The 60,948-nt window shown below is 44.0% G+C and overlaps 1 protein-coding gene across 1 annotated transcript; it reads left to right on the top strand.

Annotated features, from left to right (window-relative positions):
- The first annotated feature begins 208 nt into the window (after positions 1-208).
- Positions 209-46,359, top strand: mettl2a (methyltransferase 2A, methylcytidine). Its single transcript, XM_068013164.1, has 9 exons — positions 209-472; positions 1,165-1,256; positions 13,531-13,970; positions 18,940-18,989; positions 20,832-20,892; positions 28,894-29,033; positions 34,834-34,940; positions 42,623-42,688; positions 43,836-46,359. The coding sequence occupies exons 1-9, from the start codon at positions 375-377 to the stop codon at positions 43,985-43,987; spliced, it is 1,206 nt and encodes a 401-aa protein (XP_067869265.1). The 5' UTR covers positions 209-374; the 3' UTR covers positions 43,988-46,359.
- The last annotated feature ends 14,589 nt before the right edge of the window (positions 46,360-60,948 follow it).

The following is a 60,948-nucleotide window of genomic DNA, read 5'->3' as shown; positions in this document are numbered from 1 at the left end:
CCCGACATGCTTCTCCGCCTAACCCGGAGGACTTGCAGCTCCTCCACAATCCCGACATGCTTCTCCGCCTAACCCGGAGGACTTGCAGCTCCTCCACAATCCCGACATGCTTCTCCGCCTAACCCGGAGGACTTGCAGCTCCTCCACAATCCCGACATGCTTCTCCGCCTAACCCGGAGGACTTGCAGCTCCTCCACAATCCCGACATGCTTCTCCGCCTAACCCGGAGGACTTGCAGTTCCTCCACAATCCCGACATGCTTCTTCGTCTAACCCGGAGGACTTGCAGCTCCTCCACAATCCCGACATGCTTCTCCGTCTAACCCGGAGGACTTGCAGCTCCTCCACAGTCCCAATGTGCTTTACTGTTCCATCATGGCTGCGCTCATCGAGACAGATTCCACTTCACAGAGACCGCAGTTTGGGAGCCGGTACCTGACCGACTCGAGTCAGGTCTTTCAGCACAATGCCTGGTGAGAATATATGCGATATACGGGCAACTCCGAGACAGGGGGGATCTCAGATCCCCAGAGAAAGAGCACCCCCCTGACCACCACTACCCTCCCCTCCCAATCAGGCCTGACCACCACCCCCCCCCCCCCCAAACCAGGTCTGACCACTATCCCCCCCCAACCAGGTCTGACCACTATCTCCCCCCCCCCCAAACTAGGCATGACCACCCCCCTCCCTCAACCAGGCCTGACCACCAACCCCCTGCCCAAACCAGGCCTGACCAATCCCCCCCCCCCCCCCCCCAAAACCAGACTTGACCACCACCACCCACCCTCCCTAGCGCCCAACCAGGCCTGACCACCCCACTGCGTGATTAGGATTTGGAATGTTCTGCCTGAGAGTGTGGCGGAGGCAGATGTAATCATGGCCTTCAAATGAGAATTGGATAATTATCTGAAAAGAAAATATTTGCAGGGTTATGAAGAAAATGTGGGAGAGTGGGGCTTGGTGAGTTGCTCTTGCAGAGAGCTGGCCTCGGCATGACGGGCAGAATGGTGTCCTGTGCTGTAACCGTTCTATGAATACTGTACTGGACTTAGTTCACAATCCTGTAGGTTCCACTTATTAGCAATCAGGTACAGAAACTATGTCTAACTTCTCCATTAGACCGGAGTACTGAGGCCAATTGCTTTCCTTTCCCCCTGTCATACAGGGATAATGTGGAGTGGTCTGAAGAACAGGCGGCTGCAGCCAGGAAGAAAGTTGAGGAAAACTGTACCCAGCTTGTATCTTTAGAGAAACAAGGTGAGTGAATCACAGCATCTTTCCTTCCACAGGCTTGCACCAACTCGAAGGAAGACCTGTGTTACAATCCCGTAAGGGACTATTAGCTTTGAAAAAGAGAAAGTTGAATTCCCAGTTATTACTGAAAGAATTACGCCACAAAATTTCATGTAAACAAAAAACTTTACTGTACGAGAGTTACACAAAGCAAAACACTACTAACTTAATGTTGCAGTTTGAGATCACTTTAAACTTAAACTCTTAAAATATGAAGACGTATACTTTAAACTCTAAATTTCAACAGAACACCCCCATTTGACTTTTATATCATAAGGACATAGGAAATAGGAGCAGAAGTAGGCATTCGGCCCATCAAGCCTGCCCCGCCATTCAATAAGAATATGGCTGATCTGCCACAAACCTCAACTCCTCTTTTGTGCCAGCTCTCATAGCCCTCAACTCCCCAATATTTAAAAAATCTATCAGCCTCCTCTTTAAATACTTTCAGTGATCTAGCCTCCACAACTCCCTCGGGTAGACCCTCTGAGAGAAGAAATTTCTTTGCATCTCCGTTTTAAATGAGTGTCCCTTTATTCTGTAACTATGTCCCCTAGTTTGAGATTCCCCCATTAGTGGAAACATCTTCTCAACATGTACCCTGTCAGGCCCCCTCAGAATCTTGTACATTTCAATAAGATCACCCTTCATTCTTCTAAACTCGAATGAATAAAGGCCTAACCTATATAGCCGTTCTTGATAAGTCTATCATCAGTAAAGTGATGGAAGGTGTCATCAACAGTGCCATCAAGCGGCACTCGCTTAGCAATAATCTGCTCAATGATGCTCAGTTTGGGTTCCGCCAGGGCCACTCAACTCCTGACCTCATTACAGCCTTGGTTCAAACGTGGACAAGAGAGCTGAACTCAAGAGGTGAGAGTGACTGCCCTTGACATCAAGGCAGCAAGACTGAGCATGGCATCAAGGAGCCCTAGCAGAATTGAAGTCAATGGGAATCAGGGGGAGAACTCTTCACTGGTTGGAGTCATACCTAGTGCAAAGGAAGATGGTTGTGGTTGTTGGAGGTCAATCATCTGAGCTCCAGGACATCACTTTAGGAGTTCCTCAGTGTAGTGTCCTAGGCCCAACCATCTTCAGCTGCTTCATCAATGACCTTCCTTCAGTCATAAGATCAGAAGTGGGGATATTTGCCGATGATTGCACAATGTTCAGCACCATTCGCAACTCCTCAGAAAATAAAGCAGTCCGTGTAAAAGTGCAGCAAGACTTGGACAATATCCAGGCTTGGGCTGATAAGTGGCAAGTAACATTTGCGCCACACAAGTGCCAGGCAATGACCATCTCCAACAAGACAGAATCTAACCATCTCCCCTTGACATTCAATGGCATTACCATTGCTAAATCCCCACCATCAACATCCTAGGGGCTACTGTTGACCAGAAACTGAACTGGAGTAGCCATATAAATACCATGGCTACAAGAGCAGGTCAGAGGCTAGGAGTCCTGCAGTGAGTAACTCACCTCCTGACTCCCCAAAGCCTGTCCACCATCGACAAGGCACAAGTCAGGAGTGTGATGGAATACTCTCCACTTGCCTGGATGGGTGCAGCTCCAACAACACTCAAGAAGCTCGACACCATCCAGGACAAAGCAACCGGCTTGATTGGCACTCCATGAACAAACATTCGCTCCCTCCACCACCGACGCACAGTGGCAGCAGTGTGTACCATCTACAGCAGCAATGCACCAAGGCTCCTTAGCACCTTCCAAACCCGCGACCTCTGCCAACTAGAAGGACAAGGGCAGCAAATGCATGGGAACACCACCACCTGCAAGTTCCCCTCCAAGTCACACACCATCCTGATTTGGAACTATATTGCCGTTTCTTCACTGTCACTGGGTCAAAATCCTGGAACTCCCTTCCTAACAGCACTGTGGGTATACCTACCCCAAATGGACTGCAGCGGTTCAAGAAGGCAGCTCACCACCACCTTCTCAAGGGCAATTAGAGATGGACAATAAATGCTGGCCTGGCCAGCGATGCCCGCATCCCATGAATGAATAAAAAAAAACCTTTGTCCCAGGAATCAGCCTAGTGAATCTCTTGAACTGCCAGTATATCCTTTCTCATATACGGGGACCCAAACTCTATACAGTACTCCAGGTGTGGCCTCACCAGCACTCTGTACAGATATAACAAAACTTCCCTATTTTTAACCTCCAACCCCCTAGCAATAAAGGCCAAAATTCCATTTGCCTTCTTAATTACTTGCTGCATCTGCATGCTAACTTTTAGTGTTTCATGTACAAGAACACCCAGATCCCTCTGTGCTGCATTTTTTTGAAGTCTCTCTCCATTTAAATAATCTGCCTTTTGATTCTTCCTACCAAAGTGCATGACCTCTCACATTCCTACATTAAACTCCATCTGCCAAGTTTTTGCCCACTCACTCAACCGATCTATATCCCCTTGCAGATTCCTTATGTCCTCATCACAACATGCCCTCCCACCTATTTTTGTATCGTCAGCAAATTTGGATATATTACACTCTGCCCCTCCTCCAAGTCATTAATATAGATAGTAAATAATTGAGGCCCTTGGACTGATCCTTGTGGCACTCCACTAGTTACGTGTCTCCAACTTGATAAAGACCCATTAATTCTGACTCTTTGTCTTCTGTGAGTTAACCAATCCTCAATCCATGCTAATTCATTACCCCCAATACCTTGAGTTCCTGTCTTGTGCAATAATCTTTTATGTGGCACCTTATCGAATGCCTTCTGGAAATCCAAATACACTATATCTACCTGTTCCCCTTTATCAACTCTGCTTGTTATATCCTCAATGAACTCTAGCAAATCTGTCAAACATGAGTTCCCTTTCACAAAACGATCTGTTTGATTGTGTTAAGCTTTTCTAAATGTCCTATTTCTTCCTTAATAATGGACTCTAGCATTTTCCCAACAACCGATGTTAGGCTGACTGGCCTATAGTCTCCCTCCCTTCTTGAACAGGGGTGTCACGTTAGCGGTTTTCCAATCCGCTGGGACCCTCTCGGAATCCAGTGTATTCTGGAATATTTCGACCAATGCCTCCACTATCTCTCCAGCCACTTCCTTTAAAACCCTTGGATGTAGGCCATCAGGTCCTGGCAACTTGTCTGCCTTTAGTCCCATTAGTTTGTCAAGTACTTTGACCCTCAACAGTTTCCCTGTACTTCACAGGATCTTGGCTGTTTGTTCACTTCTCCTGAGACCAATCCAAAATGTACCACAGTTCTTAGGAATTCACTTCGTTTTTTCTTAACTTTTTAGCTGTCTTCCGCAGTATGAGATCTCATAGGGATTCCCCCACTTAGCATCTAGCTAGGCAATCCTCCAACTCTCTTTCAAAACCTCATGAATCTGGATTTCCAGCTTGAGCATGGATCTTACTCAAAACAGAAACACCCCTGGTTCCTGATGGCCACTTTGCACCTGAGCCCAGCAGCTTCCAAAGCCAACTGGAAAAGGAGAACCAGTGGATGTGGTGTATTTGGATTTTCAGAAGGCTTTTGTTAAGGTCCCACATAAGAGGTTAGTGTGCAAAATTAAAGCACATGGGATTGGGGGTAATATACTGGCATGGATTGAGAATTGGTTGACAGACAGGAAACAGAGAGTAGGAATAAACAGGTCTTTTTCCAGGTGGCAGGCAGTGACAATAGGGTACCGCAGGGATCAGTGCTTGAGCCCCAGCTATTCACAATATATATTAATGACTTGGGTAAGGGAACTAAATGTAACATTTCCAAGTTTGCAGATGACACAAAGCTGGGGGGAAAATGTGATCTGTGAGGAGGATGCAAAGAGGCTCCAGTGTGATTTCGACAAGTTGGGTGAGTGGGCAAATGCATGGCAGATGCAGAATAACATGGATAAATGTGAGGTTATCCACTTTGGTTGTAAAAACAGAAAGGCAGATTATTATCTGAATGGTGATTGGGAAAGAGGGAGGTGCAACAAGACCTGGGTGTCCTTGTATACCAGTCGCTGAAAGCAAGCATTCAGGTGCAGCAAGCAATTAGGAAGGCGAATGGTATGTTGGCCTTCATTGCAAGAGGATTTGAGTACAGGAGCAAGGATGTCTTACTGCAGTTATACAGGGCCTTGGTGAGACCACATCTGCAGTATTGTGTGCAGTTTTGGTCTCCTTATCTGAGGAAGGATGTTCTTGCCATAGAGAGAGTGCAAAGGAGATTTACTGGGATGGCAGGATTGACGTATGAGGAGGGATTGGGTCGACTAGGCCTATATTCACTAGAGTTTAGAAGAATGAGAGGGGATCTCATAGAAACCTATAAAATTCTAACAGGACTGGACAGACAAGATGCAAGGAGGATGTTCTGGATGGCTGGGGAGTCCAGAACCGGGGTCACAGTCTCAGGATACGGGGTATGCCATTTATAACCGAGATGAGAAATTTCTTCACTCAGCGGGTGGTGAACCTGTGGAATTCTCTACCTCAGAAGGCAGTGGAGGCCAAGTTATTAAATATATTCAAAAAGGGGATAGATATATTTGTTAATGCCAAAGGGATCAAGGGATATGGGAAGAAAGCGGGAACAGGGTATTGAATTAGACGATCAGCCATGATCTTTTTTGAATGACGGAGCAGGCCTGAAGGGCCGAATGGCCTAATCCTGCTCCTATTTTCTATGTTTCTAACTGCTTTCCAAAAGCCAACTGACTATGCTTACAGACACAGACAGATTTAAAAAAAAAACCTGACCAACAGGCACAGCTGCATCATCTATCTCCATAGCAGTGTGGTACATGTGGGACCCAGATAGCAATTTAAACTAATTACCTCCAACTCCAAAACCATCTGATTTTTGTTACCCACATGAATATTTGATATTACTAACAATGTCAGAGAAATCCCTTCCAGACTTTCCGACTTCATGATTTTTGGTTCTTAACTCTGTCTCTGTAAGCGATCATGGAGAGATCTTTGAACTTTAAATCTGGGGTCTGCAAACTTTTGAAATTAATACAGTTACACATTTAATTCCCCAAAACTAAAAGTGACCTTTAGATTATTAATACAATCCAAGAATTAGGTGATTGTGAAACCTGTCACAATTTTAATCATGCCATCTTTATTGAGAAACATTTTATTATCCCACTTATATTTTTTAACAGTCCATGTTTAACATTTGTGCTTACAAATGAGCACCACCTTCCAAAAAAGTGAGAGATTTCTTTGGATATTTGTACAAACTATTGGCATCTCATTGATTATGTCATAGTCCTCCAGTACAGTCATCCGGCAATGCATTATACAGGATGTCAAGATCCAAGAGGATATCTGGTGTAGACTGTTGGACTGATAATCACATAGTCCAAATTATCACTTGCTACTCAGCCTTGCCAATAAACCAAACTAATGACTTGATGGCTAGAATCAGATTTATACATTCAACTAGCCTGTGTCTAAGAGGAGATGGTGGCGCAGTGGTAATGTCACTAAGCCAGTAATCCAGAGGCCCAGATTAATGCCCTCGGGACATGGGTTCAAATCCCACCACAGTAGCTGGTGAAATTTAAATTCTGTTAATTAACAAGTTCAACTGAAAGCTAGTCTCAGCAATCATTGATTGTTTCAAAAACCCATCTGGTTCACTAATGTCATTTCAGGAAGGAAATCTGCCATCCTTACCTGACCTACATGTGAATCCAGACCCACAGCAATGTAGTTGACTCTTAACTGCTCTCTGAAATGGCCTAGCAAGCCACTCAGTTGTCTAAGGCAATTAGGGGTGGGAAACAAATGCTGGCATTGCCAGCGACACGCACATCCCATGAAAGAATAAAAAAAAAGAAGTTCCTGAAAAAAAACCTAACACTGTGACCATAATATGATAGAATTTTACATTATGTTTGAAAGTGAGGTAGTTCAATCTGAAACCAGGTTGTTAAATTTGAGCAAAGAAAATTATGAAGGTATGAGGGGCAAATTGGCTGAGGTGGTTTGGGAAAATTCATTAAAAAGTATGACAATGGATAGGCAATTGATAGTCTTTCAAGCAATATTACATAGTTTACAGCAACTATACATTCCTTCAAGGCACAAAAACCCCAAAAGTAAAGGCAGTCAACAGTGGATAACAAAGGAAGTTAAGGATTGTATAAGATTAAAAGAAAAGAGGGCGGTGCAGTGGTTAGCACCGCAGCCTCACAACTCCAGCGACCCAGGTTCCGTTCTGGGTACTGTCTGTGCGGAGTTTGCAAGTTCTCCCTGTGACCGCGTGGATTTCTGCCGGGTGCTCTGGTTTCCTCCCACAGCCAAAGACTTGCAGGTTGATAGGTAAATTGGCCATTGTAAATTGCCCCTAGTGTAGGTAGGTGGTAGGGGAATGGTGGGGATGCGGCACGGAATATTGGCTTAATGTAGGATTAGTATACATGGGTGGTTGTTGGTCGGCACAGACTCGGTGGGCCGAAGGGCCTGTTTCAGTGCTGTATATCTAAATAAAAAAAGTAATGTTGCCAGAAATAGTAGTAAACCTGTGGATTGGGAGGATTTTAGAATACAGCAAAGGAAGACCAAGAAACTGATAAAGGGAGAATAGAATATGAATGTAAACTAGCAAAAAACATAAAAGGAACCGTTTGGCTAAGGCAAATGTGGATCCATTAGAGGCAGAGTCACGAGAATTTATAATGAGGAATAGAGAAATAATGAGGCAGAGAAGCTAAATGATTACTTTGTTCCTGTCTTCACTGAACAAGATACAAGAAATCTCCCAGAATTAGAGATCCAAGGGACTTGGGAGAATGAGGAATAGAAGGAAATTAGTATTAGTAAAATGGTTGCATTGGAGAAATTAATGGGGCTAAAGGTTGATAAGTCCCCAAGACCTGATATTCTATATCCCAGAGTGCTGAAAGAAGTAGCTATGGAGATAGTGGATGCATTGGTGATGATCTTCCAAAATTCTATAGCTTCTGGAGTGGTCCTGCAGATTGGAAGGTAGCAAATGTCACCCCACTATTTAAGAAGAGAGAGAGAATACAGGGAATTACAGACCTGTTAGCCTTACATCAGTAGTAGGGAAAATTCTAGAATCTTTTTTTTTATTCATTCATGGGATGTGGGTGTCGCTGGCCAGGCCAGCATTTATTGCCTATCCCGAATTGCCCTCAAGAAGGTGATGGTGAGCTGCCTTCTTTAACTGCTGCGGTCCATTTGGGGTAGGTATACCCACAATGCTGTTAAGGGAGTTCCAGGATTTTGACCCAGCAACAGTGAAGGAATGGCGATATAGTTCCAAATCAGGATGGTGTGTGACTTGGAGGGGAATTTGCAGGTGGTGGTGTTCCCATGCATTTGCTGCCCTTGTCCTTCTAGTTGGTAGAGGTCCTGGGTTTGGAAGGTGCTGTCTAAGGAGCCTTGGTGTATTGCTGCAGTGCATCAGTGTACCAGTAGATGGTGCACACTTCTGCCACTGTGTGTCGGTGGTGGAGGGAATGAATGTTTGTGGATGGGGTGCCAATCAAGTGGGTTGCTTTGTCCTGGATGGTGTCGACCTTCTTGAGTGTTGTTGGAGCTGCATCCCATCCAGGCAAGTGGAGAGTATTCCATCACACTCCTGACTTGTGCCTTGTAGATGGTGGACAGGCTTTGGGGAATCAGGAGGTGAGTTACTCGCCTCAGGTTTCCTAGCCTCTGACCTGCTCTTGTAGCCACGGTATTTATATGGCTACTCCAGTTCAGTTTCTGGTCAATGGTAGCCCCTAGGAAGTTGATAGTTCAGCGATGGTAATGCCATTGAATGGCAGGGGGAGATTCTCTCTTGTTGGAGATGGTCATTGCCTGGCACTTGTGTGGCGTGAATGTTACTTGCCACTTATCAGCCCAAGCCTGGATATTGTCCAGGTCTTGCTGCATTTCTACACGGACAGCTTCAGTACCTGAAGAGTCACGAATGGTGCTGAACATTGTGCAATCATCCCCACTTCTGACCTTATGAATGAAGGAAGGTCATTGATGAAGCAGCTGAAGATGGTTGGGCCTAGGACACTACCCTGAGGAACTCCTGCAGTGATGTCCTGGAGATCAGATGATTGACCTCCAACAACCACAGCCATCTTCCTTTGCGCTAGGTATGACTCCAGCCAGCGGAGGGTTTTCCCCCGATTCCCATTCACCTCAGTTTTGCTAGGGCTCCTTGATGCCATACTCGGTCAAATGCTGCCTTGATGTCAAGGGCAGTCACTCTCCCCTCACCTCTTGAGTTCAGCTCTTTTGTCCATGTTTGAACCAAGGCTGCAATGAGGTCAGGAGCAGAGTGGCCCTGGCGGAACCCAAACTGAGCATCGCTGAGCAGGTTATTGCTGAGCAAGTGCCGCTTGATGACACTGTTGATGACACCTTCCATCACTTTACTGATGATTGAGAGTAGGCTGATGGGGTGGTAATTGGCCGGGTTGAACTTGTCCTGATTTTTGTGTACGGGACATACCTGGCAATTTTCCACATTGCCGGGTAGATGCCAGTGTTGCTGTTGGACTGGAACAGCTTGGCTAAGGGCGCGGCAAGTTCTGGAGCACAGGTCTTCAGTACTATTGCCGGAATATTGTCAGGGCCTATAGCTTTTGCAGTATCCAGCACCTTCAGTCGTTTCTTGGTATCATGCGGAATGAATCGAATTGGCTGAAGTCTGGCATCTGTGATGCTGGGAACTTCAGGAGGAGGCCGAGATGGATCATTAACTCTGCACTTCTGGCTGAAGATTGTTGCAAATGCTTCAGCCTTATCTTTCGCACTGATGTGCTGGGCTCCCCCATCATTGAGGATGGGGATATTTGTGGAGCCACCTCCTCCAGTTAGTTGTTTAATTGTCCACCACCATTCACAGCTGGATGTGGCAGGACTGCAGAGCTTAGATCTGATCCATTGGTTATGGGATCGCTTTGCTCTGTCTGTCGCATGCTGCTTATGCAGTTTGGCACGCAGATAGTCCTGTGTTGTAGCTTCACCAGGTTGACACCTCATTTTGAGGTATGCCTGGTGCTGCTCCTGGCATGCCCTCCTGCACTCTTCATTGAACCAGGGTTGGTCTCCTGGCTTGATGGTAATGGTAGGGTGGGGGATATGCCGGGCCATTGTGGTTGAGTACAGTTCTGCTGCTGCTGATGGCCCACAGCACCTCATGGATGCCCAGTTTTGCATTGCTAGATCTGTTCGAAATCTATCCCATTTAACACGGTGGTAGTGCCACACAACACGATGGAAGGTGTCCTCAACGTGAAGGCAGGACTTCGTCTCTACAAGGACTGTGCGGTGGTCACTCCTACCAACACTGTCATCGACAGATGCATCTGTGGCAGGCAGATTGGTGAGGACGAGGTCAAGTATATTTTCCCCTCTTGTTGGTTCCCTCACCACCTGCAACATACACAGTCTAGCAGATATGTCCTTTAGGACTCGGCCAGCTCGGTCAGTAGTGGTGCAACCGAGCCACTCTTGGTGATGGACATTGAAGTCCCAACCCAGAGTTCATTTTGTGCCCTCGCCACCCTCAGTGCTTCCTCCAAGTGCTGTTCAACATGGAGGAGTACTGACTCATCAGCTGAGGGAGGGCGGTAGGTGGTAATCAGCAGGAGGTTTCCTTGTCCATGTTTGATCTGATGCCATGAGACTTCATGGGGGTCCAGAGTCGATGTTGAGGACTCCCAGGGCAACTCCCTCCCTACTGTATACCACTGTGCCACCACCTCTGGTGGGTCTGTCCTGCCAGTGGGACAGGACATACCCGGGGATGGTGATGGCAGTGTCTGGGACATTGTCTGTAAGGTATGATTCCGTGAGTATGACTGTCAGGCTGTTGCTTGACTAGTCTGTGGGACAGCTCTCCCAACTTTGGCACAAGCCCCCAGATGTTAGTAAGGAGGACTTTGCAGGGTTGACGGGGCTGGGTTTGCCATTGTCGTTTCCGGTGCCTAGGTCAATGCCGGATGGTCCGTCCAGTTTAATTCCTTTTTATTGACTTCGTAGCGGTTAGGTACAACTGAGCGGCTTGCTAGGCCATTTCAGAGGCCATGTAAGAGTTAATCACATTGCTGTAGGTCTGGAGGCACATACAGGCCAGACCAGGTAAAGACCCTAAAGGACATTTGTGAACCAGATGGGTTTTTACAACAATCGACAATGGTTTCATGGCCATCATTAGACTGGCTTTTAATTCCAAATTTATTAATTGAATTCAAATTCCACCTTCTGCTTTGGTGGGATTTGAACCCATGTCCCCAGAGCAAAATACCCTGGGTCTCTGGGTTACTAGTCCAGTGACAATACCACTACGCCACCACCTTACCTGTCCTTGTCTATTGTCTATTATCTCCTGTTCAAATCTATTCTAAGGGATGTGGTAAATGGACACTTGGATAATAATCTGATTGGGTATAGTCAACATAGATTTATGAATGGGAAATTATGTTTGACGAACCTGTTGGAGTTTTTTTGAGTATGTTACTAGCAGAATTGATAAAGGGGAGTTGGTGGATGTGGTATATTTGGATTTTCAGAAGGCTTTTGATAAAGCCCCCCACAGGAGGTTGGTTAGCAAAATTAAAGCACATGGGATATAGGAGATAATATCCTGGCATGGATTAAGGATTGGTTTACAGGTGGAAAACAGAGAGTAGGAATAAACGAGAAATTCCTGCGTTGGTAGGATGTGACTAGTGCGGTACCACAAGGATCAGTACTTGGGCCCCAGCTGTTCACAATATATATCAATGATTTGGATGTGGGGACCAAATGTAATATTTCCAAGTTCGCTGCTGACACAAAACTAGATGGGACTGTGTGTTGTGAAGAAGATGCAAAGCGGCTTCAAGGTCAGACTTAGTGAGTGGACAAGAACATGGCAGCTGGAATATAATGTGGAAAATTGTAAGGTTATCCACTTTGGCAGGAGGAATAGATGTGCAGAGTATTTCATAAATGGTAAGAGATTAGAAAGTGTAGATGTCGAAAAAGACCTGGGTGTCCTTGTCGGTAAGTCACTGAAAGCTAGCATGCAGGTGCAGCAAGCAATTAGGAAGGCGATTGGTATGTTGGCCTTTATCGCAAGAGGATTTGAGTACAGGAGTCCGGAAATCTTCCTTCAATTGTATAGAACCTTGGTTACCTGGAGTACTGTGTGCAGTTTTGGTCCCCTTACCTTAGGAAGGATATTATTGCCATAGAGGGAGTGCCACAAAGGTTCACCAGACTTGTTCCCGGGATGGCGGGACTGTCCTATGAAGAGAGATTGGAGAAGCTGGGCCTGTATTCTCTAGAGTTTCGAAGAATGAGAGGTGATCTCATTGAAACCTACAAAATACTTAAAGGGATAGACAGGGTAGATGCAGATAAGATGTTTCCCCAGGTTGGGGAGTCTAGAACCAGGGGACAGAATTTCAAAATAAGGGGGAAGCCACTTAAGACCGAGATGAGGAGAAATTTGTTTATTCAGAGGGTTATGAAGCTTTGGAATTCTCTACCTCAGAGGGCTGTGGAAGCTCAGTCATTGAGTATATTTAGATTGACAGATTTCTAAATACAAATGACATAAAGGGATATGGGGATGGTGTGGAAAAAAGGCATTGAAATGGATGATCAGCCATGATCGTATTGAATGGCGGAACAGGCTCGATGGGCTCAGTGGCCTACTCCTGCTCATATGTTCCCAAAAATACAAGGAAATTAATGTCGATGTGGAGTGGATGGTTTTACTCAACTCTTTAAGGAAATTCTTGGCCCACCTCTCTAGCGTGCACAAAGCTGCACAATTAGTGCACAGATTCTCACATTTCACTCTGGGCTGTCTACTGAACATAACCTGTGATTTCATAGGCTTTCTCTACCCCAATATCTCTGTCTTTTTCACTGTATGTCTGTCTCTGTCTGTATCTCGCTCTCGCTTTATTTGCTTTTCTCGATCAGTAGTCAATGTTCCTCCTAAATTATTGTGTTGCCATTGTGTTGTAATCAAGACATAGCAGGTTGTCTCCTACTCAAATTCATTCTTTCCCGCAATCTGAAACCTGTGGAACTCTTCACTTCCCTCAGTCTTCCGCTGTCAACCTAAAAGACTTTATAACTCGAGGTTGGTGTCTCTTTTTGAATGATATAACCTCAAACTGTGTAAATTAGCAGTGTGGTAGAGTGTGCTGCTATGACTCATTCAGCTATAGTAAAAATTGTTTTAGTATCCTCTTCAAATTTGGCTTGCTTTCCAAACAGCGGAATACGAGAGCAAGGCGAACAGCTACTGGAATGACTTCTACAAAATCCACGAGAACAGATTTTTCAAAGACCGTCACTGGCTGTTCACGGAGTTCCCCGAGTTGGTTCCCAATTGTAAATCCTTCCTGTTGGATAAATCCACGCTTACTGCAGCAGCATCTGACCAGCATAGCAATGCTGAACCTGGGAGCTGCCTCGAAAGGACTATTGAAAACGGCTGCCACCCACCCCAGATGTGTGCAGAAGAGCTAGGTGTTTGTATCCAGAAGCAGAATAATTTGCAAGTTGCTGCTGCCGGCGTGCAAGACGGTTGGAGAATGGATAGACTTGTGGACTTGTCTTCAGGGGGTATGCCACAGGTGTACCCAAAGCTGAGTGAGACAGAACTATCAGATACAGACTACAAAGGAGCCTCTGCAACATTCCGTATACTTGAGGTAACGTGGGTTGTTTTGCAATGTTTTATAGGCAGTGTCTGTCAAATACGGCAACTCGCCCAATTACTTAGTGGATGACATGTAATACTTCACCAAACCAGCCAAGAGGGTCCCAGACAGCATCAGTGCTCTGTGCTAACTGTGATGGAAGCAGAGTTTTTATCTTGCGTCAGAAAGCAAAGTTCTCTGTACCATTCTTTTAAATGTAATTTCAGGTACATAAAGCAATGTGAATTCAAACTTGGCTTTGCATTTTTAAGAGTTCTTTTGTCTGCCCGGGAAATGGCTAGTAGTGAAAACTGTTGTAGCTCATGCACATTTTCAGAGAAAGACAAGCTGCCTCTCCTGATCAAATACTTATCTGGGGCACAGAATTCAACTAGTTGCAAAAACAAAGTCAGATTCTTATTCTGTGGATTAGCCAAGATCTAGTTGCTAATCCAATTGGTTAAATGTATTTAGTGGCTGAGTATTTCTTTCAAATACTTGATATTAGTTTGTAGGCTGAAGGAAGCAGACATTCATTATCTCTTATGACTGACCCATCACTATTAACATAGTAATTTGAAAGACTTGTTTGCTGTAAATGGACTACTAAGACTAGTCCAACTATAGTTTCACTGTCTGGAATTAACAGTTGAACTAAGTGTAGTGGGAAGAAATAGCAGCTCATCAAAGTAGAAACATTGCATCCAGAACTTTGTGAATGGCTGTTTCTCACAAAAGTCTTCCAGGATATCAATCTATGCAAGAAATACATTCTGAAGAATATATCTTAAACTCCTGCTTGAACTTAAGAGGGACCACTGCACTGTCGGAGGTGCCATCTTTCAGATGAGTTGTTAAACCGAGGTTTTGTCTGCCCTTTCAGATGGATGTAAAAGATCCCATGGCACAGTTTGAAGAAGAGCAGGGGAGTTATCCCTTGTGTCCTGACGATATTTATCCCTCAAATAACATCAATAAAATAGATTATCTGTTCATTAGCATATTGCTGTTTGTGGGACCTTGCTGTGTGTAAATTGGTTGCCACATTTCTGACATTACAACAGTGACTATACTTCAAAGGTACTTCATTGCTGCAAAGCACTTTGGGACATCCTGAGGTCATGAAAGACACCATATGAATGCAAGTCTTTCTATATTGAAGTATTCAAGAGGTACATACAAACATATGAATTTAGCAGGAGTCGGCCACTCGAGCCTGCTGCGACATTCAATAAGATCATGGCTGATCTGATTGTAACCTCAACTCCACATTCCCACCTACCCCCAATTACCTTTCACCCCCTTGCTTATCAAAAATCTATATGCCTTTGCCTTAAAATATTTAAAGACTCTGCTTCCACTGCCTTTTGAGGAAGAGAGTTCCAAAGACACTCAACCCTCTGAGAGAAAATATTTCTCCTCTTAAATGGGCGACCCCTTATTTTTAAACAGTGACCCCTAGTTCTCCCACAAGGGGAAACATCCTTTCCACATCCACCCTGTCAAGACCCCTCAGAATATTATTTCAATCAAGTTGCTTCTTACAGTTCCAAACTCCAGCAGATACAAGCCTAGCCTGTCCAACATTTCCTCATAAGACAACCTGCTCATCCCAGGTATTAGTCTAGTAAACTTTCCCTGAACTGCTTCCAACACAGTTACATCCTTCCTTAAAGAAGGAGACCAATACTGTACACAGTACTCCAGATGTGTCTCACCAATGTCCTGTATAACTAAAGCATAACCTCCCTACTTTTGTATTCAATGTCCCTCTCAAATGCTAACATTCTATGAACTTTCCTAATTGCTTGCTATATCTGCTTACTAACCTTTTTTGATTCATGCACTAGGACACCCAGATCCCTCGGCATCTCGGAGCTCTACAATCTCTCACCATTTAGATAATATGCTTTTTTATTCTTCCTGCCAAAATGGACAATTTCACATTTTCCCACATTATACTCCATTTGCCAGATCTTTGCCCACTCATTTAACCTAGCTATATCCCTTTGTAGCCTCCTTATGTTCTCTTCACAATTTACTTTCCTACCTATCTTTGTGTCATCAGTAAATTTAGTAACCGTACCTTCAGTCATCTATATAAATTGTAAAAAGTTGAGGTCCCAGGCCCCTGTGGCACACCACTCATTACATCTTGTCAGCCAGAAAATGACCCATTTATGCCTACTCACTGTTTCTTGTTAGCTAGCCAATCTTCTATCCATGCCAGGTGAAAGGGCACAGACAAGATAAATGTCTGCATGTTTAAAATAGTCATAGATTTCACAATACAGGGGCAAATTTTAAACTTTAGAAGAGGGAGAGTGAAAAGTAACTTTAACTAGTTTATGTAGAGTGTGGTGAGCAGGTTGATTGTATATTTCCAAATACAAGAACTGGAAAATGAGCCGTAATGGTCTTCTCCAGTCCTGCTGATTCTGTGTTCCCATTGGCCGAAGGATCTGGAACCAGAGGAGACCGATTTAAGATGATTGGCAAAAGAAGCAATAGCGACACGTGGAAAAACATTTTTACTCAGTGAGTGGTTAGGATCTGGAATGCACTGCCTGAGAGTGTGGTGGAGGCAGATTCAGTCGTGGCTTTCAAAAGAGAATTGGATAATTATCTAAAGAGAAAATATTTGCAGGGCTATCGAGAAAAAGCAGGAGAGTGGGACTGGGTGAGTTTCTCTTGCAGAGTCAGCTTCTATGCTGTAACCATTCTATGAATCTATCCAGATGGTGGTTGAGGGAGAAATCTTAGGCACCTTGGTTGTGGAGGATAGTAAAAAGAGATGCAGCGCAGTTAAATTTTCCCCTTTAGGGAGGTCTCTGTTCCTGATAGATTCCTGGTCTTTTGACCTTTATGTTTATCCCAATCAAATTTACATTTGGTATCTACTCCCTTTCATCTCTTCCTTTGACCCTAATGCACTGTGTAAGTTTCAGTGAGGGCACAGATACACTGCTTTAGATTAGCCTGAGATATTTTCTCAGTTCCAGCAGTGCCAATCACTCCCTTTAGCAGCCTGGGTTGTGTTCATACTGCCCAATGCTTAACCATATAATAGTGTAAGCTAGTAGTAACAAAAGTGTCCACTTGTGATCTAAACCAGATATTTGTGCCTTTCATGCATCACTTCCCTTAAGCCTGTCCAATCTTTTTGAAGGAAAACCATGAGGTCTGATATGAATCATTAAGCTAATTTATTTCATGGCAAATAAACATGCAGAGCAACAGTAAAGATTAGACTCAGTGCGCTCAGTAGAATTTATGTAGCAATACAAAAGAATGAGCGCGTAAGACTTCCCCACATCAGTGGGTCATCTTGCTTTTCTTGAACAAAATAACTTCTGATGACCTCCTGCATTCTAACATCCTCAGCTGTTGAGAGCCAACCATTACAAATCTTCCTTTTTAAAAACCTCACTGACTACGTGTGTCCCTATCTCTTTATTTAATCTCACTGTGTTCACACCCACGGACATGGCCTAAGCCAAACAAGCCCTATCTGGCGCCCAGCATCAGAGCCCTCCCAATACAATGAGCTGCTTTTTGTTCACAGTCCTTGGGGAATCAACTTCAGTGCCTCAGTCGTTAGCATTTTAACCACCTTTTGTGGTTTTTGAAAAAAAAATTATGTGAATACCTTGCTTTAAAAACCCAACATTTATATGGTAACTCTTTCCAAATGGTTCCTGTGGAAAAATGGTCAAAATAAATTCCAAAGCATGACAGGTTTCTACTGTACCTCATCCCAACAACTTGAGATGGAAGATTGCATGCAAATAGATGAGGCCATTCAGCCCATTGAACACATATTTTACATACCATCTGCTCTATCACAGACTCTACCTAGCCTGGGTAAAGGATCTCTTAAGTTTCCTCCTTACTGACCTTAATGGTAGAGCCAGCAAAATCTCAGAACCTTCCATTCTGCAATGTTTGTTCATGAACACTCGCCCTCCTGCAATTTAAAGGACCCAGCAGATCCCCTGTGTCTCTGCCTGTATTTGCCCCAATGGCTCTCAATCTCCTCAACAAAATAGTTGTTTCTTTTTGTATTGATAATACAGTCTGAGCTGCCTCAGCTGAGCCAGTTCTCGGGCAGATTTTTAATTCTGCATTTTCCTTTTCCTCTCCCTCCTCCATTAAGATGTTCATTAAAACGTACCTCTTCACCTCTGCAAATGTCTCCTCCTTTGGCTCTGTCAGTTTTTGTCTGCAGTTGTACAGGGCCTTGTGAGAGATACTACAAACTGTAGCTTACAATTTTGGTCTCCTTACCTATGGAAGCATATACTTACCTTGGAGTGTGGGGGGGTGGGGGGGGGGAGGTGGTGGACATCGAAGATGCACTAGACTGATTTCTGGGATGAGGGGATTTTCCTATGAGGAGGGTTTGAGCTGGAGTTCCCTGGAGTTTAGAAGAGTGAGAGGTGATCTCATTGAAGCATATAAGATTCTTAAGGAGCTTGATAGGGTAGATGCTGGGAGGATGTTTCCCCTGGCTGGGGAGTCACAGTCTCAGTTGGCCATTTAGGATAGAGATGAAAAATTTCTTCACTCAAAAGATTGTGGATCTTTGGAATTCTCTACTGCAGAGAGCTGTGGATGCTCAGTCGTTGAATATATTCAAGATAGAGATTGATAGATTTTTGGATATTAAGGAATATGGGGATAGTGTGGGAAGGTGGAGTTGAGGTAGAGAAGATCAGCCATGATTGTAGTGAATGGTGGAGCAGGCTTGAAGGGTCGTGTGGCCTACTCCTGCTCCAATTTCTTATGTTCTTATGCACTTACCCTCCTCTGAGCACCTTTGGACATCTTTTTATGATAACTGCGATATATAAATGCAAGTAGTTGAGATGATTCCAAACACAGAGTTCATTTGGAACACCCTTAACAAATACGCTGGGCAGTATTGATGAATTCCTTTCAAAGTATGTACCAAACGTTTCTTTCTTTCTCTCTTCACTAGGTGGGCTGTGGAGTTGGAAATACCGTGTTCCCCATTCTACAGACCAACAAGTAAGAACAATTATTCCCCCGTCACATCATTCACTAAGGTGTGCTCCAGATGATACCTCTGTATCAGGCTCATTCGTGATGACACGTGTCAAATTGGCACAATGGTAACATTGTTGCCTGAGTCACAAGGTTGTCGGTTCAAGCCCCACTGTGGACTTGAGCATGTAATCCAGGCTGGCAGCTCAGTGTAGTACGGAGAGAGTGCTGTATTATCAGAGGGTGTCTTATAGATGAGACATTCAGCAGAGAGTCTGCTTGCTCGGGTGGATGTTAAAGATACCATGACAGAATTCAAAGAACAGGGAAGTTCTCTTGGCTAATATTCCTTACTCAAAAAAAAATCTCCAAAAACTGATCACAGGTCCTTTATAAACTTGATGTTTATGACTTTATTTACTGTCCGCCATACTGGAGTGCTGCAGGGCTCTACTCAACTGCTCCCTCCGGTGTTCACCTGGCAAATAACTGTGAGAAATTGGGTGACGAAGCTGTTCTAAGTATTATAAAAGCAAAATACTGCAGATGCTGGAAATCTGAAATAAAAACAGAAAATGCTGGAAATATTTTGTGTATATCAAGCATTTTCCATTTCTTTTAATATATTCTGCCCACAACATATCATGTATTTATACAAATTTATAGTTTACACTTTTCTCTTACATGCCACACAAAATCAGATCAGACTTTTTGCACGTCGATTAATTCTTGTCACTAACTTGTGTATCTTGTGCATCAGGAGGAGTTATATTTGAGCTATATCTTTTGTAAACATTTGGTGCTAAGCAGGGATGCTGCAAACTGTAGCTTACAGAAAATTCTTATTTGCAAAAAGCCCTCATAACCTGACCTTTCTCTGCTTTGATCGCACACTGTTGTTCTGCCATGCTCAGGTAGCTGACTCTGTTGCAGTGCAACCATTGACCTGGGGCAGTACCAGCTGCAACTCTCTTATGTCCTTTATGTGTGAAGGAAATACATCACATCTGCCCACTTCTGAGTTTCATGTATATTTACTATCCTAAATACAAACCGAGTCAAAATTTGGCATCATAGAAAATTTACTGCTGGGGGAACTAGTTGGCACAGTGGGCTTGGCCCTGTGCCCCACTTTGGGTGACTGTAAGAGTCCAAAGTGAAAGGAGTCTGAGGTAGTATTAATTCAGTTCCGAGTAGATATAGACCTCCCCGCCCCCAGGTTAGTTTAGCACTAACTAACACTAGTCGCACAGCCTTCCCACAGCCACAAGTTGGCTGGTGTCGAATGAGGACATTTCACTCGACGTTATTTCTGAGGTGATTGACATGATTTTCACAAATGTTTACTGAAGCAAAACAAATAAAACTCATAGGCGATGCTGATCCTCTCCACACTGAAAATTAACAGAGGTGTGTTTACAAGCAGGAGTCACTGGATAATGATCAGGACACTTTCACCTATCTTCAGATGTTTGTAGAATTAGGGTTAGAACTAACTGCAGATTGCAGCTTACCAACTGTCCGTGCAACCAGTTTCTGATGTCACTTTAATCTGGTAGCGTGTTACTGTTTTGCAGTGCGCTCCAGATCTGTAGTGTCCACCATTTAACAGAAATCATTTACATAATGTAGGAACTGGGGTTAGGATGGCAAGAAGTGTTAATAGGTTTCTGACATATAGTTTAGGAAAGTGATTGCAACAGGTATGGAAAGAAAATGGTTCTAGATTTTCAGTCCTGCTCCTGTAATGGGAGCTAGCCATAGCATCTTTGATGTAAGAGTGTTTGGTCACTGGGTAGTTAAAGTTGCTCAGATAACTGAAGGAAGGCTTGATGCCAATCTAACTCTCCTCCTGTTCCCTTGCAGTGATCCAGGGCTGTTTGTGTACTGCTGTGATTTTTCCTCTACTGCCGTGGAACATGTCAAGGTGAGAAAGTTGTGATAATAAAAGCAAAATACTGCGGATGCTGGAAATCTGAAATAAAAACAAGAAATGCTGGAAATGCTCAGCAGGTCTGGCAGCATCTGTGGAGAGAGAAGCAGAGTTAACGTTTCAGGTCAGTGACCCTTCTTCAGAACTAGCAAATATTAGAAATGTAAAAGATTATAAGCAAGTAAAGCGGGGGTGGGGCAAGAGATAACAAAGGAGGTATAAATAGGACACGGTCACAGAATAGCTGACCAGGAGGTAGTGGAGCAAAGGCAAACAATATGTTAATGGTGTGTTGAAAGACAAAGCATTAGTTCAGATAGGCTGTTTACAGACTGAAAATTGAACAGCCGCAAGTACAAACATGAAAAAAAAGTGGGTAAGCAAACTGAACAAACGAAGACGAAATAAAATAAAATAAACAAAAAAAATTTAACAAAAGGAAAAAGAAAAAAATAACTGAAAATAAAAGTAAAATGGAGCCTGTCATGCTCTGAAATTATTGAACTCAATGTTCAGTCCGGCAGGCTGTAGTGTGCCTAATCGGTAAATGAGATGCTGTTCCTCGAGCTTACGTTGATGTTCACTGGAACGCTGCAGCAATCCCAGGACAGAGATGTGAGCATGACAGCAGGGGGGAGTGTTGAAATGGCAAGCAACCGGAAGCTCGGGGTCCTGCTTGAGACTGAGCGGAGGTGTTCCGCAAAGCGGTCACCCAGTCAAAGAAAGTCAGAGAAAGTTGTGATTACGTTCTTGCTTTTGTCTGTAAGTGTGCCTCTCCCTGCAGCGTAGTCTGTACTATTCATCAATGCTATTTCAGTAACGCTCTCGTGGTGTAAGCCCCAAGTATGTACCACTTAGAGTGTATTGGAATTGGTTGTGTGGTTGATCGTGAGGAAGAAAGTTGTTGACTGCTGGAAGATATCAATGGACTGGTCATGTAGGCAGAAAAGTGGCAAGTGGAGAAGTTTGAGGTATTGCATTTGGGGAGGGCAAACAAGGCAAGGGAATATATAACAAATGGTAGGATACTGAGAAGTGTAAAGGAATAGCTGGATCTTGGAGTGCATGTTCATGATCCTTGAAAATAGCAGGACAGGTAGAAAGGTAGCCTAGTGGTAATGTTACTGTACTAACAATCCAGAGGCCTGGACTAATGCCTCAGAGACCCGAGTTTAAACCTCACCACGGCAGCTGGTGAAATTTAAATTAATAAATCTGGAAAAAAAGCCAGTCTGAGTAAAGATGATCATGAAACTGCCGAATTGTTGTAAAAACCCATCTGGTTCAGTAATGTCCTTTAGGGAAGGAAATCTGCTGTCCTTACCTGGTTTGGCCTACATGTGACTCCAGGTCCACAGCAATGTGGTTGATTCTGAAATGGCCTAGAAAGCCACTCAGTTGCATCAAAAACACTACAGAAAAGTTGAAAAAGAGTAAAACTGGACGGACCATTAATATTGATACAGGCACCAGAAATGACAAAGGCACACCCTGGCCAGTAAAGACTCCAAAGTCCTCATTAACATTTGAGGACTTGTGCCAAAATTGGGAGAGCTATCCCACAGATTAGTCGAGCAACAGCCTGACATAGTTATACTCACCGAATCGTACCCACAATGCCCCAAACTCCTCCATTACCATCTCTGGGTGTGTCATGTCTCATTGGCAGGATGGACCCGGCGAAGGTGGCAATGCATTGGTATTCAGTTAGGAGTGAGTGGCCTTGGAGTCCTCGGCATTGACTCCGGACCACATGAAGTCTCATGGCATCAGGTCAAACATGGGCAAGGAAACCTCCTGCTAAATACCACCTACCACCCTCCCTCAGCTGATGAATCAGTGCACCTCCATGTTGAACACCAGAAGCACTGAGGGTAGCAAGAGCACAAACTGTACTCTGGGTGGGGGACTTCAATGTCCATCACCAACAGCGGCTTGGTAGCAGCACTACTGACCAAGCTGGCCAGGTCCTGAAAGACGTATCTGCCAGATTAGGTTTGCAACTCCTGAAGAGAGAACCAACAAGAGGGAATAAAAACTACTTGACCTTGCCCTCACCAATCTGTCTTGCTCTACCCTTCACAATAGACTCAGAGCATAAGTGGGATGTGGTAAGTAACACTCCTTAGACTCTTGGCTCACTTTTGATGCTGTTATAGGATTATGGTGGCCCTGCAGTAAATAGCGAAGATATATCAGTCAATAAAAACAGGGTTGTAGCCTGACTGAGCAGGCAACTGAGCAGTTTGGAGAGAGCAGTCCTGCAGAGTTTGTGTTGCAGATGGAGATTGGTAGCAGCAATCCAGGAAAACCCTGATCTTTATGCCAACTTGGGGAGAGGGTTAAGTAGAGTGTAGTTTGTACAGTTCTTGTGTTTCTGTTAACACAATGTGCAGTCCCTCTTCATGTGATTGCATCGAGCTAATTCTGTCAGTGCCTGCATCATGTTGGAGCTTGCTTCCAAACAGCAGAATCTGCACTGCAAATCAGCTGAACAAAATAATTAAATGTGTGGCACAATTATCCTGGCCATATGGTGGAATAACTAAGAATTCTTTTTGACTGATTGATTTGGTGTCTGGAATACTCCGAAGAAGTAAGGGACCTCCTGGAAAATTCTGCTGAGCAGGATAATGGAGTAGTTTCCCAGTGACTGGCAGTAAATGCATGTCCTGATGCCAAGCTACCCCATCTAAATCAACAAAGTGCCAGGTTTGATCCTCAGGCCCAGTCACTGCAGGGTTAATGCTCGAATGCCCATTATTCACAGGTGAATGTCAGCAGACTATTTGGTCTCACAAAGCATCACTCTGACCTCACTTGTGCTTCCCCACAAGAGTCGCTGGATCATGATCACGAGTGGGAACCCTGGATAATATTTTTTCTCCCCCCCCCTTTGGAACCAGAGCTGCAGAGGCTGTTTGTAACATCCCAGAGGGCTGTATCCACATAGCCGCCTCCAGGGAAGAAGAAATATTTGCACTCCCCACGTTAATTAACTAATGGTGAGTCTGTAATGTTGGAAAGGCTGCTGGACTCCATTGTCACTGAGCTTTTGCTCAGCCTGGAACTAGGACGTGAGCTCATAACCAGAATGCTCCCCCATTTGCTGCCCTGGCTCATTTGGGAGACAGTGGCGTAGTGGTAGTGTCACTGGGCTAATAATCCGGAGGCTCAGGCTAATGTCCTGGGGACACATTCAAATCCCACCATGACAGCTGGTGGAATTTAAATTCAATTAATTAATAAAATTCAGTTACTTAAAAGAAATCTGGAATGAAAGCTAGTCTCAGTTTCATGGCACCATTACTATCATTGGTTGTCATAAAAACCCATCTGGTTCATTAATGTTCTTCAAAGAAGAAAATCTGCCATCCTTACCTGGTCTGGCCTACATGTGACTCCAGACCCACAGCAATGTAGTTGACTCTTAACTGCCCTCTGAAATGGAAGCTGTTCAGTTCAAGGGTAATTAGGGAGGGGCAACAAATGCTGGCATTGCCAGTGATGCCTACATCCTGTGAAACAAAAAATAATCCTCTTTCAGAACATCACGGCTGGGGACTGGATCTTGGTTCTCACTTTGTTGGATTTGAGGGAGGTTAGCACTGAGCACAAATCAACCCAATACTGGGGCATTGCATTCTGGCTCCAACTCATCAGCACTGCCATCTTTGTTTCGCCATTCTGAAGTACGGTCAAGCTGTGCATCTTTTATATATTTTACAAAGCTTGGAGGATTGATGCATTCCACCATCCCTCTCTAACGATGGTTGTTATCTTGGGTGTTTCGGTATTGATACAGATCCTGAACTTTCTACCACAGTATCTTCTGCTGTAGAGATAATCTACAAGTCACAAACATCATCTACAAATCAGTGATTGTTCGGCATTCTGCCTGTGCCAGAGACCAAAGATTAGCCTCACTCGTTGCTACATCCCTTATCATTTGAGTATTGTGTAGAAGAAATAAGATAATAATAGACAACTTTGTCTCACCTTGCTGTTTGCTTTAAGCCACCTTGCGAAGCTGCTGGTTGTATATACTGCATGATGTGAAATTCTGTCGAGCTCTTCATTGAGGCAGGCAAGTCTTCGATGTGTTGCAAGACCTCATTTTTTTTAGCTTAGTGAGCTCGAGGCGAGACTTACAGCAGAATCTATTTACTCAGCAAACAGAGACTATTTGAACAATGTCTCTACAAACTACAGCAAACAGAACTTGTGACTTAACGACAGTAAAGTCTCCCAATGAAAATAGGATTATTTCTCCAGCAAAATTCAGTGAGTGGGGGATAGTTACATAATACAAATTACGTGCCTAAAATCAGTCCCAGTCACTTAAAGCCAGGCATGATTGATGGAATTACCCAGTTATCTCCCTCAACTATTGTTGACGCTATATTCGGCCTTATTTTAAACAGTCTTTTGGGAGACTGAACCAAACATTAGCTTAAAATCAGTGCAATTTATGAATGGATTATGAGAGAGGGATTGGCGCCTCTTAAAAAGGGGTGACTATAAAGAATGTACATACATATGAACATACGAATTAGCATCAGGAGTAGGCCACTCGGCCCTTCGAGCCTGCTCTGCCATTCAATGAGTTCACAGCTGAACTAATTACTCCACATTTCCACCTACCCCTAATAACCTTCCTTAGCAATAACCTAATCAGTGACACTCCATTTGGGTTCCGCAAGGGCCATTCAGCTCCTGACCTCGTTATAGCCTTGGTTCAAACATGGACCGAGTATGGCATCAAGGAGCCCTAGCAAAACTGAGGTCAATGGGAATCAGGGGGAAAACATTCAACGGCATTACCATCGCTGAATCCCCCACTATCAACATCCTAGGGGCTACCATTGACCAGAAACTGAACTGGAGTAGCCATATAAATACCGTGGCTACAAGAGCAGGTCAGAGGCTAGGAGTCCTGCGGTGAGTAACTCACCTCCTGACTCACCAAAGCCTGTCCGCCATCTACAAGGCACAAGTCAGGAGTGTGATGGAATACTCTCCACTTGCCTGGATGGGTGCAGCTCCAACAACACTCAAGAAGCTCGACACCATCCAGGACAAAGCGGTCCGCTTGATTGGCACCCCATCTACAAACATTCACTCCCTCCACCACTGACATACAGTGGCAGAAGTGTGTACCATCTACTGGTACACTGATGCACTGCAGCAATGCACCAAGGCTCCTTAGACAGCATCTTCCAAACCCACGACCTCTACCAACTAGAAGGACAAGGGCAGCAAATACATGGGAACACCACCACCTGCAAGTTCCCCTCCAAGTCACACACCATCCTGACTTGGAACTATATCGCCGTTCCTTCATTGTCGCTGGGTCAAAATCCTGGAACTCCCTTCCTAACAGCACTGTGGGTATACCTACCCCAAATGGATTGCAGCAGTTCAAGAAGGCAGCTCAACACCACCTTCTCGAGGGCAATTAGGGATGGACAATAAATGCTGGCCTGGCCAGTGACGCCCACATCGCATGAATGAATAAAAAAAACCCTTGCTTATCAAGAATCTATCTACTGCTGCCTTAAAAATATTCAAAGACTCTGCTTCAACTGCCTTTTGCGGAAGAGAATTTCAAAGACTCACGACCCTCGGAGAAAAAATTTCTCCTCATCTCTGTCTTAAATGGGTGACCCCTTATTTTTAAACAGTGATCCCTAGTTCTAGATTCTACCAAATGGGGAAATATCCTTTCCACATCTACCCTGTCAAGACCCCTCAGGATCTTATGTGTTTCAATCAAGTTGCCTCTTACTCTTCTAAATTCCAGCAGATACAAGCCTAGCCTGTCCAATCTTTCCTCATAAGACATCCCGCCCGTTCCAGCTATTAGTCTAGTAAACCTTCAAAGCATTTACATCCTTTCTTAAATAAGGAGACCAATACTGTACACAGTACTCCAGATGTGGTCTCACCAAAGCCCTGTATAGCTGAAGCATAACCTCCCTAATTTTGTATTCAATTCCCCTCGCGATAAATGATAACATTCTATTAGCTTTCCTAATTACGTGCTGTACCTGCATTCTAACCTATAGCGATTCATGTACTTGGATACCCTCTGCATCCCAGAGCTCTGCAATCTCTCACCATTTAGATAATATGCTTTTTTATTCTTCCTGCTAAAGTGGACTATTTCACACTTTCCCACATTATACTCCATTTGCCTCTTCACAAGTTATTTATTTTATTTTATTTAGAGATATAGCACTGAAACAGGCCCTTTGGCCCACTGAGTCTGTGCCGACCATCAACCTATTACTTTCCTACCTATCTTTGCGTCATCAGCAAATTTAGCAACCATACCTCCGGTCCCTTCAACTAAGTCTTTATATAAATTGTAAAAAGTTGAGGCCCCAGCACAGATCCCTGTGACACACATCTTGCCAACCAGAAAATGACCCATTTATTTATTTTTTTTTATTTTAGAGATACAGCACTGAAACAGGCCCTTTGGCCCACCGAGCCTGTGCCGACCATCAACCACCCATTTATACTAATCCCATATTCCTACCATATCCCCACCTGTCCCTATATTCCCCTACCACCTACCTTACTAGGGGCAATTTATAATGGCCAATTTACCTATCAACCTGCAAGTCTTTGGCTGTGGAAGGAAACCGGAGCACCCGGCGAAAACCCACGCGGTCACAGGGAGAATTTGCAAACTCCACACAGGCTGCACCCAGAATTGAACCCGGGTCACTGGAGCTGTGAGGCTGCGGTGCTAACCACTGCGCCACTGTGCCTACTCTGTTTCCAGTTAGCTTGCCAATCTTCTATCCATGCCAATATTTTAGCCCTGCACCATGAGATTTTATTATCTGCAATAACCTTTGATGTGGCACCTTATCAAATGCCTTCTGGAAATCTAAGTACAATACATCCACCGGTTCCCTTTTATCCACAGCACATGCAACTCCCTCAAAGAACTCTAATAAATAGGTTAAACATGATTTCCCTTTCACAAAATCATGTTGATTCTGCCTGATTACTTTGATTTTTTTCTAAATTCCCTGCTATAACGTCTTTAATAATAGCTTCTAACATTTTCCCCAAGACAGATGTTAAGCTAACTGTCCTGTAGTTTCCTGCTGTCTGTCTCCCTCCCTTTTTGAATAAAGGAGTTACATTCGCTATTTTCCAATCTAACGTAATCTTCCCCTAATTTAGAGAAGTTTGCAAAACTAAAACTAATGCATCAACTATCTCACTATTATAGAAGCATACACAGCATAGAAAGAGGCCATTCAGCCCATTGTGTCTGTGCCAACTCTTTGAGAGCTATCCAAGTAGTCCTATTCGCCTGCTATTTCCTCATTGCCAGTGTTCCCTTTGCAGCAACCTGGTGCACAAGTCACCCTTTAAATTGCCACGCAAAAATATTTAAAGGGCCCAAATGCTTAAACAAATTGCCCACACAATACAAAAAAGAAATTAAAGGGTGTATTGCCCACAGCCCTGCAAATCTTTCATTTTCAAGTATTTGGCCAATTCCCTTTCATAAGTGACTATTGAATCTTCAACCACTCTTTCAGGTAGTGCATTTCAGATCATCATAACTTGCTGTGCAAAGTGTTTTCTCCTCATCTCCCTTCTAGTTCTTTGGCCAATTATCTTAAATCTGTGTCCTCTGATAGCTGATCCTCCTGCCAGTGGAGATAGCAACCCCTATTATGTAATCATGCACATGACAAGAACCCAAGTGTCAGTCTCATATCACTGTGCTATAGTAGTTTATATAATACATCTCCCTGATACATAGGAGAATGATCTCTACCCTAATCATTAATCGAGTGTTTTACCCTCTGCTCAAATAAATCTTCATGTCTATTTGACAATGTTTCTCTTCCATTCTAATGTGTCTATTAACAAACCTCAGTTTGGTAACTGAGACATTGGTTTGAGCTCTGGTGTCCTGCAGCAGACTACAGCCGTGTAAAAACTCTGTATTTCTGTTTCTAGCTGAACTCTGGTTATGACCGTTCTCGCTGCCTCGCTTTTGTCCACGATCTGTGTGATACACGTGCCACTTACCCAATGCCAGATGAAAGCCTAGACATCATCATCCTCATATTTGTACTGTCAGCGATACATCCAGATAAGTAAGTACAGCTGCCCTCGACCATGTATAGTATTGGTGTCCTGAACCATGTCTACTGTATATGACACATGTTCTGGACCTTGCTAGTGTATAGTACTGTGTCTTGGACCTTGTATAGTACTGGTGACCAGGGCTATGTCTAGTGTATAGTACTGGTGTCCTGGACCATATAAATTACTGGTGTCCTGGAACGTGTATATTATTGGTGTCCCGGGCCCTGTAAAGGACTGGTGTCCCGGGCCCTGTAAAGGACTGGTTTTCACGGGCCCTGTAAAGGACTGGTGTCCCGGGCCCTGTAAAGGACTGGTGTCCCGGACCCTGTAAAGGACTGGTGACCCGGGCCCTGTAAAGGACTGGTGACCCGGGCCATTTCTAGTGTATAGTACTGGGATACTGGACCATGTACATTGTGCTTGGTGAGTATGGAAGCATAGTGGTTAGGTTACTGGACTAGTAATCCAGACATCTGAACTAATGATCCAGAGACATGAGTTCAAATCCGATCTCGGCAGCTGACAAATTTAAATTCATTTAACCTGGAATAGCCTGGAATAAAAAACTAGTCTCAGTAATGGTGACCACGAACTACCAGATTGGTGTAAAAATCCATCTGATTCATTAGTGTCCTTTAGGGAATGAAATTGGCTGTCCTTACCTGGATGGCCTACGTGTGACTGCAGAGCAAAAAAATGTGGTTGATTCTTGACTGCCCTCTGAATTGGCCTAGCAAGGCACTGAGTTGTACCTAACCTCTACAAAAAAGTCAAATAAGAATAAAACCAGATGGACACCAGCATCATCTCAGACACTGGACACAACAAAAGGACACCCAACCCAGTCGACCCCACACGGTCTTGTCAATAACATCCCAAGGACTAGTATAGTACTGGTGTATACTCACAGAATCATACCATTCAGCCAATGTCCCAGACTCCTCAACATCACCATCCCTGGGCAAGAAAACCACCTACTGATCGCCACTTACTGCCCTCCCTCAACTAATAAATCAGTTCTCCTCCATGTTAAATACCACTTGGAAGAAGCACAGAGGGTAGCAAGGGCACAGAATGTACTGTGGGTAGGGGTCTTCAATGTCCATTTCCAAAAGTGGCTTAGTACCACTACGAATGACCGAGCTGGCCGAGTCCTGAAGGATATATCTGCTACGCTGCGGCTGCGGCAAATGGCAGAGGGAAGAACCAACTTGACCTCATCCTCCCCAATCTACCTGTCAGTGGGGCATCTGTCCATGGCAGTATTGGTAGGAGTGAACACAGTACAGTCCAGTGCTTGAGGAGACAAAGCCCCGTCTTCACACTGAGGACACCCTCCATCATGTTACATGGCACTACCACTGTGCTAAATGAGATACATTCAGAATATCAGAACAGATTTAGGAGCTCAAAACTGGGCATCCATGAGGTGCTGGGGGCCATCAGCAGCAGCAGAATTGTACTCAGCCACAATCTGTAACCTCATGGCCTGGCATATCCCCCACTGTACCATTATCATCAAGCCAGGAGACCAACCCTGGTTCAATGAAGAGCGCAGGAGGGCATGCCAGGAGCAGCACCGGGTATACCTTAAAATGAGGTGTCAACCTGGTGAAGCTACAACCCAGGACTATCTGTGTGCCAAACTGTGGAAGCAGCATGCGATAGATAGAGCTAAGCGCTCCCATAACCAACGGATCAGATCTAAGCTCTGCAGTCCTGCCACATCCAGTCATGAATGGTGGTGGACAATTAAACAACTAACTGGAGGAGGTGGCTCCACAAATATCCCCATCCTCAATGATGGGGGAGCCCAGCACATCAGTGCGAAAGATAAAGCTGAAGCATTTGCAACAATCTTCAACCAGAAGTGCCAGGTTGGTGATCCATCTCGGCCTCCTCCTGAAGTTCCCAGCATCACAGATGCCAGACTTCAGCCAATTCGATTCACTCCGCATGATATCAAAAAATGACTGAAGGCACTGGATACTGCAAAGGCTATGGGCCCTGACAATATTCCGGAATAGTACTGAAGACCTGTGCTCCATAACTTGCCAAGCTGTTCCAATACAGCTACAACACTGGCATCTACCCTGCAATGTGGAAAATTGCCCAGGTATGTCCTGTACACAAAAAGCAGGACAAGTCCAACCCGGCCAAATACCGCCCCATCAGCCTACTCTCAATCATCAGTAAAGTGATGGAAGGTGTGATCAACAGTGTCATCAAGCGGCACTTGCTTAGGAATAACCTGCTCAGTGACGCTCAGTTTGGGTTCCGCCAGGGCCACTCAGCTCCTGACCTCATTACAGCCTTGGTTCAAACATGGACAAAAGAGCTGAACTCAAGAGGTGAGGTGAGTGACTGCCCTTGACATCAAGGCAGCATTTGACCGAATATGGCATCAAGGAGCCCTAGCAAAACTGGAGTCAATGGGAATCGGGGGAAAACCCTCCGCTGGCTGGAGTCATACCTAGCGCAAAGGAAGATGGTTGTGGTTGTTGGAGGTCAATCATCTCAGCTCCAGGACATCACTGCAGGAGTTCCTCAGGGTAGTGTCCTAGGCCCAAACATCTTCAGCTGCTTCATCAATGACCTTCCTTCAATCATAAGGTCAGAAGTGGGGATGTTCGCTGATGATTGCACAATGTTCAGCACCATTTGTGACTCCTCAGATACTGAAGCAGTCCGTGTAGAAATGCAGCAAGACTTGGACAATATCCAGGCTTGGACTGATAAGTGGCAAGTAACATTCGCGCCACACAAGTGCCAGGCAATGACCATCTCCAACAAGAGAGAATCTAACCATCTCCCCTTGACATTCAATGGCATTACCATCGCTGCATCCCCCACTAACCAACATCCTGGGGGCTACCATTGACCAGAAACTGAACTGGAGTAGCCATATAATTACCGTGGCTACAAGAGCAGGTCAGAGGCTAGGAATCCTGCGGCGAGTAACTCATCTCCTGACTCCCCAAAGCCTATCCACCATCTACAAGGCACAAGTCAGGAGTGTGATGGAATACTGTCCACTTGCCTGGATGGGTGCACTTCCAACAACACTCAAGAAGCTCGACACCATCCAGGACAAAGCAGTCCGCTTGATTGGCACCCCATCTACAAACATTCACTCCCTCCACCACTAATGCACAGTGGCAGCAGTGTGTACCATCTACAAGATGCACTGCAGCAACGCACCAAGGTTCCTTAGATAGCACCTTCCAAAGCTGCGACATCTACCAACTAGAAGGACAAGGGCAGCAAATGCATGGGAACACCACCACCTGCAAGTTCCCCTCCAAGTCACACACCATCCTGACTTGGAACTATATCGCCGTTCCTTCACTGTCGCTGGGTCAAAATCCTGGAACTCCCTTCCTAACAGCACTGTCGGTGTACCTACCCCACATGTACTGCAGTGGTTCAAGAAGGCAGCTCACCACCACTTTCTCAAGGGCAATTAGGGATGGGCAGTAAATGCTGGCCTGGCCAGCGACGCCCACATCCCATGAATGAATAACAAAAAGTCTACCGTCAATCATCAACAAAGTGATTGAAGGTATCATCGACAGTGCTATCAAGCAGCACTTACTCATCAATAACAGGCTCAGAAGATCACTTGGCCCCAGACCTCATTATAGCCTTGGTTTGAACATGGACAAAAGAGCTGAATTTTCGAGGTGAGGTGAGTGACTTCCTTTGACATCAAGGCAACATTTGATCGAGCGTGGCATCAATGAACCCGAGCAAAATTGAAGTCAATGGGTATCAGGGGAAAAGCAGTCCACTGGTTGGAGTCATACCTAGAACAAAGGAAGATAGTTGTGGTTGTTGGAAGCCAATCATTTCATCCGCAGGGTATTGCTGTCGGAGTTCTTTGGACCAGTGTCCTAGGCCGAACCATCTTCAGCTACTTCATCAATAACCTTCCTTCCATCATAAGGTCAGAAGTGGGGATGTTTGTTGATGATTGCACAGTCTTCATTTCGATTCACATCTCTACAGATAATGAGACAGTCCATTCCTGCATGCAACAAGACTTGGACAACATTCAGGCTTGGACTGATAAGTGGCAAGTAACTTTCGCAAAGACCATCTCCAACAAGAGAGATCTGAACATCTCTCCTTGACATCCAACTGCATTACCATCGCTGAATCCTCCATTATCAACATCCTGGGAGTCACCATTGACCAGAAACTTAACTGGACCAGCCATATAAGTACTATGGCTGCAAAAACAGGTCAGAAGCTAGAAATTCTGTGGCGAGTAACTCACTTCTTGACTCCCCAAAGCCTGTCTGCCATCAACAAGGCACAGGTCAGGTGTGTGATGGAATACGCTCCACTTGCCTGGATTACTGCAGCTCCAGCAACATTCAAGAAGTTTGACAGCATCCAGGACAAAGCAGCCAACTTCATCAGCACCCCATTAACCACCTTAAACATTCACACCCTCCACCACTGGCGCACCGTGGCAGCAGTGTGTACCATCTACAAGATGCACTGCAGCAACTCACCAAGGCTCCTTCAACAGCAACTTCCAAACCCGTGAGCTCAACTGCCTTGAAGAACAAGGCAGCAGACGCGTGGGAACACCACCACTTGCAAGCTATCCCTCCAATTCGTACACCATCCTGACTTGTAAATATATTGTCATTCCTTCTGTTTTGCTGGGTCAACATCCTGGAACTCTTTTTTAATGCGTCAGATAAGACGAAGGATGAAATAAAACTGCGGAGTAAAACAGCTTTGAGATAAGGTGAGGCAGTGCTTCTGGAGAGAGAGATCAAGTGTGAACATATGGCAGTGCATGGCACTGAATATGACTCTCAGGATGTGGTGAGAGCAGCAGTCCGAGGAACATTGTATTTCTCGGAGATACCTGTGATCCTGGGTGGATTCAAAACATGAAGGATGGGACTTCACTTGGAATCCATGTGGAGTAAGTCAGAGTCGGAGACAGTCGCTGAGGGAGGAGATTTGGCTGTGAAAATGAGTTTTGGTAGACACCTTATCAAACACCAGGAGAGAAATAGAAAGCAATGAAGGTGAACAAGGTAAAAGAGACAAACGGAAATCTCATCGGAGAGAAGAGCAGAACTTGTTTAAGGTAGGCTTTCTGGAAGAGAAGTGGCAATGAATTGAACACTAAAATAAAAGCAAAATACTGCAGATGCTGGAAATCTGAAATAAAAACAAAGTGCTGGAAATACTCAACAGGTCAGGTAGCATCTGTGGAGCAAGAAGCAGAGTTAATGTTTTAGGTCTGTGATCTTTCATCGGAGTTCAGGGTTCTGATGAAAAGTCACAAACCTGAAACGTTAACTCTACTCTCTCCACAGATGCTGCCAGACCTGCTGAGTATTTCCAGCACTTTGCTTTAATTTCAGTTTTCCAGCATCTGCGATATTTTGCTTTTATCCTGGAACACTCTAACAGCGGTGTGGGAGCACCTACACCACAGGGACTGCAGCAGTTCAAGAAGACAGCTCACCACCACCTTCTCAAAGGCAATTAGGAATGGGCAATAAATGCTGGCCGAGCCAACAGCACCTATATCCTATGAACATATAAAAAAAAATGTCCAGTGTATAGTGCTGGTGTCTTGGACCATATCACAGGCTGACTTAGGGTGTATTGGACAAATACTGAACTGTTTCAAATCTGACACTATTTCTCCTATTCACTTGTCTTTCTTTCTCCCCCTCGCTATTTCTTTCTGTTAATCCGTCTTTCCCTTTCTCTTTTTCCCGTGCCCTCTCTCCACCCTCATCCCTCCCTCTCTTTTTCCACCTCTCTCTGCAGAATGCAGACTGTTATTAAGCGGTTGAGTCAACTTCTGAAACCAGGAGGGATGATTCTCTTCAGGGACTATGGGCGTTACGACATGGCACAGCTTCGATTTAAAAAAGGTAAGGGCTCTGAGCTGATCCCCTTCATTAACTTATATTGGAGTATAATCTGCTAAAGCCTCCTAGGCTTTTACTGAAATTATAACATTGCAAAATTCATATCATTTTTGCACATATTACTTAAGCACTGTAATGACACAAGCAGTTGGAATAACTCAAGAGTTTGTGATGTATCGGGGAATTGTGGCTCTGCATCTTGTGGCACCAGTGCATAATGCAAGGACTCAGAAGATCATTGTTTGATTCTATATTCAAGATGACAGTGTCTCTGCATTAGCGATGGAAACATAGGACATGGATGATCCATGTGTCAGTGTCGAATCACTACTAGCAACTTGACAAAATTGGCACGACAGAGGCCTCTCAGCTGCCTCCTCAGTGGTGGAAATGTGGGACCTGTGTCTCAAGGAACAAACTAAAAGTGGGTAGCCTTCATCGTTAGAAGTTAAATTACTCCCCTATGCCAAAATATTAGCAGGTCACGCCTATTATTTACTCCACAGAATGGCCTCTAAAGAAAGGCCTGTTACTTTTAACTTGTTCCGAAAGAGAAACTGCAACCTCTAACAAACTTCTATTGTTCTAACTTACTCCAGAGGTGGCACTGAAACCTCTAAAGAGAGGCCTGTTATTACTTCCTCCACAGGTATTCTGTAATCTTATTTCGCCTGTTTGACCAATCACAGGCTGACAGCTATACCATTCCCTCTGTCTCAGCATGAGCAATGCCATGGGTGATTCAGTGCTGTTTAGATTAGATTTTTAGATTAGAGATACAGCACTGAAACAGGCCCTTCGGCCCACCGAGTCTGTGCCGACCATCAACCACCCATTTATACTAATCCTACACTAATCCCATATTCCTACCAAACATCCCCACCTGTCCCTATATTTCCCTACCACCTACCTATACTAGTGACAATTTATAATGGCCAATTTACCTATCAACCTGCAAGTCTTTTGGCTTGTGGGAGGAAACCGGAGCACCCGGAGAAAACCCACGCAGACACAGGGAGAACTTGCAAACTCCACACAGGCAGTACCCAGAATCGAACCCGGGTCCCTGGAGCTGTGAGGCTGCAGTGCTAACCACTGCGCCACTGTGCCGCCCCTTTATAATCAGGATATGTTTCTTCTCTTAAATGTAATGAGTTAAAGCTTTGATGTCAAACTCCCCTGATGGCCTGCTGGGTAACAGCACCGCTTAGTGTGGCACAGAGCTATACAGACTACAAATCTCAAGTTTGGTCTGTGCTGAGTGAGGGACCTGTTGGAATTGTAGCCCGAATGAGCCCATGCCTTCGGGGGAGAGAGAACAAATAAAAACCTGACTCCGTTTTCATTGAAAACACAGATTTTACATAACTTGACATCTCAACATTAGTCACTGTGACAAAGCCAAATTAAAACAAGATTATTTTCAGTGTGGCAGCTTGAGAGCACTGCTAAAATAATCCAGGAAAAACCATATAATATTCAGAAACTGAAAAGGAAACTAGTTAACCTGAAGATATGTTATCAAAAATAAAAGAATTGACAGGGTTAGGGACTAGCACCTGTTTCTGGGCCTGTGCCAACTGATGGACACTGGTTCTACAGTAGGATATATGTACCATGTGTGCTGACTGTGTTTTGTCTTGGAAGGAAAATAAGTTCTCCGACAGGCCATGGTATTTGAATTGGTGACTCTGCACTCCTCTAACTCTGCTCCTCTTCTCCCTCCTTTCAAACCCACTTCATTGACGAAGTGTTTGATCACCATTCCTAATCTCTCCTTATTTTGCTTGATGCTGTGGCTGCAGGCGCAGTGTTGGAGAACTATTAATATTGTACCATTATTTGAGAAGGCTGGAGGGGCTGAACCAAGCAATTACAAGCCAGTCTGCCTAACTTTGGTGGTGGAAAAAAGTCTGAGGCATAGATTAATCAAGGGCAGTCAGCATGGATTTGTTCAGGAAAGGTCGTGCTGACCAACTTGATTGAATTTTTTGAGGAGGTAACCAGGAGGGTCGATGAGGGTAGCACATTTGAAATAGTCTACTTGGATTTTAGCAAGGTTTTTGATAAGGTCCCAGATGGCAGACTGGTCAGAAAAGTAAGATGGGATCCTAGTTGATGAGTATTTTTGTGACTGGTAGGCTGTTTCCAGTGGGGTTCCGCAGGGCTCAGTACTAGGTCCCTGGCTTTTCGGGTGTATATCAGTGACTTAGACTTGCATGTGGGGAGCATGATAAAGGAGTTTGAAGATAGAAAAATTGGTCATGATAGTGAGAAAGAAAGTTATAGACTGTGGGAAGGTATCAATGGACTGGTCAGGTGGGCAGAAATGGTTAAGGTATTAGTTGGGGTCAGAATAAGTGGGAATGAAATAAGATCCAAATTAAGTTTTCTGTGCATCTATGTGAATGCGTAGAGTGTGGTAAATAAGGTTGGTGAGCTGCAGGCACAGAGAGCCACATGGGAATATGATGTTGTGACGGCATTGGAGACCTAGCTCAAAAAAGGGCAGGACTGGGTAAATATTCCAGGGTACAATGTGTTCACGAAAGATAGGGAAGGAAAGAAAGGAGGTGAGGTAGCAGTACTGATTAAGGAGAGCATTACAGTGCTGGAGAGAGGGGCTGTCCTAGAGGGGTCACGGACAGAATCTATTTAGATAGAGCTAAGAAACAATAGAGGTACCATTAAACTATTGGGTGTGTTCTATAGGCCATCGTCTTGTGGGAAAGACATAGTGGAACAAATTTGCAAGGAAATTATAGAGAGGTGCAAGAACTACAGAGTAGTTATAATGGGGGACTTTAATTATCCTAATATAGACTGGATAGTAATGGGCAGAGAAGGGGAAAAGTTTATGAAGTGTTCACGAGAATTTTCAACGTCAGTATGTTTCTGGCCCAGTGAGGAAGGAGACACTGCTGGATCTGGTTCTGGGGAATAAGGTGAATCAAGTGTTATTAGGGGAACATTTAGCGAACAGCGATCATAGTATCGTAAGGTTTAGGGTAGCTATGGAAGAAGACGAGGAGAAATCCAGAGTAAAAATAATTAATTGGGGAGGGCCAACTTGAATGGGGTGAGAACAGGTCTGGCCCAGGTAAATCGGAATCAAAGATTGGCTGGCAAAACTGTGATGGAACAATGGGCTGCCTTCAAAGAGGAGATAGTTTAGGAATAGTCGAGGTACATTCCCACGAACAGGAAAGGTAGGACAAACAAATCCAGAGCTCCCAGGATGACAGCTGTGATAGAGAGTAAGATAAAACAGGAAAAGGGTGCGTATGACAGATGTCAGATGGATAATACAATTGAGAACCAGGCTGAATATAGAAAGTTCAGAGGGGAAGTGAAAACAGAAATGAGAAGCAAAGAGAGAGTCTGAGAAGAGACTGGCAGCTAACATAAATGCGAATCCAAACGTTTTCTATAAGCAAATAAATAATCAAAGGGTGGTAAAAGAGGAGTGGGGACGATTAGGGACCAAAAAGGGAGATTTACGCATGGAGCCGGGTCATGGCTGAAGTACTAAATGAATACTTTGCATCTGTCTTTAGCTAGGAAGAAAATGTGGCCCAAGTCGTTGATAGAGAAGAGGTAGTTGAGACACTGGATGGGCTAAATATTGATAAAAAGTAGTTATTGGATAGGCTGGCTGTGCTTAAGTTGATAAGTCACCAGTGCTGGATGAGACGCATCCAAGGACACTGCAGGAAGTAGTGTGAAAATGATGGAAGCACCGGCTATAATCTTTCAATCCTCTTTAGATACAGGGGTGGTGCCAGAAGACTGGAGAATTGCAAATCTTACACCTTTGTTCAAAAAAGGGTGTAAGGATAAACCGAGCAACTACAGGCCAGTCAGTGCAACCTCGGTGGTGGGAAAGCTTTCAGAAACAATAATCCAGGACAAAATTAACAGTTACTTGGACAAATGTGGATTAATTAAGGAAAGTCGGTGCAGATTTTGTTTAATGAGGCTCATGCAGTTGATGGGGTCTACACGGACTTCCAAAAGGCATTTGATCAGTGCCCCATAACAGGTTTGTTAGCAAAGTAGAGCTCATGGGATAAAAGGGACAGTGGCAGCATGGATACGAAATTGGCTGAGTGACAGGAAACAGGAGTTGTTGTGAACGGTTGTTTTTCGGACTGGAGGAAGATACACAGTGGGATTCCCCAGGGGTCAGTGTTAGGACTCTGCTTTTCTTGATCTTTATGATTGACCTAGACTTAGGTATACAGGGCACAATTTCAAAGTTTGCAGATGACACAAAATTTGGAAGTATTGTGAACTGTGAGGAGGATAGTGATAAACTTCAAGAGGACTTCGACAGGCTGGTGGAATGGGCGGACAAGTGGCAGAGAAGTGTGACGTGATTCATTTTGGTAGGAAGAAGAAGAGCGAGGAGCAGCAATAAAGAATAAGGGATACAATTCTATATTGGTGCAAGAGCAGAGGGACCTGGGTTTATATGTGCACAAATCATTGAAGGTGGCAGGGCAGGTTAAGAAAGCAGTTAATAAAGCATATAGGATCCTGGGCTTTATAAATAGGGGCATAGAGTACAAAAGCAAGGAAGTTAAGCTGAACCTGTACAAAACCCTGGTTCGGGTTAACTGGAGTATTGTGTCCAGTTCTGGGCCCAACACTTTAGGAAGGATGTGAAGGCATAAGAAAGGGTGCAGAAAAGATTCACAAGAATGATTCCAGGGATGAGTAATTTCAGTTGCATTGATCGATTGGAAAAGCTCGGGCTGTTCTCCTTGGAGAAGAGAAGATGAAGAAGAGATTTGATAAAGGTGATCAGAATCATGAGGGTTCTGAACAGACTAGATAGGGAGAAACTGTTCCCATTGGCAGAAGGGTGGAGAACCAGAGAACACCGATTTAAGGTGATTGGCAAAAGAAGCAATGGCGACATGAGGAAAGGCTTCTTTATGCAGCGCACGATTAGTATCTGGAATGCTCTGCCTGAGAGTGTGGTGGAGGCAGATTCAATTGTGGCTTTCAAAAGAGAATTGGATTATTATCTGAAGTAAAAAAAATTTCAGGGCTACAGGGAAAAGGTGGGGGCGTGGGACTAGGTGAGTTGCTCATCTAGAGAGCTGGTGCGAACATGATGAGCCGAATGGCCTCCTTCAGTGCTGTAACCATTCTGTGATTCAATTCGGAGAAGTGTGATGTAATGCATTTGGGATGGGCAAACAAGGCAAGGGAATGCACAATAAATGGTAGGATACTGACAAGTGTAGAAGAACAGAGGGACCCTGGATACAGATCCTTGAAGGTAGCAGGACAAGTAAATGTGATTGAGAAGGCATCCAGTATACTTTCCGTTATTAGCCAAGGCATAGATTATAAGAACAGGGAGGTTATCCTAGAACTATATGAAACATTAGTTAGACCACTGCTACAGGACTGTGCACAGTTCTGGTCACTGCATTACAGGAAGAACGTGATCACACTAGAGAGGGACAGTGGAGATTTACGAGGATGTTGCTAGGAATAGAGAACTTTTGCTCTAAGGAAAGATTGCATAGGCTGGGGTTGTTTTTGGAACAGAGGAGTTATGGGGAGATTTAATTGAGGTGGATAAAATTGAGGGGCCTAGATAGAGTGGATAGGAAGGACCTATTTCTGTTAGCAGAGAGGTCAATATCTTGGGGCATAGATTGTAAAATAATTGGTAGAAGGATTGGAGGGGAGTTGAGAAAAGTGTTCACTCAGACGGTGGTGGGGGTCTGGAACTCGCTGCCTGACAGGATGGTAGTAGCAGAAATCCTACTCGCATTTAAAAAGTACTTGGACGTGCACTTGAAGTGCCGTAACATACAAGCTTACGGACCAAGAGCTGAAAAGTGGGATTAGGCTGGGTAGCTCATTTTCAAGTGGCACAGGCATGATGGTCAGAAAGACCTCCTTCTGTGCCATAAATACTCTGTTAATTTTTCTGTGTAGTTACGTTCCTGTGAAGATCCTTGTGCTGTTTTACTATGTTAAAGATGCTATTCATATGCAAGTTGTTTGTACAAAGTAGCTGCCAGTGGAAGTAGTCATTTCAAAATCTTCCATTCTCCACTTCTGAGCAGCAATGAATTAATAGGGCAAAATTGTCTGTCTACTGGCTATATTAGGGTGGCGCAGTGGTTAGCACCGCAGCCTCACAGCTCCAGGGACCCGGGTTCAGTTCTGGGTATTGCCTGTGTGGAGTTTGCAAGTTCTCCCTGTGACCGTGTGGGCTTTCGCCGGGTGCTCCGGTTTCCTCCCACAGCCAAAGACTTGCAGGTGATAGGTAAGTTGGCTTTTGTAAATTGCCCCTCGTGTAGGTAGGTGGTAGGGAATATGGGATTACTGTAGGGTTAGTATAAATGGGTGGTTGTTGGTTGGCACAGACTCGGTGGGCCGAAGGGCCTGTTTCAGTGCTGTATCTCGAAAAAAAAACAATAAATAAATAAAATTACCCACTGTTTCATCAGACCAGCTGAATTCATCAGTATGGAGAAGTATTGTGGGAGAGTGGAAGTGGTGTAAGTTTGTGGTCAAGGAGGACACATACTGGGATCTCAGTGTTGCATGTAAGCTTTGTAATACCCGGACAGTGCTTAATACAGTGGAAAAAAAAATCCCATTTTCCTGCCTACCACTGATGCCCTGCTCACTTCAATGAGTAGACTGTTCACACAGTAATATGGAAGTTGGTGCTGTGACAAATAAAATGTCAAACAGCGAATCGGTCAGGTCACTGGGTGTTGAGAATTGATATAGTAAACATTCTATTTATTGCATGGTTTAGTGAAAGGTCAATGACCTGCAGTAACAGACTCCATAAGACACATACCACTCTTCCCAGCCCACTTCAGAGTTATTTGCTGTGATGCAGAAATGGTGCATTTTGCTGCTGGACAAATGTTGAGTTTTCCTGACTGATGATTCAGACTGAAGTAGTCACTGTATCCATTCAAATTGAATACATGTTGTTTCTGAGATAGATCACTACAGTGTTTGAAGCCTTCACATGGAATTTATAAAGGAGGCGGGGTTTTCTTAATGAGCATTTAATGAAAAATCCTAGAAACCTGGTTCAAAATTTGTCGGAACTGCGTACAGAGGGAGTTAGATACTACCCTTTCAACTCTGAAGCCTGCAAATGTCTGTCTACTGGCTATATGGGTCCTGTCTGCAATGCATCTAAATCTAGTCCCTAGTGGGACAGAGCCCACTGCCCACGAGCTAGCAATCTCACTGACAGAGGCCACAGCATGCAACAATACCACATGTGTGTAGTGAAGTTGTTTTGAGGTTGGATCAGGCATGTTGCTTGAGCAGCGTTAATGTGCTCTATAGCTGGCTGTGCTGCACCTTATTCAGAAATGCTTCATGCTGGCACTGTGTTACAAAATTGGCAGAGTTTCCTACTTCCAGTGAGACCCTGTACCCAGACTGCCACAAAAACAACAACATGGGCAGCAGTGCTTTGGATTCCATTCAGTGTCCTGTCTGTTTTCTGCTGAAGTTTCCTTCACTGCTTAAACTGTTCCCATAATCATAATGAGTGAATCCGATTGATGAGTGTTTTCAGTAGCTGCAAGTTGAAATGCTGCAGTTCATTTAAAATTAAATCAGCTAAGCATTTTAAACCCCTGTATTCTCTCTCCAAATGCCACTTCCATTCCTGATTGTAGGTCGCTGTCTATCTGAAAATTTCTACGTTCGAGGAGATGGAACTAGAGTTTATTTCTTCACACCAGGTACTCGTGCAGTGTTTGCAGTTTAATCTCTAGCTTTTTTTTAAAGAATGGGGGAGTTTAGGGGAACTGCTGCATAAAAATCGGCAGTGATTTGATCCACTGTTCCTATTGCAAAGTGCCTACTTTTTTAATTTGTATTAAGATCCTGTTTTATTGACCTGATCTCTTCCTAATATTGTCATTGCTGTCACTCTAGAATGTGTACTCCAAGCAGTTACCCTCTTGATTTAACACAGCCATGATAGATATATTGTTACGCTTCAGCCTCTAAGTCAAAACGTCATGAATTCAAGCTCCACTCTAGAGACTTGTGCGCATAATCTCGACTGACACTTCAATGTACTATTGAGGGAGTGCTGCATTGTCGAAAAGGCCTCTTTCAGATGGGACATTAAGCTGAGTCCCCATCTGCCCTCCTAGGTGGATGTAAAAGGTCCCGTGGCACTGTTAAAAATGCTCTGATGTCCTGGCCAATTTTTATCTCTCAACCAATGTCACTAAAATCGACTATTTGCTCATTTATCTCTGTGACTTTGCTGTGTCCAAATTGGCTGCCTCATTTCCCTACATTACAATAGTGACTCTATTTCAAAAAGTACTTCATTGGCTGTGGAACGCTTTGGGGCACCCTGTGTTCATGAAAGGTGGAATATAAATCCAATTTTCTTTCTTTTAAAGTTACTACTCCCAGCCAAGAAGAGATTTATTGGAGATTTTTAAACTAATGAAGGGCTTTATGAAGGTGAATAGGGAGAGACTATTTCGACTGGTCGGGGAGTCAGTGACCAAGAGTCATTAATTTAAAATTGCCGTTAGGAGAGTGAGGAGAGAGATTAGGCAAATTTCTTTTAGTAGTGGGCATGTTTTCCATAGGGAGTGGTTGAGGCACAGACCGTTGCATCTTTAAAGGGCAAAATAGATAAATATTTAGGTACAATCTGCAGGGAGAGAGCACACCAGTGGGATTAGTTTTGGATATTCTAGCACACACACACTGATCTGAATAACCTCCTCTTCTATTATAAACTTCTAAAATACCATTTATAAAATTACTAGGAGTGGGTTAGTGACTGCTATTCGATTCGAACATTACAGCGCTCACAAGGCCTAAACTCACTTAACCTGTACCACTGTCTCCTCCCTCCAGGTGAACTGGACGAGCTGTTCACATCTGCCAGCTTGGAGAAAGTCCAGAACCTAGTTGATCGACGTCTGCAGGTTAACCGTGGGAAGCAGCTGACCATGTATCGGGTCTGGATCCAGTGCAAGTATCGCAAACCCCTCCAGAAAGGAAAATGAAGATTCCTAACCCTATGGATCAGTCGCCTTTGAATGGCATTGAATTCACGGAACTGAATCAGGGTCTCAACAATATGTCGTCACTTTGGTTAGCCCTGCTGAATTGACGTAAACCCTCCTGCCCCATAATCATAACCATTATAAAGTTCAGTATCACTGCACATTAACTTCTGTCTGTTTATATACAGCAGTCTGTGGGTTACAGTCACCATATTCATACTTATTGTTTATTCTTGGAGGTGAAATCACTGGTCAATGTGTTAATCTGTTGAACATTTCTCTAGACTGTACAAAACTGACTCTCCATTCCCTCCAGCTTTCCTGTCAATCACCTCAACTTGCTGTTCACACCATTTTCTTCCATTCTTCAACACTTCTGCTATCTCTTGTTACGTGGATGTATGAGTGGGTCATTCAGCCCTTCAAGCCTTATTCTCCATTCAGTCACATCATGGCTGATCGGTACCTGAACTCCATTTACTCACCTTTGCATATATCCCTTGATACCATTAGCTAACAAAAGTCAATCAGTCTCAGTCTTGAAAGCTCCAATTGTCCCAGCATCCGCAACCTTTTGTGGAGAGGGCTTTCCAGATTTCTGCTACCCTTTGTATGGAAAAAGTGCTTCCTAGTTTCGTTCCGATATGGCTTAGCTCCAATTTTAAGATTATGCCCACTTGTTCTTGATTTCGCCTCCCCTGAAGAAACAGTTTCTCCATATCTACCCTATCAGATCCTTTTAATATTTCTGATACTTTGATCAGATCATTCCACAGTCTTCTGTACTCAAGGATGTGCTAGTCAATTACTGTAAGGAAACATTCTCTGCCCAACTGGTTTGCTTTCCTTTCCTCATTCACCCCTTTGTGTTGGTGTAAAGTCTGGTTGTTAAACTATGATGGTCTCAACGTTACAGGAAGATATTCACAATATGATTTTTCTGCTTGCTATCAAAGGGATTTAGACTGACTGCTCCCAACGGAGAACCCCATCTCAGCAACAAGGCTGAGGGGGGGCATCAAGTGATTCTCCCACTTCAATTTCAGGGAAGGCCTGGGGCCAGATCAATTGTTCACCACTTGCGGTAGCAGCAAAAGCATCTTAAAATAAGAAGTTTCACTCTCTACAAAAGATGCCTCAAACTGCAGGGGTTTGGGGTGGGTGGGGGGGTGGTTGGAGGCAGAGTTAATTCTTATTGGGAAAGGACACCACACAATGCCCACAATCTGTGAGCATTTGTCCACACCAGGGTTGACTGCGTGCCAAGAGAGTGTCTCAATGATGTTGTTATGCAAGTAACCCAACTGTCTCCCATTTCTGCGTCTGTATATGTTATTGTATTCTAACAAAGCACATCAAGCTATTCATGCTGATTGATACATACTACCAATGGCTATGAGAACTAATTCAAATATTGGTTTTAACTGTGTTTTTAGTAGTGGTGTTATAGTTGCTACTGTATATTTAGTAAATTCTATTTTTCCTTCTAAGTTGATATCCACTGATTTGAGCGAGTTTTCATATTTGGGTGTGTGTGCATCCCTGCTGTTCTGTGACACTGTGTGTTTTTGTGTGCATGTTTTATGACTGTTACTGTGTATACATTATATGTAAATGCCCCCTTGATGACATTGCCATCACCGAATTAATTCCCCCATCAACATCCTGGGGTCACTGTTGACCAGATGCCCAGTTGAACTAGCCAAATAAATGCCGTGGCTACCAGAGTAGATCAGAGGCTGGGTGTTCTGTGGCAAGTGGCTCACCTCCTGACTCCTAAAGCTCTCCACACCCTACAATGCTCAAGACAGGAGTGTGATGGAATACTTTCCACTTGCCGAATGGGCGCATCTCCAACAAAATTATCCAGGATAAAGCGGTCCACTTGATCGGCACCTATCCACTGGCTTGAACATCCAGTCCCTGCACCACCGGTTCACCATGGCTGAAGTGTGTACCAACTGCACGATGCACTGGAACTCTCCACAGTTTCTTTCTATCTAATAGCATTGAGAGTACCTTCACAACACAGGCTGCAGTGCTTCAAGAAGAAGGTCCTCCACCATCTCAACAACAACGGATATCCACCCAGCAAGTGGACTGCTTGTTCTGGCTGGTGTTGAGCTTGACTGTTGTTGTGTTACCTAGTGGCTATGTTACCAGACTAGCAACCCAGTTCAAATCTCACCTTGCTGTCATGAGCTTGAACTCAATAAATCTGAATGAAGTACTTTTGAAGTGTTGTTACTGCTGTAATGTAAGAAACACAGCAGCCAATCTGTGCACAGTAAGGTCCCAAAAACAGCAATGTGATAATGACCACATAAATTTTTGTTGGTTGACAGATAACAATGATTAAAATGCTGGGAGAACTCGCCTGCTGTTTTTCAAGTAGTTCCATGGAATCTTTTAGATTCAATATATAGACAGTAACAGTACAGTTTTTTAATATTCATTCTCAGGATGTAGGCGTCACTGGCATGGCCAGCATTTATTACCTATCCCTGTTGAGAAGGTGATGGAACCTTCTTGAACCACTTTAGGTGTTGGTTGAGGGATAAATATTGTCCAGGATACTGGGGAGAACTCCTCTACTCTTCAAAGTAGTCCCATGAAGAGGAGCGGTGAAAGTGAAAGATGCAAATCTTGGCACACATCATACCCAATCAATCAAAGTAGTAATCAACCAAGTCAGTGAACGTAGGGTGACAGCCAAAACAGTAGAATACGAGTTAGGAATTTGTGATCAAACTGCAGAGCAATGGTCAAACTGCGCTTTGAGCACTGTGACTGATTCTGATCGCTGAGAAAGATTTGCATGCTGAAAAGAGCCATGAGGCTGAACCTTACAGGTGAAGGTTTAAGTTATTGGAGAAGATTTGAGAAAAGAGGTGATCTTACAAACGTTTGTAAACTAATTAACGGAACGAGAAAGGTAATCGCAAAACTAAATCCTGTGTAGGACATGGAGTCACAGGCTTAAACTAGTAAAAGATAAATTTAGAATTGATGTTAGGAAATTTTTCTTCACACAGAGTAATTGACACTTGATATGGACTCCCAGATTGTGTAGTGGAAGCAAACACTGAAATTATTCAAGAGGCAATTCGAAGCAGCAATAGGCATTTTGTAGGGGAACTTTATGGATGATTTTTAATTTGTTGAAGTGTAGGAGCAGTTTTGTTTATAACCCCTCCTTAATTGCACAGAGATGGTGTTGATAGGGTGTCTTGAACCATTTAGTCCTTTTGCTGACAGTGCTCCTACAATGGCATTAAGTACAGAATTACAGGTTTCTGACTCATTGACAATAAAGAGATATGTGTCCAAGTCAGGATGGTGCCTAACTTTGAAGGGAACTTGTAGGCGATGGTTTTCATACAGTCTTGCTGCTTTTACACTTCTTGCTGGTAGACGTTGCCAGGCTTGGAGGTGCTGTTGATATAAGTTGGTGGGTTGCTCCAGCTCATCATGTAGATCATGTGTACTGCAGGCACAGTGCACGAGTAGTGGACAGACACCCAGCAAGTGGACTGCTTGTTCTGGCTGGTGTTGAACTTGACTGTTGTGTTACCTAGTGGCTATGTTACCAGACTAGCAACCCAGTTCAAATCTCACTTTTCTGTCATGAGCTTGAACTCAATAAATCTGAATGAAGTACTTTTGAAGTGTTGTTACTGCTGTAATGTAGGAAACACAGCAGCCAATCTGTGCACAGTAAGGTCCCAAAAACAGCAATGTGATAATGACCACATAATTTTTTGTCGGTTGACGGATAACAATTGTTAAAATGCTGGGACAACTCGCCTGCTCTTTTTCAAATAGTTCCATGGAATCATTTACATCTACCTCAGAGGGTTGGTGGGGCCTCGGTTTAACATTTCATCCAATAGATGCTACTACTGACTGCAGCATTCATTGAGTACAGCATAGAAGTGCCGGCCTAGATTTTGTGTAAGGCTCTGGAGTAGGGCTTCAACCCACAATCTTTTGACTCAGCTGAGAATGCTACCAACTGAGCCACATCTGACAACCTTGGTTCTGGAGTGGATTATATTATTCCTGCTGAGACTCTTTGATTCTTTAAGCTTTTATTGTTGGTGAAATAATTTTCAACACCTGTGGAATGCATCTGTTTACCATTGTTGAGGAGTTTCAATTACAGGAGCAAGCTGGCAGAGACAGCACAAGCTTCCCGACTGCCGACCCAAGACTCGATTATATATCTGTAAGACCGACCATCACACTAAGAGGCAAACATTCCAGTTATATCATGAGGGCAAGGCACCGTTCCGTCCTGAGCAAACATTGCCTTCAGCTCTTGAATCACTTTCAGAAAAAAAGGTTTGAACATTCATTTTTCAGTTACCAACTTGATCTCTGGCATTTTCTTCCTTTTACAGGGAGACTCAGTTTAAAAGAAAACAAGGGCCAGTTGTAATTGTTTACTGATGACCTGACTGCATTCACAGGCAGTGATGAGTTTTGTACAAGGGATTGGTTGGGCCCCAGTTGGAAGTCTGGGCATCTCATTCGAGGAAGGATGGTAAGAGGACTATGAACATTCCTTGGAATTATACCAGCAATGGGGACTAATAGTTCCAAAGTATTACATAATCTTTATGGCACAGAAACAGGCTTTTCGGCCCAGTCCAATCCATGTCAGTGTTTATGCTTCATATGAGCCTCCCACTCTCCTGATCTAACCTCATCAACATATCCTACTCCTTTCTCCCCCATGTGCTTGTCCAGCTTCCCTTAAATGCATCTATGCTAGTCGCCTCAACCGTGCCCTGTGGTAGGAAGTTCCACATTCTAACCACTCTTTGGGTAAAGAAACTTTTCCTGAATGCCCTATTGAATTTATTACTGATTATCTTATCTTTATGGTCCATAGTTCTGGTCTCAAACTCTTTCATAATCTTAAAGACCACTATCAGGTCACCCCTGAGTCTTCTCTTGTCAATCTTCCATTGTAGGTAGTTTTTTTTCTACCTGAAATCTTTAAGCAGGGAGGAGAGGAACTAGCATTACAGCTCCATGCCCACATCCTACAGATCTGGAATGAAGAGGAAGTCCTGAATGATCTCAGGAATGCTATGATTGTGACAATTGTCAAGAAAGCAGACAAATCCAAATGTGGAAATTACAGAGGCATCTCCCTGCTCTCCATTTACAGGAAAGATCATTACAAGAACCCTTCTGAACCGACTCATTGCACTTGCTGAAGAGCTACTCCCCGAATCTCAATGTGGGTTTAGGTTATCAAGAGGCACTACTGACATGATTTTCACAGCTCGCCAATTACAAGAAAAATGTCGCGAACATCAACCCCTCTACATAGCATTTTTTGACTTGACAAAGGCCATCGACTCTGTACATCATGCACTCTGGAAGATTCTGTTGAAGTAATAATGTCCTCCAAAATTCATCACCATCCTTCGCCGGCTTCGTCATGATATGCGAGCGGTGATCCTTAGCAATGGATCCATTGCAGACCCCTTTGAGGTTAAGACAGGAGTTAAACAAGGTTGTGTCACTGCCCCAACTCTCTTTTCGATCTTCCTAGCAGCCATGCTCCATCTGACTAGAGATGAGCTCCCTGCTGGAGTGCAGCTTATTTATCGAATGGATGGTAAACAATTTAATCTCCGGCAACTCTAATCAAAAGCTAAGACCACCCTGACTGCGGTCATTGAGGTCCAATATGCTGATGACACTGCAGTAAGTGGTGTGTCAGAAACGGATCTTCAGAGAATCATTGACGTATTTACTGAGGCATATGAGAAGATGAGACTAGCACTAAACAAGCAGAAGACCAAAGTCCTCCATCAGCAAGCTCCAAATGCACACGCCCCAGCTCCATTGATTCGGATTCATGATGAATGCCTGGAAAATGTAGAACACTTCCAGTCTCTTGGAGGTTATCTTTCACAGAAAGCTGCCATTGACGAAGAAATCCAGCATTGCCTGAAATCTGCTGGTGCAGCCTTTGGCCATCTGAGGAAGCGAGTGTTTGAAGATCACGACATCAAAGCTGAAACCAAGCTCATGGTCGATCATGCGGTAGTGATCCCTACCTTGCAGTATGGGGCTGAAACATGGACAACGTACAGCAGGCACCTTGAAGTACTAGAGTCATTTCATCAGCACTGCCTGCAGAAGATCCTACATGTCAAGTGGGAGGACAAGCACACCAACATCTGTGTCCTCTCACAAGCAGCTATCACAGGTATCGAGGCTATGATGAACCACCATCACCTTCGTTGGATTGGTTATATCGTTCGGATGTCAGATACCAGGCTCCCAAAGCAGGTCGTCTTCTCCCAGCTCAGGCAGGGCAGAAGTGCCAGAGGAGGACAGAAGAAACGCTTCAATGATGTGCTGAAAGCCAACATGAAGAAATGCAACATTGACATCAACTCCTGGGAGACCATCGCCCTGGAACTGAACCAGATGGAAGCAGAGTCTGTGGGAAGGATCCCAGCATTTCGAGACCCAACAACGACAAAATGAAGAGGAAAAGCGAGAGCGGCGAAAAGACCAAGTCATGACCCGACCAGACATCCCATTGTGATAACAAATGTCTTACGTGCCATAAAGTCTGTAGATCCCGAATTGGCCTCATCTGCCATCTTCAGACTCATGGAAGACAATCATTCTTGCCTGTGAGGGATAGCCAATAATAATAATAATAGGTAGTGGCTCTCAGTTCTGGAATAATTCCATTAAATCTTTTTTGCAACTTCTCCAGAGCTTCTATATACTTTTTTATAATGTGAAGGCTAGAACTGTACAGAGTACTCGAGTGTAATTAACCATCGTTCTGTGCAAATTTAATAACAACTTATATTTATATAGTGCCTTTAACATAAGAAATGACCCAAGGCACTTTACAGGAGCATGAAATACGAAGTATGACACCGAGCCACAAAAGAAGATATTATGCCAGATGACCAAAAGCTTAGTCAAAGAGTTAGGTTTTAAGGAGTGTTTTAAAGGAGGAAAGAGTGGCAGAGAGGTGGAGGGAGGGGCCTAGGCAACTGAAGGCATAGCCACCAGTGATGGAGCAATTAAAATCAGGGATGAACATGAGGCAGAATTAGAGGAGCGCAGATATGTTGAAGGGTTATGGGACTGGAGGAGATTACAGAGATGGCGAGGGGAAAATCCATGGAGGGATTTAAAAATAAGCACGAGAATTTTAAAATCAAGGCATTGCTTAACTGGGAGCCTGTGTAGATCAGCAAACACAGGGGTGAAGGGGAACGGGACTTGGTGCGAGTTAAGACATGGGAAGCAGAGTTTTGGATGACCTCAAGTTTATGGAGAGTAGAATGTGGGAGACCAGCCAAGAGTGTGTTGGAATAGTCAAGTCTAGAGGTAACAAAGGCACTAATGATGGTTTCAGCATTAATGATGGTTTCAACATCAGATGAGCTGAGACAGGGGCGAAGTCGGGCGATGGTATGGAGGTGGAAATAGGTAGTCTAAGTGATAGCACAAATATGAGGCCAGAAGCTCATCTCAGGGTCAAATGTGACACCAAGGTTGCAAACAGAATAGCTTAATATCAGACAGTTGCCTAAGAGAGGAATGGAGTCAGTAGCAAGGGAATAGAGTTTGTGGCGGGGACCAAAAACAATGGCTTCAGTCTTCCCAATATTTAATTGGAGGAAATTTCTGCTCATCCAGTACTGTACGTCTGATGAGCAGTCTGATAATTTAGCAACAATGGAGGAGTCGAGAGAAGTGGTTTTGAAGTAGAGCTGAGCGTCGTCAATATACATGTGAAAACTAACACTACTTTCGGATGATGTTGCTGAGGAGCTGCACGTAGATGAGAAATCAGAGGGGAGCAAGGATAGATACTTGTGGGATACCAGAGGTAACTGGGAGCAGAAAGAGAAGCCATTGCAAGTGATTCTCTGGCTATGATTAGATAAGAATGGAACCAGGTGAGAGCTGTCCCACCCAACTGGACGACAGTGGAGAGGCATTGAAGGAGGAAGGTGTGGTCAACTGGCAAAGGCTCCAAACGGGTCAAGAAGGACGAGGAGGCAAAGTTGACCTTTGTCGCTCACAATAAGATGTCATTTGTGACTTTAAGAGCTGTTTCAGTACTATGGCAGGGGCAGAAACCTGATTGGAAGGATTCAAACATGGAGTTCCGGGAAAGAAGGAAACGGATTTGGGAGGTGACAACATGTTCAAGTACTTTGGAGAGGATCATGAGGTTGGAGATAGGAAAGTAGTTGTCAAGGGTAGGTGTTTTGAAGAGAAGGGGTGATGACTGCTGATTTAAGAGAGAGAGGGACAACATCTGAAGAGAGGAAATAAATACCAGTGGTTTTTTTTGTTTATTTTTACATCTTTACAAATCTGCAACTCTACTTTTATCTTTCCCCCCAGATCCTTCTGCTTCTGTACCCAATTTAGACACTTATTTTCCAGAGAGCATATTGCCTCCTTATTCTTCCAAGCTGAATTGAATTGAATTAAATTGAAGTTCATTTGCCAATTAAAAATAAAGGCTCAAAAATAGTCTTTATCCCCATTGAAACAAAGAAAGGAAGATGGAATAAAATCATAAAAGATTTTGAAAGCCTGGATAATGTTTTAGTTGTCGACTGAAATTTAGGGAATGAGGGAACCAAACATTCATAGTCAGGGTAACATTGTATAGAGCCTTCCAAAAAAATCTGACTACAGAAATGTCCTTTCCCCTTGTTATATCTATCAGAAGATACATTTTAGGTCGAAAGGTCATGTGTTCAAGTCCTATAGTAGAGTCTTGAGCACATAATCCAGGCTGACACACTAGGGCTGTATTGAGGAAGGGCTGCATTGTCAGAGGTGTTATCTTTCAGATGAGACACTAAGCCAAGACCCCATCTGCCCCCTCAGGTGGGTGGAAAAGATCTCATGGCACAACTTGAAGAAGAGCAGGGGAGTTTTCCATCCTGGCCAACATTTATCCCTCAACCAATACTGCTATAATAGATTATTCGGTCATTTATCTCATTACAGTTTGCGAGAACTTGTGTGCAAATTGGATGCCCCATTACAATGATGACCACACTTCAAAAGTGTTTCATGTGCTTCATAGCTGTGATGTACTTTGGGACATCTTGAGGAAAGGAAAAATACAACACAAGCAAATTATTTCTTCCAATTTGCTCCCAATCTCTCTCCAAGGCACTCACTCTTTCTGCGTGCCGTTCAGTGAGTGCCATATATCTTTGGTGTCTCACCCAATTAGTCATTCTGTACCTATGAAACTAGAGGGTAAGCACCAACAAAATATTCATCCCTAGGCAGCATCACAATTAAGTCCAATTCTGTCCTCACCCCATAGTCACACAATTCTGACTTTGGTTGACAATGTAAACTGGTGATGTCAGATCAGTCGCCCATTGCACATCTCTGCCAATTTTCATTTCCATTGACTTAAATATCTGGAGAGATGTAGAACCTGAAGCTGATCTGACATCTCCCATTTTACCAAAGTCAAAATTACCCTTATGCATGTTTCAGCACCAGTCACTGGATAGTGATCAAGAGCTGAAAGATTCTACCCCCACATCCACCATCCTAGGGAAGCTAACAGTAGTGGCCCGACCTGTAGTAACATGGCCAAGACTCAAACCTGGTGTGATGTGCACAGTTCAGCACAGTAGCAGTGATGCCACGGGGAGACACTCGAAATATTACTCACCCAAATGTGCACATTTGGACTATAGGTAAGTAGGACTACTGATGGGAAACCCTTTACAGCCTTCCGGAGGAGGCAGTGGTGTAGTGATAATGTCACTGGACTAGTAATCTAGATGCCTAGGCTAATGCTTTGGGGACATGGGTTCGAATCCCCCATGGCAGATGGTGAAATTTGAATTCAATTGATAAATCTGGAATTAAAAGCTTGTCTAATGAAATGGCCTACCAAGCCACTCAGTTCAAGGGCAATTGGGGATGGGCAACAAATGCTGGCCTTGCCAGTGATGCCTGTATCCCATGAAAGAATTTTTTTAAAAACTCTACATTGAGTTCAACAATTTCAGATCATAACTTCTGCCCCCATTTCTTCAACAGCAGCTGGGGGTAATAGTTCTGTTGCCATTTACACCTCCTCTAGACCCATCTTTTGTTTCTTAACTCGTTCCATTACCATCCCCTTTTGCCGTACACCATTATCCCTTTTGTCATTTAATCTCTCCTGCTTTTCACCCTATCACAGACCGTCCCTTTTGTTCTTTCCTCCCCTCCCCCTTTCCCTGCCTCTGTACTTGCTTAAAACCTGTTCCATCTCTAACATTTACCAGTTCTGATGAAAAGTCATTGACCTGAAACATTAATTCTGTTTCTCTACCCACAGATGCTGCCTGACCTCTGAGTACTTCCAGTATTAGCTGTTTTCATTCATGGAAAAGCACTTACCTCTGGACCCAGCTGCTCCCACCTCCCTTTAACTGCTATGTTTCCTGAACCTTGAGAAGCCTATGCAGGAGGCATTAAATTCAAATTACTGCCAAAATCTGAGAAATGGGGCTTCAGTAAGATAATGACAGACCCACCTCTCCAGAGTGGGTTAGTCAAACACCCCCAACACCACTGTCATTAAACAGAAGCAGGCACATTCGTAGCAGGTTGGGGTCAGGGTTCACATATTTGTCAATTTAACCACCCTCTGACCCTCTCCTGCCTGTTGTGGTGGTGGTGGTGGTGGGGTGGGGGGGGTTAATTCCTCTTAATGTGTTTGTTTTCTTTTCAATACAGATTAGCCAGAAAAGGTTCAAGAGAAAAAGATTATGGTCTTTAACAATCCTAAAGGGAGCTGTGTACTGGCAGATGAGGGACCTGGAATAAGGTAATCTATTTGCAAAACCTACATCCCCTGTATCTAGGATTACATCTAATTGAACCCAAATGTTAAACAAATCTAGATTCTGTTTTTGGCAGTGTGTGGAATACATATGGATTGTATTAAGTACACTTGTAATAGTCTTCATCTAATACCATGTTACGGGAGGTACTCTTCCCAGAGTCTACATTTCCTGCCAGTTGGCGAAGTTCCTAGTTTATTAGTTGACTGTGTGATCACATTTGACTGCAAGACCTTGTATGTTAACTTTATCCATATTCTAGAATCTACCCTCGAGATGTGCAAAAATTTGTTAACAGTGCTGTTCGGCGACAGCAAAGTGCATGATTCAGATATCATTGAGGCTCACCACACCACCTCCACACCACCTTCAATTCACCCAATGGTACATTCACCACACAGTGTGTTGCTGAGTCACTCAGACCAGGGTTCAATCCCAGGTCTGTGCCAAGTTGGCAGAGCTCAGAGCAGGCAATTGCAATTGAAGGGAAACATTAATCAGGGTCTCTGCTCCTGGTCACTGCCCAGGAGCCACAACTAGCAAGGTTTGCACATGTGCTGATCTTAGTGAGGGTAGGATCCAACTCAGCTGTGATGCCTCACATGGCCAGATAGCTCACTATTGAAGCTCAGCAAATTTTTGTACCCTGTTCTATAACATTGCATAGAGATTAAATAAATAGTGCAATATAAGGAACAGTGTAAATGGGACCCATCGTTCAGTGTAAGTGAGGACCATTGATAGTGTAGGTGGGGCCCATCATTCTGTAATGGAGCAGTGTAATGCTTCTGTCGTATGACACTATTAAAAGGAGAGCAGGGGAGGTCTCCAGGTGCCCTGGCCAACATTTATCTCTCAACAGTTGATCTGGCCATTTATTTCATTGTTATTTGTGGGAGTGTGCTGTGCACAAATTGGCTGTTACATGTCATACATTTGCAATAGTGACATCAAAAGTATCTAATTCACTTCAAAGTGCTTTGGGTCATCCTGAGATTGTAAAAGGGACTATATAAATGAAATTCGTGCTTTCCATCTGCTCAGTTGTATTACCCAATGAGATGTCAGCAGTCTTCAGTTAGTTTTCTACGATGGCAACCTTCCAGTTTCCTAAAACAAAGAATCAGTAATAAGCACTGGCACATCATGAAGAGCTGTGCTCTCCTACTGCAAACATCAGACATTGTTCAATAATCAGATAAATACAAGGATTTATCAGCATGGACATCTTCCGATTTTCCTGCAGCAGACTGTTCTTTCCACCTTGTGATTACATGCTCCAGACATTTCCTTTCCTTACAGTTCATTGTCCATGCTGATTATTCCTTAGATCCTGTGCAGGCTGTAATAAGCAGACAAAATCTGGAAGCATTATGGGCAGCAGGTCAGCTACCAGACATGAGCGACTGGAAGGCGGTTGTACATGATGTAATTGGATGAAATTCCACAGAGCAAGCAGGGGTTCCCATCCGATGACTTGTTTCTTTGGACATCTGAGTTTTCTTTAATTCATTCACAGAATGTAGGCATCACTGGCAAGGCCAGCATTTATTGCCTATCTCTAATTACCCCAAGAAGGTGGTGGTGAGCAACTTTTTGACAACTAAATAGCTTGCTAGGCTATTTCAGAGGGCAGTTAAGAGTCATCCACATTGCTGTGGGTCTGGAGTCACATGTAGGTCAGGTCGGGTAAGGACAGCAGATTTCCTTCCCTAAAGGACATTAGTGAACCAGATGGATTTTTACAACAATCAATTCATTTGATGTTCAAAATCCCGAACAGCTGGTCAGCAAAGATCACAGTCTAAGTTAGAAGTAACCAAGGTCTCAAAGATCTGGAATGAGAACGATAAATCAAATACAATCCTCACCATTTATACCGCCTGTAGTTATTATGGAAATCTGTTTATATCAGCTGTGACTCAGTTGGTAGCACTCTCACCTTTGAGTCAGAAAGTTGTAGTCCAAGTCGCATTCCTGAGACTTGAGCACAAAATCTAGGATGACACTGCCGTGCAGTACTGAGGGAGTGCTGCACTGTCAGAGGTACTGTCTTTTGAATGAGATACTAATCCAAGGACCGTCGGCCCTCTCAGGTGAATGTAAAAGACCCTATGGCATTATTCAAAGGAAATTAGAGGAGTTCCACCCAGTGTCTTAGCCTATATTTATCTGTCAACCAACATCACAAATAAATTAACTGGGCACTTACCTCATTGCTGTTTCAGAATCACAGAATAATACAGTGCAGAAGAGGCCCTTCGGCCCATCGAGTCTGCACCGATGCATTAAAACACCTGACCTGTCTACCTAATCCCATTTGCCAGCACTTGGCCCATAGCCTTCAATGTTATGATGTGCCAGGTGCTCATCCAGGTACTTTTTAAAGGATGTGAGGCAACCTGCCTCTACCACCCTCCCAGGCAGGGCATTCCAGACCGTCACCACCCTCTGGGTTCTTCCTCAAATCCCCCTTAAACCTCCCACCCCTCACCTTAAACTTGTGACCCCCTCGTAACTGATCCTTCAACTAAGGGGAACAGCTGCTCCCTATCCACCCTGTCCATGCCCCTCATTATCTTGTACACCTCGATCAGGTCACCCCTCAGTCTTCTCTGCTCCAGTGAAAACAACCCAAGCCTATCCAACCTCTCTTCATAGCTTAAATGTTCCCTCCCAGGCAACATCCTGGTGAATCGCCTCTGCACCCCCTCCAATGCAATCAAATCCTTCCTATAATGTGGCGACCAGAATTGCACACAGTACTCCAGCTGTGGCCTTGCCAAAGTTCTGTACAACTCTAACATGACCTCCCTGCTTTTGTAATCTATGCCTCGATTGATAAAGGCAAGTGTCCCATATGCCTTTTTTACCACCCTATTAACCTGCCCTTCTGCATTCAGAGATCTATGGACAAACACACCAAGGTCCCTTTGTTCCTCGGAACTTCCCAGTGTCAGGCCATTCATTGAATACTTCCGTGTCACATTACTCCTTCCAAAGTGTATCACCTCACACTTTTCAGCATTAAATCCCATCTGCCACTTTTCTGCCCATTTGACCATCCCGTCTATATCTTCCTGTAACCTAAGACACTCCACCTCACTGTTAACCACTCAGCCAATTTTTGTGTCATCCGCAAACTTACTGATCCTACCCACCCCCATAGTCATCTATGTCGTTTATATAAATGACAAATAGGGGACCCAGCACAGATCCCTATGGTACGCCACTGGACACTGGCTTCCAGTCACTAAAACAGCCGTCTGTCATCACTCTCTGTCTCCTACAGCTAAGCCAATTTTGAATCCACCTTATCAAGTTACCTTGTATCCCATGTGCATTTGCTTTCTTGGTAAGCCTCCCATGTGGGACCTTGTCAAAGGCTTTGCTGAAATCCATGTAAACTACATCAACAGCACTACCCCCATCTACACACCTGGTCACATGCTCAAAAAATTCAATCAAATTTGTTAGGCATGACCTCCCTCTGACAAAGCCATGCTGACTATTCCTAATCAAATTTTGCCTCTCCAAGTGAAGATAGATTCTCTCCTTCAGAATTTTCTCCAATAGTTTCCCTACCACTGACGTGAGACTCACTGGTCTGTAGTTTTCTGGCTTATCTCTACAACCTTTCTTAAATAGTGGGACCACATTAGCTGTTCTCCAGTCCTCTGGCATCCCCCCCGTGGCCAGAGAGGAATTAAAAATTAGGGTCTGGGCCCCTGCAATCTCCACCCTCGCCTCTCATAGCATCCTGGGACACAAATCGTCTGGACCTGGAGATTTGTCCACTTTTAAGCCTTCCAAAACCTCCAATACCTTGTCACTCCCTATGACAATTTGCTCAAGAACCTCACAGTCTCTCTCTCTCTAAGTTCCATATCTACATCCTCATTCTCTTGGGTGAAGACAGATGTGAAGTATTCACACCCTACCAATGTCCTCTGGCTCCACCCACAAATTTCCCCCTTTGTCCCTAATGGGTCCTACTCTTTCCCTGGTTATTCCCTTCCCATTGATATACCTATAGAATATCTTGGGATTTTCCCTACTTTTACCAGCTAGAGCTTTCTCATATCCCCTCTTTGCTCTCCTAATTGCTTTCTTAAGCTCCATCCTACACCTATGGGAGCTTGCTGTGCACAAATTGCTGCTGCATTTCTTCTGCATTTCTGAGATTACAACAGTGACTACACGTCGAGTACTTAATTGGCTGCAAAGTGATTTGGGCTGTCCTGAAAATGTAAAAAGCACTGTATAAATGTAAGTCTTTCTATTGAGGCTAGCTAGTTGCCATTTACATTCAATGTCAATGACCGAGGCACTACTATTACCATATAAAAGCTCTGGTTATTTTGGGAAGATTCAGCTGTTCCGTCACCTCATTAAGGTGTAATTACCTTGGCTCCTTAATTATTGTCCTGTTGTGGTTATAACGGAAAAACTACTTTAACACAAACATGTCCGTTATAAGTGATGGGGACTATACTGTTATAAATTTAAAATGAAGTGCATTTTGCTCACTGATACACTCACTGTAACCACAACTGGAGCGCCATGCAAGAAATGTTCAGACCTACCACAGCACCGTCACTTTTGGCATGCTCTTATTTTCTCTCACTCTTGGTTCTACTCTCTCTTATTTCTTCATCTCTTGATGCTCTTCAGTGCATCTCTTATTCACCGTGTCTCTCGGTCTATCCTTCATTCCTCCTTTATTTCTTCCACCTCTCTCTTTCTCATGGAAAGTTGGTTGTCAGTTCAGAGGTGGTTGATGATGTCCTTTGTTGTTCTCCATCTCTCATATTGCGATGGGATATGTGGATAGGAGCAGCACAGCTGTAGAACAGCTGCATTCTCTAAATGTTCAGTATATATTGTCACCTGTTAGACGGGTAGGTTTTACTGAAGTCTGCGCAACAACAGACAATACAAGAATGAAAACTTGGAAATGTTGAACAAAGTGCACCTTCCGCACAATGCAGGGCACATGATATCTGCACAGTTACAGTACTATTCTGTAGTACTATGTTAAGCAGAGACAGAATATCAGGGGGTCAGATTCCAAAATCATCCTCCTGCCTTTTTTAAAGCAATGTCTTATATTTCTGACTCGCCAAGTCAGTCAAAAAGATCACCAAATGAAACTTTAATTTTTCTACATATATATTTTTTTTAGATAAACTCTGGATGTCAAGGCTTCAATATTTAGGTTTCTTTTTCCTGTAAGAATTTAAATCATCAGATTCTTGTCTATCCTGGTATGGCCATTAAATGACACTCTGTGTCATCATTATGCGGTTTCTCAGGCTTTCTATGTGTTTCAGGAGGTGTATCTCTTTGCATGGTTTGAGGAGGCTGGAAATCGTAGAGGCACTGGCCATAATTTTTCAGTCTTCCTTAGACTTGGGGGTGGTGCCAGAGGACTGGAGAATTGCAAACTGTACACCCTTGTTTATTTTATTTATTTAGAGAAACAGCACTGAAACAGGCCCTTCGGCCCACCGAGTCTGTGCCGACCAACAACCACCCATTTATACTAATCCTACATTAATCCCATATTCCCTACTACATCCCCACCATTCTCCTGTCACCTACCTACATTAGGGGCAATTTACAATGGCCAATTTACTTACCAACCTGCAAGTCTTTGGCTGTGGGAGGAAACTGGAGCACCCGACGGAAATCCACGCGGTCACAGGGAGAACTTGCAAACTCCGCACAGGCAGTACACAGAACTGAACCCGGGTCTCTGGAGCTGTGAGGCTGCAGTGCTAACCACTGCGCCGCCCTTAAAAATAAACCCAACAGCTACAGGCCAGTCAGTTTAACTTCGGTGGTGGGAAAACTTCTTAAAAAAAAAGGGGACAAAATCAGTAGTCACATGGACAAATGCAAGTTAATTAAGGAAAGCCAGCATGGATTTCTTAAGAGAAAATCATGTTTAACTAACTTGCTGGAGCTTTTTGCGGAGGTAACAGAGAGGGTTGATGAGGGCAATGCTGTTGATGTGGTCTACATGGACTTTGAAAAGCCATTTGATACAGTGCCACACAATAGACTTGTGAGCAA

The sequence above is a fragment of the Heterodontus francisci genome, chromosome 33 (genome assembly GCF_036365525.1).
Source record: "Heterodontus francisci isolate sHetFra1 chromosome 33, sHetFra1.hap1, whole genome shotgun sequence".
Classification (NCBI taxonomy): Eukaryota; Metazoa; Chordata; class Chondrichthyes; order Heterodontiformes; family Heterodontidae; genus Heterodontus; species Heterodontus francisci.
The sequence above is the reverse complement of the archived record's forward strand: the minus strand, read 5'-3'. Positions and strand labels throughout refer to the sequence as shown.

Coding starts and splice junctions, on each gene's coding strand:
- mettl2a (XM_068013164.1), top strand. CDS start 375: ATGGCTGCGCTCATCGAGACAGATTCCACTTCACAGAGACCGCAGTTT. Junction 18,990..20,831: donor CCCATTCTACAGACCAACAA/GTAAGAACAATT, acceptor GTTCCCTTGCAG/TGATCCAGGGCTGTTTGTGT. Junction 29,034..34,833: donor TCAGCGATACATCCAGATAA/GTAAGTACAGCT, acceptor CTCTCTCTGCAG/AATGCAGACTGTTATTAAGC.